Here is a 71,610-nt window from a genome sequence, read left to right as displayed (position 1 = left end):
GAGAAAAGAGCTCCCAAATTGGGGATTCAGTTCTACAATATTTCCTACTTCCTTGGGACTAAAGAAACAGGAATGGTGATGCTCTGGGATTTAGTGGTATCAGGAAAGAGAGAATGGGAAAATGAGAACCTTTTCTCGTGAAGCTTCCACACCTCATTGGTCTGGGTGCCTATCCAGCCTTTCCTGAACTAGGTTGGGGGCAAGGAGTGGGGGTCCCTGAGGTTAAGCACTCTCCAAGGAGTTTTTGGCAAGCCTAGTGGGGAGAGGTGAGGCAGGAGTAACAGGACTGGAGTGATGAAGCTCTGGGACATGGGTGATTAATCTTTTGTGTTCTGTGCATCAGCCCCCCCCCATTTCCCCAACAAGCTCTCTCCCGGGCTGGCCCCTCCACAGTCAAGCCCCAGCCCCAGGGGTTAATCTGTGTTCAGGTGGGACTTCACAGCAGCCACAGGCAGGCTAGAGATGTTAATTCCCAGAATATAGGAGGCAGCACATTTTGGGGCTTCAGGAAAGCAAGAACAAGGGACCAACCTGACACTCTCTTTGAAAGATGTTTTTCTTATTTATCAGGATGACCATGGATGAGGGAAAGGAAGGCATTGAGTCTCCAAACTTAAATAGGGATTCTATATTTGACCCTATCAAAAACACAATCATCCCTTCCTTAACGGGTTTCCCACCAGTGTCCTCTACCTTAAAGCACAGGGAAGATTCTTAAGGGACTGAAAAGGTGGGAGAGATCCATCCCTGCTCCTTCTGTGTGCTGAATGCTCAGAGCTCCTCTAAGCTGTTTCCCTATCTTTCCCTCTCTTCTTCCCCCCACCTTTTTCTCCCTTCCTCTCTCCCTCCCTCCCAGCACAGGACCCTGAATGCAGTTTGCAGTTTTGACAGCAGATGTCTCTCCTATTATGATTTATCAAAATCCTTAAAGTAAATAATGAAAACATATTTACAGGAATGGACCCCAGAGGGAGGGAGTCCTTAGCATGGGGGTGGGGCTGGGGCAGCCCAATTGAAAAATACACATGCTCACTGAGAGAAAGAGCGTTGGGGGGGGTTGGCAAAGGGTATCTACCTTGTACCCCTGATTAGAAGTAGAATTTGAACCTGCCTCATGCCTTGAAGATGACAGGTTAGGCAAGCTCTGGTAGAGATGGGACTGAACGATGGGAGAGAACCCAGCCTCTTACCTACTCTTTTAACCTTGGAAGCCCCTCTACAACTCTCATCCATTGCAGATCACCCCATACCAGTGAAAATCCAGGCACCTGTTCTCATCCTAACGGTCCCTTTGTGGATGGATGAGGCATTTGGACATTTCAGAGAAGGGGTGGGGTAGGAGGAGGGAAAGTGATGAGGGAAAAGCACTGTCATCTCTTCCTTAGGGCACTATTGGTTGAAGAGACAGAAGTGTACCTGGGGGCCCAAAGACCCTATGAGGACCTCACACCTCAGCTTGTTACCATGGCTTCCGAATGTTTCTGTCTCCCAGGGCCACCAGCTCAGGAGCTAGATACAGACCTTATCAACAGGTCTCCTATCTTTTTCTTTCTTCATCGTTCTTCTCTCTCTCTCCCTCCCCCACCTCTCTCTCCCTTTCCTTCCTCCCTCCATAACTCTTCAACCACATCCTCCTTGTATATTTTCTATCTATCCACTCCTTCCAATAACTCCCCCACCCCAGGCTGCAGCTGAATCTAAACCAACTGAACTAGCAGCTTGCAGGGAGATGGAGCTGAAGCCCCAGAGAAAAGATTTAAAGGGGGAAGGGTGCAGAGACAAGGGGACTTGGCATTTGCACTTGATTTAGTGCAGGTGAGAGGAGCTGAGGAAGGGTGTGCAGCAAGGAGTGGAGGGGAGGTTGTCATCTAGTCTCCAGAGGCTTAGGGAAGAGGAAGATTTTCTGAACTCAGGGTTTGTCTTTATTTTCTTTCCAGCTATGTTGTCTCCAGGAACTAAGACTCCCCTTTTCTTTCTACCTCTGTGGCCCGTCCTGCCTCCTCCCTAAGCCTGATTTTAAGAGCAAGGAGACTCCTTATAGGTCATCCACTCATTCCTCTCTGTCCCTATCCCTTTACTATTTTACAGTTAAAGAAACTAAGACCTACATGGAACTAATAATTGTTGATACCTGTGATTAGAAAACAAGAGTTTACATTCCAGTCTTGGATTCCATCAACCATGAAACCCCTAGTGATTTGGATTCCCAATAATGTGGCCTTGATTAATTCAATTAAATCAACATTTATTAGGTGCCATTGTGTATAAGATAGTGTATTAGGCAATTTCAAATAAAGACTAAAATGAAATGGTCCTGTCTTCAAGGAGTTGACATTCTGATGTATGTGTATTTGTGGGTGTGGGTGAAGCTCAGAAGTGAAACTAGAATTATTGGGATGACGATGTAAATATATAAGTAAAATATGAGCTAGGGAATGATGGGGGAGAGGAAGGAGAGGAACCAATTCTGAAGGTTCAAGGGATATTTGGAAAGGAAGGAAATACTTTCATGGGGGAGAGAGGGAGGGCACAAAAGTACCTGGCTGTCCCTAAGCTGAGCTCACCTAAAAGAAATTCTAAAAGATAGTTGTTAAGGAGTGCAACCCAGCCTTGGGATGCAGGAAAACTAGCACTAATATGTCTTAATTGGTTTACTCCTGCTAAGTGTCTAATCTCCTATAGTGGACTGGAGGTCCCTATCCAGCAGGGATATGGCTACTACTCTGCCCTTATATAGAGCTTACTATTCCATAAAGACTTGATGGACTGAATGAAAAGCATTTGAACTCAGGACACTTCTATTTCCCAATGCCCTCCTCCCAGGGGAAGGAACAGAGACAATGTCCCTCCTGGTTTCTAATTATCTTGATGTTTGTGGATTGCAGACTTTTTCTAATATGAAAAGAATTGAGTGTCTAAGGCAGAAATTGTCGGGGGAAGAGAGAACTGGTGAGGCCCTTTTTTTCCTCCCTTTTCTCACCAAAACAGGTTTCACACCTGGAAGAGAATTCAGCCTGAAGTAATAACGTCAAGGTAGGGGGAAGGGGGAGTTGCGGGGGCACACACATTTATGCCAGCTGGGACTTCTCTCAGCAGCTGCAGCCCAGCTGCTCGCTGAGGTGGAGCCCCCAAAGTTTCTGGTCCCTCCAGGAGTATCCAGTCCCCAGTCCCCCCTCTTTCCTCTCTCCTCTGGCCTCCCAGGCATCTCTGCGCTGCCCCCATGACCCCCAGCCAGCTTCACGCCTGGCTGCCTGGAATCTGTAGCCGCCCTTGTTTTCCGGCCCAGGAAGGGGATTTAATGCTGGTGAGAGATGGCAGGTTGACAGGCAGAGAGATTAAAGCCCGAGGCTTTGGCCGAGAAACAGAGTTGGCCTCCACAGACCCCCTGCCCCTTAGCACTGGAGGGCTTACCGTCCCCCCCAACACACACCAACCCCTTCCTTTCCTCCAGGTCCTCATGGTCCAAATTATTCTCCCTTTCTAGGGAGGTGAGACCTTGTCTGAAAACAGCTAAGCCTAAACACCCCCCTACACATATGTAAACACTCCCCCCACCAAACCACTCTTGCCTTGCCTGCTTGTGTGACCTTAGACAAGTCGATTTGCTCCTGCTCTTCTCATCCTGGGTCCCTTCTCCTCAGTTTAGCAAGTAAAACAATGCACATTCATTCATGGAGTCAAGGGAGGGACAAGAGGTCTGTTTCATTAACATTTCATTAGTACTTTTAAAAGAGGTTTGCCCCCTCTGCTTAGCCACAAAGCTCCTGGGAGGGGTAAATTGGGGAGCTGGGGCAGCTGGATGGGAGGGGAGAGGAGAGTTGGGGTACAGGGGACTGGAGATGTTTAGTATTTGACCTCCATTCATCCATCTCTTCCAGCAGCTGGGAGGGGAGATTGCCGAGGAGGCAAGCTGGCGTCGCAATCAGGCGAAAATCTCTGCAAACCCATCTTCAGCTCTAGCCAGCCCTCCCTCCCACGCCCCCCACAAAGCAATCAGGAGCTCTGGTCTGCTCTCCCAGTAACACAGCTTCCCCTTTCCCTTCTCTCCAACCTGGGATTGAGTTAGGCTGAGAAGCTAGGGGTTATGGAAAGAGGGAAACAGGGAAAAACAAAGCAAATAACAACTCATTAGCTTTGACCTTCCAGTTCCATCTCCTCCCCCCTCCTCACCCCCTCCCGCCAACTCTACCACCTAGTCATTTCTCTGGCTGTGAGGTGACCTCAATATGCAGGTGTCTCTAAGGCTTTGAACTGAGCTATAGTAGGGAAAGAGAAAGTAAACACCTCCCCTCCAGGTGCCCAGTCTACTCACTACCCCCACGCCAGGACCAAAGCATTCTAAGATTTAACCCCACCCCCTCAACCAAGGGTTTGTTGGAGCCAGCTCAATCTAGCCCCATTGTTAAATTTTCACAAATACTGTGAGCATTTGCACCTCAGAAATCTGGGAATCTACAATTCAGGATTTGATTTATTGTTTTGTTGATTGTCTAGACTTAAGAAAGGGTTGGCGAACATGATAACGCAAATTAAACTTAAAACAGTCTGTTCTAAGGATTTCTTCTCCCCCTAGCCTGCACCTCCCCAGAGAGCTGGTTGTTAAATATTTACCAGAATATTTCTGCAACATTCCCCATAGACCCCCAGTAGGGAATGTTGCTACAGACAATTCTTTTAAAAATAACAACCCCCTTGATCAAGGTCACCCAGTAGAAGGACATTAGTGCCTAAGGACTGAGTGACTCAAGTCCTTTACTTCCCTTGAAGAACCAGATTGGAATAGGATTTTAAGCTAAATTAGGAGCTCTTATATTTTTGTCTTGAACTCATTGGGTAGTCTAGTGAAGTCTATGGATTCCTTTCTCAGAATACTGTTTTTAAATCATAAAATATGTACTACAAAAGATTATAAAGGAAAACAATTATATTGAGATGAAGTTGTCAAAATATTTTTGAAACACAAATTTTCCAGAACATTTGGTGATATAGTAGGTAGACTACCAGCCCTGTATTCAAGGGGACCTAAGTTCAAATCCAGTCTCAGACATTTGATACAAGTTGTGTGACCCTGGGCAAATCTGGTTGCCTAACTCCCAAAAACCAAACTTTTCTTGTATTTCCTTATTTTATTGGAGAGAAAAGCAAGGCTCAGATAGGGTGATTTTCTAGTAACAAAGTGGTAGATTCTGGGTTTTGAACTCTGGTCCTATGATTTAAAACCCAAGAGAAATTTTACTGCCCCATGGATACCCAGATATCCTAAACCAATGAACTCTTGCCTCTTCCCAACTGCAGTTTACCTTTCTGGAGATAAATAAAAGTTGTCAACTTTATCCTATTGGGGGAAGGATGTTCCCAATATCTTTTCTTTCTTGGGCAAGGTCTTCAACTGGTCCAAGTCTTAGCTTCACTTGTAAAATACGAATAATAACTTTTTTGCCTACCTGCTAGGGCTATTAGGTTACATAACAGTACTCTGGGAAGTATAAATGATTATAGATATTCAAAATTTCATTATTTTTACTTCTATCAGATTCCTAGTAAAAAGTAGTAGTTTTCCCATTGATCCAGCAGCATCCTTTCCAACTCCAAAAGCAGAAAGAAACCTCAGTGATCCAGGAAACATATTTCCTCTCTGAGGTATGAAACAGAATCCCTGTCTTGTCTTACAGGTTGGATAATACCACCTAGATATCGGGCATTTTGGGAAATGTCCCAAGTCCTGCTCAAGAGACCCAGCCCTATAACTTGGCCTCCCTGGGGACAGTCTCAGTGCTAGAGGGCCCATCATCACATAGTGCAACTCCATGGGCAGTGTTGCATTTCTTTCTAGAATACGTGAAGATGCACCCACTCTTTGTGATTATTTACATGGAAGAACAAGCAGGCTAGATAGAGGGATGAGAGTAGCACTCCAAGATAACATTTGAGTCATATATTCTGAATTCTCAGTTCTTGGATAGGTAGACTTAAAATCCCCCAGGTAGAGAGATAATGTTGAGGATCTCCCCTTATTTCCCTAAAATACAGGTGTAACCACAGTCAATGTCTGTGTCTAGAAACGTCTATTACTCCCTTTTGTCCAGAATAAACAGATTCCTCTGGCATTGGAAGCTTCACAAATCTCTTTCCAGACTAATTAATTACACATTCCTGCACTTACACTTCCTATATTCTAGCTATCCTGATCTATTTGGTTCCTCATATACATTTAATCTCTAGTTTCCATGCTTCATAGAATGACTGCTTAAACACATTCCTCACCTTACTTCTTGGAACCCTTAGCTCCCTTCCAAAGCGTTATACCCAGTATGATTTTTCCAGTAGTAACTTCCCCATTATTAATTGGGTTTTATTTTTGCATTTATATTTATATAAAGGTATATTTGTATTTACTTGTGTATTCATATATTTTTCTTCTAGTAGAATATAAGCTACTTAGAGGCAGAAATTATTTCATTTTTGGTTTTGGAGCCTCACTGCCTAAGATATAAGTGCTTCTTAAATCCTGTTGAATTGGGGCAAGGAAGGAGTCTGGCTGGCATCCTTCAGCTAAGGATGGCCTAAGACTGAGGAAACTCCTTGTTATTTCACTATCTGACCTAGGACTACAGCCCATTTTCCCTGCTGCTATGACACTCAGTCAATTGTCTCTTAGACTTATGTGAAAGTCTATTCCCACAGTTTACTTTGACCTAGGCCCTCTGAATTGAGGGATTCTAAGCCTGATCTCTCACAAAACCCTAGGAGACAATCGTTTAATGGACCAAGATTTGGATTTTGAGTCAGAATTCAATTTTGAAATCCCAGCTGTGCCACTTCCTGTGAGACTCTCAGGAATCTACTTCCTCTCTCTGGGTCAAGACTTCCTCAATGCAAAATTATAAGATTGGACTCCATGATTTCTGAGGTGTTCACTTGGGACCAAATGAAGTCAATGGAGGTGAAGAGGGTTAGCTAGAGTAGGAACATAATACCATCCTCCTCCCCTCCCCCCATGCCTCTAAGTCTCTGTTCAAGTGAATTTAGGATAGGAAAAAGGTAGATTAATAGATGGAGGGTCCAGCCTTTCTAAAAACAGAGACCATTAGAATCAGGCTAGTTATCCTTGGGAACTGCCTTATAGCTAGGACAGCTTAACAGGAAGGCTATTCTGCCTACCCTGGTTGAGAATAGTCCTTAGGGAGTTATTGGCTCAGGCCATCCATCCTCTTCTGCTTAGATTATCCCCAACCAGGCCTCAGAGGGCCTAGAGCTGCTTGGTCTGTGGTCTCTTTGATCAGAGATCAGGGAGGGGCCATCAGGGACCAAAGTCCTTGAACACTAACTCAATGGGGCCCCTGCTCACAAACTAGTCTAAAGTTTAGGAAGAAAGTAGGAGATAGGTGTGTATATAGGGTAAGAATAGAAGAATGAGAGATGAGAGGTCAGCAGCAGACACATAACTATCTCAGACTGAGACAGCCTCACACACAGTGTCTCTCACATTCACAGTCTCTCACACACAGCTCACACTGCTCCTCCTTTCTTGAGTAGCTCTTTCTCACAATCTTTGCAAAGGGGTACTTTGGCAGAGAACAGGGTTTCCCTGAAAAACCAGGAAGGTAAAAGCCAACCAGATACAGTTCCAGAAAAGTGGGCTGAGGACAGAACTCTTGCGTTTCCCACTAGACTGTGCACTGCTAGAGGGCAAGGTGTGGACTTTGGGATTCTAGCTACCTAGGGGCTATGGAGGAACAAATGGGTTTTCAAAGGGAGAGAGTCCTGGGGACCAAGCCAAGAAGGATCATAATCAGGGGTAGCTAAAATAGAAAGAAAACAATAGAACCCCAGCAGAATTTCCTTATCCCATCCCTGGCTTTTTCTTTTTCTTTTCTTTTCTTTCCTTTTTTTTTAAACAAAAGCTTTTTAGTAGGAAAGAGACAACAGGACATGGAGAGGGCAGGAATGAAAGGGAGCATTAGGTTGGAGTGAATTTCAGGGTCTTGGGGGACAAGCTGTTAATCCAAAGGGAAATATCTACTTTCCCCACTTCCCCTAAAAAGGACTATAGGTCCCCCTGGGCAGAGAAGCCTAGTGTGGTCCCAGAGAAGCAGAGAAAGGATTTAAAAGGTGAAGAGTAGGGAAAGAATTCATGGAGAGTAGGGACACATGTAAGGAAGGGGAAAGATGTTCCATCTCTGGCAGGTGAATCAGAGAAAGATGATGATTTAGGTCGAACAGAAGAGGGAAGAGCTTTAGTCTGGGTATGAGATGAGGATGGGTAGGTCAGATATAAGAGAGGCTGCCTGATGTGGAAAAGGCGAGATGGAGATGCTCAGAGCTAGACCTAGCCAAGGAGGCCAGCAATGGGAACTGGAATCCATGGTAGAATGACTAAGTCGGAAGCCATAATGGAGAAGACAACTTCTCTGAAGTGGAGGAAAGATTCATAATCTTGCTACTTTGGAATCATCCCTGAGTCATAGAGAGCTGGAGACCTGCTTGAATTAGAAGAGGAAGAGAATGTCCTTTGCTCCAACACCCTGTTGTCATGCAGGGACAGTCATCCTAGACCTAAGAATGGCCCAACCCTTTTAGTCAACGATTCCAGAAATGGACCAAAAACCACTCAGTCCCTGCCTTTTATTCCCCAACTCATTTTGAACAGTCTCTCTCCTGGCAAAGTATTCCCAGGTCTTCTCAGGGGAAGGCTGAAGATCTTTTAGTGGCTAGATTGCTCCCCTCTCTGACCCACCACCCCAACCTGGCTTTTCATGAGATTTGGAGTCAGATTCCATGTTCTGAGGACATGCTCTTCACACAAATAAGCAGGGTGTGGAAAAGATTAGGAGACCCGAATTCTAATCTGTTCAGCCACCAACACATTGTGTGCTATCAGGAAAGTCACTTTCCCTCTTGCAACTTGGGTTCCTATCTGTAAAATGAAGGGGGTTTGTCTCCGTGTCTTCGAAGGTCCCTTCTAGTTCTAATATTCGATATAGTTCTAGTCTCTAAGCCTTTAGATCTGGCAGGGGCAGGGAGCAGAGCTGGTCTGTAAGCCGCAGAGCCGGTCTGTAAGCCACAGGCGCCTTCTTCTTCCAGCGATGAAAGGAGGAGGGAGGTTCGGGAACATTTCCCCCACAGCCTCCTCCTCCCCCTTCCCCTACCTCCCCTCTCCTCTCCGTTCTGCTCCACCTGGGGAACATGCCAGGCCGAGCTGCAGATGCAGAGCCTGCGGGGGCCATTTAAACGGCAGTGGGGGATGTGGGCAAGCGGGCAGCTGACCCATCCCCCTTTCCTCCCTCCCCAGGGCGGGAGTGACTGGCCTGGCCAGCAAGGGGCGGAGAGGAGTCTGCAGCTGTTCCTACCACCTGTGCCTGTCACGTTCCCGCCAGCCCCGTCCTCCTCCCACCTCCCTCCAGGCTCTCCCACCCCCAGTGGCTGGAGGAGGTGAGAGAAGCAGACAGGAATGGGGGTGGGGGGCCCAGGAGTCCTGGCTCCAGCCCGAAAGGCCAAGCTGGGAACCAGGCGGATTACCATGCTAATGAGTGCAGGGGATAGATGGATGAGTCACCGGACGCCGACTGGGCAACTCCCCTCCCTCTTCACCACCACCCCCCCAAGCCCTGGCACTAGAGGCCCCAATCAAACACCTGTACGGGCGCCAGCGAGGGGCCTGCACTGTGCCATCTGTGGACTGTGCCCCATGCCAGCTGCCTGGTGTGTGTGTGGGGGGAATGGAGGTGGGGGGATCAAGTCCATGCAAGGGGTGAATGGACAGTGGCCTGGTCGTCTCATTCCTAAGATTCAGGAAGAAACATTAACCTTCCCTTTAGGTCCCTTCCACCACCATCCCAAACCCAGAACTCAATCATTTTCCACATAAAGGACAAATCCCTTAGTAAGGGCTCTGAGACTCCACACTCCACACCCCAGCTTTGTCCTGAGATTCCCCCAAACAAGCAAACCAGTTTTCTCCCTCATCCTGCTTACCCTAAACTTGGACATTAGACACCCTTGTCCCTTGAGCAAGGTCCCCTGCCCACCTTAAATTCTTCTGACTCAACTCAAAAGGCTCCCAACCTTTTCCAGCAGTCCTTCAATCCCTTCCCTTAATCCCCTCCCCCTCCCAGCCCATTACCTGGGCTGAATGTTAGCTAGCACCTAAGGGAAAGAGGCCAATCTATAGACATACTCCAGTCCAACACAAGGGCAGGATGGGAAGGACTGTAGGGTGCACACCCCCTCCCTTCAGAATGGGCAGGCACAGTATTGGGGGCAGGCAGCCTATGCCTGTGTCTCTCATTTCTGGGTCTTTGCACTGCTGTGGGGGGCAGACTGAGAGAAGCACGCCCACTGGCTCCAGCCCTTACCCTGACTGGACAACCCCACCCCCAGCTCCTCAGAGAAGCCAACCGCCTGGAGAGATCACAAACAGCCACATGAAAGGGAATTTTTCTGGGGTAGAGATGGAGTTGAAAGCTGCCTCCCTTGCCTGTATGCCCCTCCTCCCCCAAAGGCCCTCCGGCTCCTCTCTGGCCTGGGGAAAAGAAAAGGGGGGTGTTGGGAACTCAATCCAGACCCACTCCCACACACACACACACACTTACAGCCACATACCCATGTCTTCCCGTGTGAATGTGTATTCACACGCATCTAGGAAAGAGCTTACCCACTCCCTTCCAACCTGAGGGTACCTCCTCTTACTTCTCCATTACATAAAGAAGTGACCGAGGTGGCTGGCAGAGTCCTAGATTCTCCCAATGGCCCAACTGTCACCAACTCCCAGGAAGAGAACTTGAGGTCACCCTGTTCATCTCCCTTCCCAACTTCCATAAAGGACTTATGTCCTCTCAGTAAACCTGAGTCATTAATTTCCATGCCAACCATCTGTCACCATCACCAAGTTCTTCCTTACATCTAACCTCAATTCCTCACACTGCAACTCCACCCTCAAAAAGCATTCAGGGCCCCAGAAGAGCAGCTATTATCTAGCTCAGGACAGGAACTTCCCTACCAGACTCCTCCCCTCCCTCTAACATACATATACCTCCTCATTTATTATTCTAATAATAACAGGTAGTACTTACACGGGCCCTTAAGATTTGAAAAGCACTCTACATAAACTCTCATTTCATCCTAGAATGTTAAGAGCTGGAAAAGACTGTAAGTCATCTCGTTTTATAGAAGAGGAAACTCCCAAGAAGGCGCTTGGACCCTAAGCTATCCAAATAAAGGCAGAAAAAAAAAAAGCCAGACAAAATTCAGGTCCCCCATAATCAGAGAATATTAGAGAGATAAAGGACCTCTGAGATCTCTAGTCCAATCCCCTAATTTTATATATAAAGTAACAGATCCAGGCATGAAATCGCTGTTACAGCGACTTGTCCAAGGTCATACAGCCAAATAGAAGATACAATGTAGACCTGAAGTTGGATCTTTTAGCTCCAAATTCTTCTGATACCCAGTACCCATGTCTACCCTCAACTCTCTTATGATCCAAACTCGCCTCTCTAGAATCTCACCCTCTGCATCGTACATGCAGCCTAAACTTGAATAACCACCCCACCAATTAAATTAAAAAAAAAAATCAAGCTGGTCTCACACCATCAATGTCCCATAGGTGACTGTCCCTTTTCCCTTTGGGCTCTTCAGAAACTTCCATCTTGGAACCAAGTATGAACTCCCCTTAGCTTCCCCAACTCAGTAACATTCCATCCCCCCCAGGCCCATGAAGCATCTTCATTGGACACAGCTCAACACATAATGGTTCACTGGCCAAGCAATGATTCCTGAAAGAAAAATCCTGTCCCTCAAAGCCCAAAATAGAGGGGAGAACTAGGACAAATGTTAGGTTTCCTGGGACCCTGAGCTGCCCAGATGTAATTACTTTCCCTAGGTAGAGCCTAGAGTTGTATGATAGGTTAAATCCTTGTTGGATCCACCTGATATGGAATGATTTGAGGAGCCAAATCATGTGTAAGGGGAAGAGGAAAAGCTAATAGTTGCTTATTAGAAAAAGATGTGGGACAGCTAGGTGGCCCAGTAGACACAGCACTGACCCTGGAGTCAGTAAATTGAAATCTGACTTCAGACTCTGACCCTGGTCAAGTCAGTTAATCCCAATTGCTTCACACACATTCCCCCAAAAAGTTGGAGGGGAAAGTGTGGGGGTATGGAGAAAAGGATCATTAGACATAGGGAGATAGATCCCAAGTCAGAAAAGCAGGATTAAAAAATTTTAAATATAGTGTTCCAGAAACAGTGTGCTATATGTTTAGGAATAGTGAGAAAATAAACGTGTGGGGCAGATTAGGAATGCACTATTATGTCCCCCATTCCTTTGACTCCCCACCATGGGACCATGAGACGGCTTTGAATAACACAAAACAGGGTGAAGGTCAGAAACAAAAAAGGCCCAAATCCCCAGCTGGGATAAACCCATGATTACTGTCAGCTTTGGGCCAGCATGGGGTCTGTAGCACATCCTTCCCTCCCATCCTACCCACCATCAGAAGACTCACAGATCCATCCAGCTGTGGGTTATCTGAGGTCCAGGGACTTGGGGGAATGGGGGGAAGATCATGGGAAGATGATGGAAGGAACTGGTACCTTCTCCCCCCACTAGATGAAAAGACCATTTCAAACAAATTGTGTTTCCTCCGTCTTCTTGTTGATACCTCCTGTTCTTTCTTCCCAAAGAACAGCTTTCTGTCTCCTGGGTCCTGTGCTGAGGATTGAGTGCCTCAACTCCTTGTTGGATCCATAGATTTCCAGACCCCCCTCCCCAGGGGAGAGAGGTTGATGACATATCCACTTGGGGACAGTAAGGAGGGAGGAAGGAGAATAGGGTCATACCCAAGCCTCCCCACAAAACTGAAGATCAAGAACCAAGATGTGAATTGAGACACAAAACATGCATTCATTTTATTCACAAAACAGCCTGGTTCGCTAAAACAATACAAACAGCATGTCCATCAGCAGTAAGAGACCAGGGCTTGGGGATGGTGATATGGGGGGGGGGGGAATCCTCAGCCCCAGGGTACCCCCATTGCCCTGGGGATAGTTCTGTCTTTAACCTCAGCAAGATTATAAAAATGACTTTTTTCTAAGTAAAACAGGGATTAGGGGCACCTCTGTATGTTGGAGCCCTGGATCCATATAAATTATATAACAGAACTTTTTAATGTCATCGTCAGCATGTTTAATTTTCTTTTGAAGGACCACTGGGGTAAGACATGGTCTGCTTAGGGAGCGCCCACCTCTGACGCTTTGCTCCTGGCTGGTTAAGTTGCAGTTGTGGATGATTCCAGGGTGGGGGCTCTATATCGCTATAAACATATTCTCATTATAAACATGAAGTGGCGTACTCTAGGAAAACTATGCACTATTTTATGATGGGAAAGAATCAAACAAAGTTTAAATGAGGTGGAGTTAAACAACTGTGCTAAATTACAGTAGTGCTTATTAGTAACTAGATTTCAAAAGGTTACTGAAAATTTACATTCTCTACACAGAAACTGCATCTTCCACACAAACAACAGAAACATCAACACACGAAGGAAACTGATTGTCCATTCTCTGCTATTAAGTCTCCATACTTTACAGATTCATTTTTCTTTTTTTTTCTTCTTCTGCAAAGCAGTTAAATGTTTTTGTTTTTTGATTTTTTTTATACTAGAACGTGGAGATGTTAAAACAACAACAAAAAATATATATATAAAAACAGGAATGAAATCTGCGAGAGAATATTTTTGGTTCTAAAAGACATAGGTGCATCCATTCGTCTTCGCCCGAATCCCCTACTTGAGACAACACAAGCAAGGACATTGCACGAGATGGCAGCTCCGGGGCTCCACTCGTCACTGAAACCATCGGAAGGCGGCTCCCGTTGGAAGCATCACCTTCTGGAGAGAAAGGAAGAGAAGGAAGGATGGGGTGGGGACAGGAGAGACAAACAAGTGGAGTTAAGTCACAGACTGGGGGTTGTTGTCCTCCCAAAAGCCCTTACTTCTCCCCTATCCTAGACTTCAGCGAACCCTCCAATCCTTCCTCTCCAAGTTGCCACTGCCATCCCAAACATGTATCGTCTCTTTTACTGAAGTATCCTAGAGAACAGAAGAAACCTTTAGGATTTCTCTGCAAACTAAGCTTTGGAAAAGGATCTCTTCTCCAAGCCACCAAATGATAACTACTCGAGGGCAGTTATTACTTAGGAAGCTACATTAGAGGGACCCTTCCAGAACCAATGGCCATCCCCTTCCCCAACCAGTCCTACCCCGAGATGCTTGGGGAGGCCAGGTTTATCTCTTCTTGGTAGGACAATTTTGGTTTTGCTTTTCTTGGGGAGCATTTCCTCCCCAATGCTTCACACAACACCTGGCATGCAGGAAGGGCTTTAAAAGGTTTGCTGACTGTTGTTTCATTTGGAGGGGGGAATTTAAAACTCAGCATTTTATATAGTAAGGAAGACTTCCCCCTCTAAAATGTGTGTCCTATCCCCCCACTCTCTTTGGGCTGGGAATTTTGCTCCTTTGAGGGAAGGGGAAACAGATCTCTCTTCTGTTGGAATCTGACCCTCAGCCCTTGGCCATACCCACCACACCAAGGGAAGTGAAGGCTGAGTCTGAGCCTGTCCCTCCTCCCCATCATGAATTAGCCCGCCTTGCTCTCTGTTAGCTGGCTCAGGAACCAGGTACCTGAGCCTTCCAGAATTCTCTAACTCTAGACTGGAGCAGTGAGGTGGTTAAGCTGGATCTACATGAGGAGAGGGCAGAAAGTGGTTCTCACTTCGCAGACCCTTTCATACCTACACATCAATGCCCTGTACCCCCCATCCCAGGAACCATCAGAAGCAAGACTCAGAATCGGGAGTCCAAGTCAGATCTATCCCGGGGACTCGTGGGAATCCTGTGCTCCTAATCCCCAAGGACTGTTGGGTGGCCCAACTGAAGCTGACATATCTCAGTCCTTTTGCCTTACTCTACATCATTGCCCAAGTCCTTTCTTCACAGTGACTGCCGAGGTCACTGAGGAGGACATGAATGGGACTTGACACTGAGGGTCTTCAAACTGAAGACTCAGGATGAGGTCTGTGGATGAATAGCAAAATGAATCTGTGTGTAACTTTGTACCTACGCTTTTATATCTGGATATTTTGTATACTTTTCCCTGTTGAGTCAATGTGTCTATGTGCTTGGCTACATGTGTACAGATTTTATAAATGTATATGTATCCATTTATTGTATTTATCTGTTTATTCAGTCTGTGTTTGTGTAACAAACAGCTAATTCTCTGGGTGAGGATGAGAGGGAGGGAGATGGGAGGTGGGGAAAAGGGCTGAAGGGGGAGGCCAGGCCTTTGGTGCCAGGGACACAATCATTGTTTTCCAACCATTCCTACAATTTGCAATCAAATCAAGTTGGGGTGGGGGTGGGGGGGCGGAGGGAGGGATGGGCCTGTCTGAAAAGATGCTTTTGTGCTAGAGACATACCACACCAGTGGGCCAGCAACAAGGCTCTCCCCTCTGGAGGGGAGCAGCGCAAGGGAAAGGGGTGGGGGAAAGGGGGGCATTATGTATGACCCCTGAAGTTTGGGCCTAGATGGTGTCCCCTCCCTGGGATGACACGGCTCCCAGACAACCCTACTGAGAAAGAAAGTTATTGGAGTGCGGCATATCCCACTGGGAGACCACCCCCCATCTTGTCTCCCCAGGAGTAAAGGAAAGCTAGCAGGGCCTGGTTTCGGGCAGTATTCTCCATAAACTCGGGCTATCACTGCGGTGGGCTTGGCTGGCCATTCTAAAAGCTGGAAATGGCCTCGGGACCAGATCCTTGGTTAGTGCCAGGGTGGGGGAGGGTGGAGGTGTCTATGTGAAAAATCTCACGATCTATGGGGGCTGAGCAAGGGGGGGGAGGCTGGCTCAGAGGGAGGAAGCCCAGTGGACGGGCAAAGCCCACCCCACTGGCCAGAGCAGAAGCCCAGAACCTAAGCAGGCTTCGCACCTGGACTTGTGGGGAGGGATTGGGGGGAGGGAGGGATGTCAGGATCGGGGAACAGACAGAGGAGACTTGGGGAGCGAGCTTGGGAAGCTAGAGCGGGGACCCTCTCCTAACAGGTTACCTCCAGAGCAGCAGAAGGCTTCTTTTTGAGCTCCTCACATTTTCTGAATTTGCAAATCTGGTGGCCAGTTTTTCGGTTCCGACAACTGCTACACTGCTCGCAGTTTATCCGCCGTCGGCAGGGCGGGCACATGCCGCAACGTTTCCGTTTCTTCTTGCCGGAGCTGATGGCCGAAGCCAGCTCGCTCTGCATAGGGTATTCTGCTAGGCCCGCCATGTGCAAGGCGCTCTCGGCCAGAAACACACCCGCGGGCGTCATGATAAAGAGGCCCGGATTGATGGGGAAGGCGCCGAGGTAAGGGAAGTCGGAAGGACCATTCAGGGCCTCGGTGCCCGACACAGCCTCCATGTCTGGGAGCCCGGCCCCGGCCTCGCTCATCAGGGGAAGGTGTTCCTGAACCACCCGTTTCAGCATCTCCGTGGACTGAGCAAACTGTTGCAGCGTCAGCTGTCCTTCGGCGGAGAGCTCGGCGGCCCGCTCCGCCTTGCTCAGCAGACTGGCCACAGCACCGCTTTTGTGCTTTGAGGTAGAGTTGGTTTTGTCCATGGGCGGGTCGTGCCCATTGGCCAGCCCGGAGGCCGCGGCCGCCTTGTCCACCAGCTCGCCCGCCGAGCTGCCGCCGCTGAAGGAGGAGTAGTGGGACAGAGGCCGGGACTTCCGGAGACTCTTGTTGAGGGGCTCGCTGATGATACCGCTCTTGTTCCGCCGCTCTGGGTTGGCAGGGGGAAGGGGCTCATCGGAGCTACCTTTCTCTACCGAGCCTGACTTACTACTGCCGCCGCTATCGGGCTGGGGGCTGCCAACGAGACTAGACATGGTTGGGGCCAGGGCCGGGGCGGCAACTGGGCCCCGTCAGGGGAGCTTCCCGACCGACCCGAGCCCAGGGACGGCTCCTGCCCCTGATGGCCAGGGACGACGCCGACACCGAGAGAATTCGGAGATGGCCTCAAGGCAGATGCATGGTCTGGAAGCCTGCTACTCTGCAAGGACAAGAGAGAGCACAGTTAGGGCACAGGTACCCCCTGTTCTAACAACTCCCCCCATCCCCAGGAGAGTGACTGGGTAAAGGAGAGACCGCTGGTCTGGGGCCACATATCAGTCTGTTTCTTAACATCTTCCGCTTTGGATTCTTGTTGGCTGGGTGACCCTGGGCAAATCTATGAACCTCTCTGTGCAGGTTTCCTCAGCTGTAAAGTGAAGGGTTGGACTTGACAGTTCCAAGGTCTCTGACAACTCTCTATGATCCGATGACCTATGTGACCTTGGCAAGTTATCTGTGTTCCTTAAGAGCCTTTGCCTAGACATGGGAGGATTAAATCTCTCCTCTCTCCTCTAGTTTCTATGACTCTAAAAAGTTTTGTGAAGGGATTCCCTTTTTTAGGGGGAAGGGATAATTGATCATACAACATCTTATGCATGAGAATCAGCAGGAAAAGTCTACATATGTGTGCATGCGTGTGTATAAACATTGGGGGAAGGGGGTTCAGTTCATAAAATATCCTCCAGCACTTCCTCTCCAAGATCAAGCAAGGGGACCATGGTGTTGACAGAAGCCCCTCACCTAGGCAACAGGTACAGGGGACAGGGTGTCAGGGCCAACTTCATTTCCTAATCTCTAATCCCTAACCAGGCCCCAGGAAGATAAACCAAACCCCTCCGACTCCCCATCCCTGTACTTTCTTTTTAAAGCTACTTGGAAAGCTTCTCAGCCATATTTTTTTGTTTTGTTTTGTTTAGGCTAAAGAATCATCAAAGTTCAAATTATCAAGGTCTCTCTGAAACTAGAAACAGCCCTATATTTTCTTCTTCCTAACCATGTGACCCAGAAGTCATCTCCTCATCTTTGGGCTGCTGCTTTACCCATCAAATTAAAAAGAATTCAATTAGATGGTCTTTGAGCCCCTTCCGAGTGCTAACATTTTCTAAGGTAATAATATGGCCAGTTAATGACGCGATTCCAAGTTTCCTGATTCAAATCCTACCACCACTGGGATCCTGGGGAAGCCTTTGTTTCAGAAATATTGAATCAGGCCCTGGGGAGATTGGGAAGGTCCATGGAGAGGCAGGCCTCATTTATCATGCTCTGATCCATCCGAGAACATGTCTAAGGACAAAGATCACAAAGTATCACAGATCTAGGGCTACAAGCACTCCCATAAACCTTGAAATCATCCCTTTCATTTTACAGATGAGGAAACTAAGTTCCAGAGACCAATCCAGGTTCATACAGTACTAGATAAGATTTTCTTTACATTTCCCCTGATGTTGGCTGGGGAAAAGAACGGTCTTATTCCCATGTTAGCCAGTGTTCCGCCTTGTAAAAGAATCTGTCTAAAGTATCTTGTGACCACCACTGCATCTGGGAGCATGAGGGGGTGGCTTTCATTTAGGGTAAAGCCAAGAACAAGGTCCCTGGGGCCCCAAGGGCTCTCGGGATCCATCAACATGCCTTGATCGTCTGTCAGAGGATTTCTGGCATCTGTTGTGACTACTGCTCTTCTCCATTTGGGGGTGAGGGGCAGTCCATGGTTCCCCACCCATGTGGGGGCTCCAAGAGGGAGGGTCAGAGCCAGAGGGCCTGGGCAGGGTGGAACAGTGCCGCCCACTGAGCGGGTTGTTTGTTCATTGGGAGAGACTCACATCTGGCTGGAGCTCCACCCTCCACCATCCCCCCCCCCAGCCGGGCACACACTGACTCTTTGTCCTGTTCACCAGCCGGCCAAGCCCTGAAGCCCTTTGCCGCCCTCCTCCCTAGTCTTCCCACACCACCATCACAACGCCCCCCCCCCTCCAACTCCAATGAGTGGCTCTTGCATTAGAGAGGTCCGGGGGTGGGGATAATGACCAGAGGGGGAAATAAGTTGAGAACAGGGGATAACATTGGGAGCCCTGGTTCATGAAGGGACACCAGAGGCGCAAGTATGGGGAGTGATGGCAGCAGGATACAGCTTTCTCTCCCCCAAGTGCTTAGACACTCCCCCACTCCACCCCAAGGACACAGACAAGGGTGGGTGTCTGCTGACAAGACACACTGCCAACTCTACATTATCTGCAGAGATGGGAGGGGTGCTGGCCAGGCCAGGGCATAGATAATCTGAAACCTGTGTCTCATAGGCTCTGGAACCTTAAAATTTGCCCTATGGATAGATTTTCCCAACTCAGGTTAACACAACATAGTCCCTGAGCAAAAAGGAAATGGTGGAATCTTAACACGTGACAATAGTTCCTGAGAACCCTTAGATCTCTGTAGACCCTACTTTTGGGCCCTCGGGCTGCTTTTGGGCTGCCAATCCTCTCAGCAAGTACTGCTACAAGGAAAGAAATGATACAAGAAAAGGATCCCAGCAGAAGGTACTATGATGTGCTCTAGAGGCCCATCCTGTTCAGCCCCAGGACCTATGGATAGAGGCAGAAGATGCCAAATATTTCAAAATGTCCCCAGATCTACATCTGGTACAGTGGGGGGTCGAGGGGAGGTGGGTAGAGAAATGCTGAATTGGATGTTAGAGGATTTGGATTCAAATCTGAAATTTTGTCATCTTTATGACCAAGGACAAATTATTTCACCTCTTTAATGTCAGTTTCCTTATCTGTAAAATGAGGAGGTTGGATTAAATGGATTAGTTGAATTAGATCTTCTAAGGGCTCCTCCAACTCCAAATCTATGATTCCATGATACCAAACTGCAGCCAAATTATCAATCCTTCCTCTCTGTATTTGAGTGGGGGCTATATACCCTGGAGAGCATGGATAAACATCACATGCTGATGAATGAGAATGGATAAGAAATGGGAACGACATCATAGTGGACCAAGACAAGGGGAAAATCCCAGATATCTTTTTCAAAGAATCCCTTTGAACCAAATCAGAAGCCCTCACACTTCCACTCAAGGCCTAGACCAGGGGTCCTCAAAGTGTAGTCCAAAGAATTGTTGGGGTCTCTGAAACCCTTTCAGAGGGTCTACAAATTCAAAATCATCTTTTATTTCTAATATAGTAAATAGCTATAAATTTACTCCATGTGAACAAAAACTCTTTGAACAGATCCTCGATAGTTTTTTAACAACATAAAGATACTGAGAACAAAAGTTTGAGAACCACTGGCCTAGAATGATAGTCACTTCCCTACCTCCAGCTAGAAATAACAAAGACAGCACTGGGCTAAGGGACCTGGGCTTCCAAGTAGGAAGATAAAATAGGTAGAGTAGATAAATTTCTGAAAATACTCAGGTCCAATATTTCCCCAGGTAAAAAGTTCACTGTTAAAAGAGTAGGCTGGGGCCATTAGTTCTAAGGTTTTGCCCCTTCCAGAATCTCCACATATTCCCTAAGCCTTTTAGCTTGGCTTCACTCCCACAGCTATACTTTGGTTTCCATTTGGTTGGGATGGAGAGAAGCTCAATGCAATAAGAGAGATAGTCCTTAATCCCTCAAACAGAGAAAAGCAGGAGGAATAAAGTGACTTTCCCAACAACAATGACCTCTTGGAATCATCTTGTCCAACTCTCTCCCTCTAAGAACCCATCTTACTGTCCCCTACCCCAATCTCCCTAAGGGGAATCTATCTTTACAATGTTCCTGAGTCCACTTGTTCAAGAGTCTTTGAAACCCATAATCTTTCGTTGGTTCTAACCTAAATTCACCCCCAACCCCCAATAATATCATAGAAATAAAGGGATTTAACCTTAAAGCCAGAAGAAAGTCTTGTGAAAGATCTGCCTAATAAATAGAGATAAAGGGATAGGACAATTTTTCATCATGTCTTGAAAAAGCCCTATTGCTCTCTCTACTTGTACCCATTGGAGACAAGGACAGAACCACAAGCCCCAGGAGGCCTCTGAGTTGGGGCAGCCAGATCCCACAGCCTCCAGAAGCTCACCAAAAAAAACCAATGAGGATTTTAATCTCAAAATGAAATGAGAAGTGTAATAGACAGGAGAATCTTGAAACCCAAGTTCTAGTTCTGGCTATGTGATCTTGATCATATTATATCCCATTTCTGGGCCTCAGTTTCCTTTCTAGTAAGAGAGCTTAAGGCTTCTTCCAGTTTTAAAAATCTTGATTCCCCTCCTCCCCAAATCATTAATGGTCCCCAAGAAGGCAGAGAATGAGGTAAAAGGGGGTCTATCTATCCCAGGAGGAAGCAATGGAGCTGGTGCTTTCTGCCGGCCCTGGTTAGTGACAGAAATCAATAGCTGAATTACTGGGGAACTCAGCTCCCTCCTTCTTTCTCCTCAGGGTGTAGGCTCTTCCAGAGTAGGTCAAATAGAAGTCAGCTTCTTACACCACCATTCTCTTCTTCACCACACTCCCAAGGGAAATACACAAGAAAAAGAGGCAGAGTGGGACGCTAAGACTCCCCAACCCTTCTCCAGTTCCAGTTTCATTGGGTTTTCATCCTTGGGTTCGTTTCTCACTCAAATTCTCCATCTCAGTCTCTCTTAGTAGCCATGTCTGTTTGTCTGAGACTCTCTTCTAAACTCTTCTTTGCCCTGCCACAGGCAAAGAAAACTGAAATTCTGAGAGGCAAGCTTCAGAATCTTTCCCCAGGGCCTACTTGTATAACTACCCATCCTGATCTAGGCAGCAGGGTCCTCCCCTAACACATCCAGAGAGACCCAGCTCAGGAGATACAAGTTGTTAAAAAAAAAAAAAAGATATTCTGGGACAAAGCCCTATCAGTCTGGGAAGCTGGGGCTGAAGAAACTCCATTCTACTGCCCAGACAGAAGGCAACAGCCCTTCTTTCAAATAATAGGTTATTGCAAGAAGATTAGGAGAAAAATGGATTCTTCTTTAAATGTCCTAATGGAAATGTGGGTAGAGAGGAATACAGGGGCAAAACTCTGAATCCCTAAGACAGAACCCAAAACTGCCAAAGCTGAAAGAGACTGGAGAGAGCATCCCTCTCATTTTACAGTTGGGGAAAATGGAGCCTCAGAAAGAGGAATTACTTGTCCTATGTTACTCTGCTAGTAGTAACAGACAGCAGGCAAACTCATAAACCCTTTCAAATTTGCTCCAATGAACCTTGAAGTCTTTATCTTGGAAGGAGAGAAAGAAGGAAGGTCAGGGAAAAGGAAGGATGGCATGAAGGGAAGAAAGACAGAGAAGAAGGAGTAAAGGAAATGGAGGAGGGAGGAAAGAAGAAAGGAAGGGAAAGAGGAAGAAAAAGAGGAAGTGCCTACTATGTAACAGGCACTATAATAAGTACTTTACAAATATTATTTCATTTGAACTTTTTAACAACTCTCTTATGCTCCCCATTTTACAGTTGAGAAAACAGAGGCAGGGATTAAGTAACTAAGTGTCCAAGGCTGGATTTGAATTTTAGATCTTCCTGATTCCCAGCTTAGTCCCTTCAGCATTAGGTCACTTTGAAGTGTGTGTGTGTGTGTGTGTGTGTGTGTGTGTGTGTGTGTGTGTGTGTGTGTGTAAGCGCAAAGGAGGAGAGGAAAGAGTCTATCTCTGTATGAAAGCTCTCTATTCCCTTCCCCCCCATCCACCTCCAGCATGCTTCTCGCCTCAGCACCCTCCTCCCCTGTCCCCCATTGGCACATCCTATCAGCCCAACCCTGCGCCTTTCTCCTTCAGGCTGTTCAGAGGGTCCTTAGAAGAACTCCTGCTATCCAGAGATAGGGGAATCTGGCAGGCACAGTCACCAATCACTCCAGGCTCTTCCCCCAACCTGTGGCCTGCCCCCAAAGCTTCCTGTGGCTCAGACTCTTTGACTCTTTCCCTTGAGGCCTGCCTGCTTCTGGAAAGACCTTCAGTTCCCTCCCTCCCTCCAGACTGTCCTCCCACCCAACTCTGGTCATGCTTCATCTGTTTTAACTTAGCCTGAGATGGGGGCAGGGGTGGGAATCTCAAGGTTGATGAATCCTCAGACCCTTCCAGTCTCCTGGAGCAGAACTAGGAGGGAAGGGCCACCCTGACAACTGAGAGTTAGCTGAGGTCAGTAAGACTAACAATGCCCTGTTCTCTAGTCTGAGAAGACCTCAATCTCCTTGAGAAGTAGTTTCTAAGACAACCACCTCAGACACTTAGAAGAGAAAGGGCAGAAGACTCCTCAAGAGTGAGCTTCAGAAAAAAGGATTTTTCCCAAGCCCCTCCAATGCACTTTATGCCTCTGACAAGATTATGCCAGTCATGGTCTCACTCACTGGTGATCCCAGAGATCTGCTCATGCAACAAAGGGAAATATCCCCCAGACTCTCTTCTGGCTTCCCAAAGGCCATGTGCTCTCATCCACCATTCGGAAGATTGGTCAAAGTCAGCACAAGCCAGATTGCTCCTCAATGTCCAAAACCCTTCTGCACCACAAAGGCCCACACTGGTCATGAAAGTCTTTGAGGAGAGGTTGAGCAGCATGTGCTACCAAGGTGCCAATGGAAAGGAGTTACCGCCTGGGGAGGTTGGGGGGGTAGGAAGGGTGAGGGAAAGGAAGGCAAGCAAGCTTTGGCCCTGGGCAAGGAATCCAAAATGCTGCTGCTGGAAGGGAGAGAGAGCATCCATCATCATCCCTGCCAGGAATACATCCAGCCCCCAAAAAGAAATACTGCCGACTAAAGAGAGAACAACAAAGGGCTCCGTTTCATCAGCAATGCGGAGCCAGCGGCGCCCGGCCGGCCAGCCCATCGGTCATCTCACAAAGGTCTTGATTGTCTGAGTGTATGTGTATGTTGGGGGGGAGTGCGGTGGAACACTGCACTGGGGGGTAGACAGAGTCACCAAGAGACTGAGACACAGAGACAGAAGCACAGAAAAACAAAGAGACTGAGACAGAAATGAGGATAGACAGAGACACAGAGAATAGACAGTCACACAGAGATACAGAAAATAGAGACATGGAGACAGATAGACAGAGAAAGTAGACAAGAGATGTGGGGATAGACAGACACAAAAAACAGAGAACAGACAGACATGGGAATAGACAGCGACACAGAGGACAGAGACATGGGAATAGAGATACAGAAAGAAACTGAAACAAAAACGGGAATAAAGAAACTCAGAGAGATAGATAGGAGGACAGACATAGAGACATAAAGACAGATAAGGAGACACAGAAAGAGATACAAAATGATACAGAGACAGTAGAATGGATAGAAAGACAGGTACAGAAACAGAAAGAGACAGCTCAAGACAGACATAAGCAACTAGAGGCCAAAGAGAAACAGTAAGAGATGCAGTAGAGAATGACAGATACATATATATGGAAACTAAGGAATGTGTTAAAAGAACATTCCAATGCAACCACCCCAAGACCCTCCCAGTCATTAGACATTCCCCCTAGAGGCTCTTTTCTCAGAAGGGTTTCTTATTAGAGCACCTAGACTTCCTACAGCCTACAGTAAAGGGCTAGGTCCTCCCAGGGCTGAAACACCACCCCACACACACACACACAATTCTTCTATGCTGTGCCCAAGCCAAAGGTTCTTCCTGAATCATGGACACTGGGAACAGATGATTCAATCTGAAGACCCAGAAAAGGAATGGCCTTTCAACCCTGCTTTGAAAAAGATTCCCTCTTCCCTACTACAGAAGGGCCAACCCACCATTTTCCTCCCTTTCTTTCAGGGTCCTAGTCCTTAAATATGTCTCTCAATCACACTTTAGGCACAATGCTGTTCAGAAGCTGTGCAGTCACCTTTGATCCTTTCTGTCTTTCTTGATCTTTGCCCTTCCTCCTCTGGACTTCAGTGCCAGAAGATACCCACCTCCCTCCACGAAGCTCTTCACACCAGTTGCAGGGGCTCCCAGCTAGAAGAAGATCAGTCAGAGTAGATGGGGGAAAGGGAGTGGGGATGGGGTGTCAGTCCTGGACCATCCAGGGGAGTTCCTGGTGTCAGGGCCTGGCAGTGGGATGGGTCTCCTCCTGCAAGTTGAGCCTCATTGGTGGAACTGCAGAAAAAGGGTGAACATCAGACTTAGAAGGATTACTTCCTGAACAATTTGGTGAGATTCACCCTCTCTTCCCCATCCCTAACTCTATAGAATCTCATCCTTAAAGGCTCATTTCTAGGAGGTACATTTTAGTACCCTTTTTCCCAGTCATTTGCCCCAAATAAAACCATAGCAGCAAGTCCCATCTGCAATCCTAGCGTCATAACCTCAGAGGCCTGTAAGATTTAAAAGCACAGGAGCCTAGGAAGCATCAAACGAACCCCCCCTAATTGTACAGATAAAGAAATAGAGGCCCAAAGAACTTAAGTTTTACAACTTGCCTAAATTCACAATAATAAGGCTAGAATTCAAATTCAGGCTCCTTGATTCCAAATCTGGCACTTTTTTCACTATATTAAGCTTCCTCTGCTCTTCTACTCAATAAACTCCCTTCCCAGGATCAATTCATAAGGTAGGACCCCCTAGGGAAACCCCCCAAACCCATTAGAGTCCTATATTTAGCTCTAAAACCAAACCCAGAGACAAGGGAAATGAGATTAGGTTACAGGATGGGGGAGATCTGGATGTCATTCTAGCTCCGCCTGACACATTCTGAGGCATTGTCTGCTACTTCATGGCCTTTCTCAAGGTCTTGGATTCTCTATCTGAGAAATGGGGACATTCATCCCTGACTTCCCAATAAACAGATCTGAACGGCTCCGCAGGAGGGCACAGAATGGAGAGGTGGCTTCCAGTGTTCCCTTCTTCCCTTCTAAAAGCCCTCTGTCGGTGATAACTAACCTTCTGTGTGAGTCACCTCCAAAAAAAGAAAGGTTAGACCCTCAAAAGAATCCCTGGGGGGACCTCCAAGCCCCAAAGGGAGCTGGGATTGGGAATTTACCTTGGCAGTCAACTCCCAATGTTCCAGGGAGAGCTGTGGACAGAGCTCCTACCCAGGGATTCTGTACTACAGGGCTTTGGGGAGCAGAGGAAGGGGACAACATCGGCCCTGTGTGAATAGAGCGCTGTCCTGGTGTTTGGAACGCTACGCCAATGATGTCATAATGCTAGCACTGATGTCATGGGTAAAGTGGTTGGGTATGTCTCCTCCAGACTTTTTTCTCTCTCATTCTTCGTCTCTATTCCTAGCATAGACAACTCTCTTACTCCATCCTGTACCCCACAATCTGATGGATCCTCTTAATGTACAGCTCTGACTACATAATGTCCCCTAAGATGATCCCCAGTCCCCAGTCTCTACCAAATCAAGAACAAAACCTAACCTGACATGCAAAGGTCCTGTATAATATGGTCCCAACTCACCTGCCTAGCTTGGTGTCTCAGCACTTTCATTCTAAAACCAGCTTTGTTCAAACCAAAGCAGTCCATGCCTCCAGTCTACTAAACATGCCCCCCCACCTCCCCATGCATTTGCTCATATTACTTCTCCCCCCAACCCTTTTTACTCCCTTCCCCCTGTCCGAAATCTTTAAGTTAAGTCCCATCCCTTCTCAATTCCCTTAGTTTGTGGTCCTACTGAGATAATGGTCCCCACAAAGAAACGGGCACACACACACTGAACTGGGCATACCAGAGCAAACTGGACCGAGGAATAGACAGGAATGGTAGCTTCATGCAACACTAGTTGGATGGATTGGGCTGATTAACAAGGTATATGTTTCATCCCTCACTGATACCTGATTCTATTCTGAAAACTTCTCATGGAAGAAAGCCACAAAGACAGAGAAACGTGGAAATGCGTAGGTTTGGCAGTTGGCAAGTCTATCATGCGGTAGAGAAATGGTCTCATTTACCTCAAGGTCATATTTAGATCCAAGGACTCTATGACCAACATCTCTCCCAGAACCCCTCTTCTAGAACTAGACTCGCAGGGGTCCTCAAACTTTTTAAATAGGGGGCCAGTTCACTGTCCCTCAGACTGTTGGAGGGCCAGACTACAGTAAAAACAAAAACTTTGTTTTGTGGGCCTTTAAATAAAGAAACTTCATAGCCCTGGGTGAGGGGGATAATCATCCTCAGCTGCTACATCTGGCCCGCGGGCCATAGTTTGAGGACCCCTGAACTAGAGCAATCATGTCCACATAAGGCTTTAACTTCAGATACTTGGTCAAAATGAATTACCAGTTAATAGCCAAGACCACAAGTATAAAGAAGTCCCTTTGTCCCCCAAAGGCATGCAAGGCCAACATTGAGAGGTGAACAATAGGACTGAAGTGGGGGTGGGGCACTTTAGAAATAGTCCCAATAGCTCCCTAGGGACCTTTAGAACCCTTCTGAAGGGAGGAATGGTACCCAATACTAGAAAAACCACTCAACACTTGGGTTTTTTCAGAACACACACACACCCACACACCCACACACCCACACACACTCTTTCACTGGGTCTTCACAAAGTCCCCACTGTAAGACAGGTAAAACCAAAATTGTTTCCTCCATCTTATAAAGGAAAAAAATGAAGTCCACAGAAGTGGCTCAGGGCCACACATCATCTCAGTTGGGTACAGCCAACAGCAGAATCCCCATACTATCTCATTACCAATCTCTTATACTGCCAACACTATCCAGTGGTCTTCAAAATTTTTACCTAGAACCCGTGGATACAGGTTCTCTATTAGGATCCAGAATCATTGTTGAAAAAAAAAAAAGAGCTAGCATTTGTATAACTATTTAAGGTTTTCAAAGTAGTTCATCCACACTCATTTATTTGATCCTCACAACAACCTTGTGTGGAACATGTTATTGGGATCCCCATTTTATAGATAAGGAAATTGAAGCAGACAGATTAAGTGATTTTCCTCAGGGTTCCACATCTGTTTCTAAGATGCCTAAGGATTCAAACACAGATTTTCTTTCTTTTTGAGAGGCAATTGGAGTTAAGTGACTTACCCAGAGTCACAAAACTGGAAAATGTTAAATGTCTAAGGTCAGATTTGAATATAAATTCTCCTGACTCCAGGGCTGGTGATTTGTCCATTGTGCCATCAAGCTGCCCCTCAAACACAGATTTTCTTGACTCTATGTCCAGCCCTTTACCCACAATGCCATGGTGGGAGCTCAGGTTGGGGATAACGAAGTAGTCCTTCTCCAGGATCTTTGATGTCCTAATGATCAATATCCTTTCCACTAAAGGATAGGTGATTGTCTGATCATCTGATCCTAATAACCTCAGGTTCCTTAAATAGCAGGGTATTATAGGCCAGTGGGGAATGTACTGAAGAAAACAAGCATCCCTCTACCCTTGAGTATTAAAAAACATAAGGTCTTGCAAAAATGAATGTTGAAAACTATTTTTGCATGTATTTTGAAAATAAAAAGCTATTATTAATGGGGGGGGAGGGAAGGGAAGAGAGTATAAAGGAAAGAGTGCTGACTGGAGTTGGAGGACCTGGATTCAAATCACATCTCTGATAGGATCTGGGTGATCTTGGATATGTCCCTTAACCAACATGGGCCCTGATTTCCTTATCTGAAAATGAGAGAATTAAACACCTTTGAAGCCTCCTCCAACTCTAGAACACTGATTCTATGATCTCATAGCAAGTTGGAGCTGAAAGTAACCTTAAAAACCATCAACTCCAACCCCTACATTTTGCATAAAAGACTTAAGGATCATAGAACAAAATGACTTGCCCAAACTCGTACTATCAATAGCAGAGCCAGACTGAACCCCCATATCTAGCCTCTCCTTGGTCTTTCCTCCAGAGAATGGGGAGGGGAGGAGGTGCATGAGTAGCTGGGATAGCAGCTCTGGGAGGAGGAAGAGGAGGAGGTGGTGGCTGGATGTCTCTGCAGGAAGTCAAACAGCAGGGAAACACCACTTGTTCTCCTCCCCCAGCATCCCACAGGCTACCCCAGCAGGCTCCACACAAGCTCTCATTGTACAAGAACTGCATTGCTTTGCCACAGCCCTGGGTTTTGGGTTTTGAGTTTCCTGGGGGGTAAGGAATGGGAAGAATCAGTCTTAGCCACCACACAAGGCCTCCAGCTGCTCCTGCCCCCTTTCTTGTCCAGCAACCACCCCCATCCCCCTTATCAGAGTATGCTGGGTCACAGGGTGAAAGGGATGAGAATCCCATTCCAACCTAGGAGATTTCCTCAGTCACTGTTGGAAGAGACTCCCAGAGCAAGAGTGGGGGTGGAGGGGAGGAAGGGCAAGAAATAAAAAGGCAGGGACCTTGGCCTAGGAAGTTTCAACTACTCTGGCTGGGTAGAAAAGAGAAAGACTGCTGGAGACGGAGAGAAGAAGCTTTAGGAAGCAGATCCAAGCGATTCCGGCGAGGCTGACTGATACAGGTTATCAGTTTCCTCTGGATTTATTGCCAGGTTTCTGGACCCAAACACTAGTTGAGTGAACACAGGTGGGAAGAAAGAAACAGAGAGACAAAGAGAGAGATGGGTACCCCTCCATGTTGGCCATTGGTACCAGCTCCCTTCCAGAATTTAACATATGGGACTTTAGAAATAGGAAAGAGGAGGGGGTAGGTTTTTGGCTGTGAATCCCTAAGGCAGGCTGCAGCCAGAGGGTACAGGAAAGGGAATTGGGGGAAAGTTGCTGTGAGACTCAGATTTCCCTATCAGTAGCAGAGCACACGGCTGGCCTGGAAAAAATCCTCTGGAAATTTTTGCTCAGAAACACAAGGGGCTCATACAGGGCACATGCACACACACACACACACACACACACACACACACACACACACACACACGATGCTGGCGGGAGAGCTGGATGTACCCTGCCCGGAGGCCTGACAGGGCAGCCACGCTCTATCGGGTCAATAATCCACAAACTAAGAGGGATTTATTGTACATGGCAGGGCCTAACAGCGCCAAAAACCCACAGCACTGGTGTGTATGTGTTTTTAAGTGGAAAAGTATCCACTTGTATCTGTGTCTTTGGGATGGAGGTTTGTGGTTCCTTGCCATGCTACTGGGGTCACTGTGAGAGGGACACAGAGAGAAGTTTATGATAGATGGGTAATTAGTCTTTCCAAGATACAAGGGAAATTTTGCAAATGTGAAATGCTTCAATTGGAAGTAGGGGAAAGAGGGAAAATAGGGAAGGAGAAGGTAGGGAAGGACTGGAATCTGGGGAGGCTCCGTCTTGCAGGAACCAGGCTGTGTCTCCCAGACATGAAGTAGGTTGGCAAGAATTCACTGGATGGGGAAATGAGGGCACGAGAATGGGGAAGCTGGGGTTTTGGATGTCCAGCCCTGTGCCTATTTCCCCATTCAGTCAAGGGTTTCTTACTTTACTTAAATGAGGTTATATCTGTGAAGAAGAGGGGCCAGGTAGAGTAAGCTGTGATTTATTTCTAGGACAGAAGGGTCACCTGAGCTAGCTATGACCATCTCTCCTCTGGCATGATTTTCCCCCTCCTACAAAATGAGACCAAAAGTCTTGGCAGCTGAAAGGCAAGACTGCATACAAACCCTGATAGCCAGGTGGTCTCTTGGCCACCTGCTCCCACCCCCTACTTGGCAGCGATGGGGAATGGGGCCATAGTCTACCTACCTAGGAAGAAAACACACTCCCCCTTGGCCAGTGGATACGTTCCTCGCCCACCACCTACAACGGCCAATGACGATAATTGTCTGTGGCCGTAACAGCTCTCCCTGGCAGGTTTAGTCCACTGCCACATCTGCGGGCTAGGGCCTCTGCGGCTGGAGCTAGAGAAATAACGAGAAAACAAAAGCCCCCAGACTGCAGGCCTAGTGGAAGGAGGGAGGGAGGGAGGGAGGTGTCGCTCTGGCCTCGGGAGCACAAAAATAATGAGCCAAGAGGGGCCGCGAGGCCAGCTTGCCCGCCCAGCACAGGGAGGCTCGAGTCGAGAGCCGGTTCTTTCCGGCCTTCGCTATCTGACCTTGACAGATGCCACGGCGCTGATGCCCTGGAGAGAAGCCGGAGAAAACTGCTGCCCTCTTTCCTTTCCTACCCTCCCACCAGCCCAAAGCAAGACTACTGCACAACTCAGGACTGGCAGCCTAGGAATCACCCCAGATTTTCCTACTTGCTCTCTTCCCCAGCCAAAGCCTAACCTGGCCACTGAGTCAAAGGCAGGACCATAAATGAGAGGTGGCCTGAAGGAGAGGGGGAGGGAGAGAGGGAGAAGGACAGAAACAGAAAGAGGGAGGGAGAAAGAGAGAGACAGACAAACAGAGAGAGACAGAGACAGAAACAGAGAGACAGAGAGAGATAGAGAGAGACAGACAGACAGACAGACAGAGAGAAGTGGATCAGAGAAAATAATTCATAGTGCTTCTCAAGGCTTCTGCAACCAAAGGAATACTTCCTTTAGCCTAGACATTTTACCCAGACAGAGGATTCTACCTCATCTGCCCTTGGACCTAGTGACTCACAGCTGAAGAAGAGAGGTCAGCTTCCATAAGCAAAAAGGCTGAGGTCAATTCATCCTTTCCCCTGTCCTCTTCTCCACAACTCATTGGGAAGCCCTCTATCATTAGCTGGAAGTGGGATGATAGGGGTGTGTGTGTGTGTGTGTGTGTGTGTGTGTGTGTGTATGTGTGAGAGAGAGAGAGAGACAAACAGACAGACAAACAGAGAATCAGCATTTAGTATGATGGGCCTCTGTTTTCCCATCCATTAAACGAGTGGTTGGAATAGACTGTTTTTGAGGTTCTTTCCGGCACTAACATGCTATGTTCCTGTGAGATGTTTTCATCTGTGGGCCTGAATGACTGTCTAGATGACTTGTGTTTGGGGTTCATGTGTGTGGAACTGTATGTGACTGCTGGTGGATCACACCTTCCACGTGTGTGATTGTTTGTGTAAGCCGAGGAGCCTGCATACTTGCATGTACTGTTAAGGTTCATGTGCCTGAGTATGTGACTATGGACAAGTATAGTGTGTGTAATGAAGACTGAGCACAAACACCTGTGCTTGTATGCACATGTAACTGTGAGTAGCAGTCCATGTGTGATCCACTACGTGGACGTGTGGATGTGAAAGATCACACAAAAGCTAAAGAAACTAGATCTTGCTCTAGTCTGGGAGAACTCTAGCCCCTAAAATGAACTGGGAACAGATGGAAAGATGGACAGCCTCTGCATTTGGCCAGGCCTGCAGCCCTGCAGTCGGGCAAGAGCAGCTGAATCTTCCACCCCACCGAGATGGGAGGGAGGCTGTGAGTGCTGCAGCTGGCACAATGAGAATGAGAATCAGCTCTGCCAGTCGGTGCCAGTGACAGGGCGGCAGAGGGCAGTGGATGAAGCATAGGGAATGCCCCCTCAATGTCTGTCCTCCCAAGCCCTACCAGGTCTACATGCACCATTCCTCCAGAAGACAACCCTGTCTCCTTCAGCATCTCTTTTTCTTTACCCAACTCCACCCTTCTTACCCTATACTACTCATCTACCATCAAGGAATATCCTGGTCAGGTTGAAAACCTCCAAACCAGAAAGTGAGACGAGAAGAAACCTATTCCTAACATCATATATTTGGAGGGGGAGGGAGAAACCAGGGCAGGGGGAGGGATGGGAGACCTGAGAAGGAACTAGGATGGGTAAGGAGATGGTGCTAGGCTGGAGGTGCCCAGAGGAAGATCAGTGATTCAGCACACTGACTACATAATTAAAAAATCATTAGAGGAAGAGAAAAGAGTGTGAGCTCACAGGAAGAGGCGGGAGGGGATACCACATCAGAACCTCTCCCCCCCAAAAGAAAAATCCCACCTGCTAATATAATTATGGAAAAAACCCAAGCTTAGAACATTTCATTTGTGAAAACAAGAATAACATCCCCAGATTTCAGCTTTTGCAAAGATCAAATTGATCAAAATCAGGACAGTTTAGGGCCATCTGATTATTAGGGGATAGAGTTCCTTTAGGGACTTCCATCCCAGACAAACCCCCCCCTCTATCCTGACCTGCTCCAGGATTGCAAGCCCCATTGCTCTGGCTAAAGGAAACAGAAGGCATTTATAACTCAATTTCCTCTCTACTGACCCCTAAGGTGCTAGTCTGCTCTTTCCTTCTCCAGAAATCTTTCCCCTATAATCAACAAATTCATACCAACCCCCTACAATGGTTTGAAGATGACTTCACCTCTTTATGAAATCACTCTGACCCTTTCCTCTCTCCAGTGCTCCATCGTGTTCTCATCTGGAGTCAGTCACTCCCCTGCCTGGCACTGTTTCCAAAAAACACAACATAGGAGCACCCAGCCCAAATCACTACTGGGCTCCAAGGGCACACCCAAAGGTTGTACCCTCTGATAGCATGGCTTAGGTTACTGGGAAGAATGGCATGGGGTGGAAGACCCTATCCTCAGTCTCTGAAATCCTCAGCAATGGAACAGTCTTCTTGGATCCGTAATTCCCCCACCACCCCCAGACTAATCCAGTCCCAGCTGGAAAGGGCTCCCCGCCCCCAGAAATGCAACCAGCTCTGGGGCACAGCAAGGCTGCTGCTTGCTCCCAGAATGGTGTCCGGGAACAGCATGCCAACACTTCAGGCCTGGAGGAAAAAGCAGAGCAGGCAGAAGGGGGTGGGGTGGGGGGGATGTTGGGGTAGGGAGTAGAGCCTAATTAGCCAGCTTGGGATTTCATCGGGACTTGGGAGCCTGCGCCTCCAGCTCTTACAGAAACAACCAGGGGAACAGCCTCTCACAAATGTCCACAGCAGGGCCTGGGGTTTCTGGGGTCGGGCGGGGGGAAGGAGGGAAAGCTGCAAACACAGGATCTGCTAAGGGATGTGAGAGCACACTGGAAATCGAGAAAGAGAAAACATGATGGGGAGGAAGAGCCCTAAACATCTCGTCTCTATGGCCATTTCCCGAGGCCAGTGGAAATTCTCTACCAGAACACTGGCTCCTTTAATTCCTATGGTGCCACTAGGCACCTCAATTAGCCGTGTTCAAAGTTTGTTCCTAATTGGCTTCATTTTCCCTCATAAATGATTCATGGCCCCCAAGGTCCGAAAGATGGGGACAGAAGGGAATTTGGAAGGAGCTTTGTCCCACTGCCTTCCACTCCTCGATATACCCAAGACACTCACAGGCTGAGCTACGAGGGGAGGAGGTCCTAGCACAGAGACCATGACCCAAAGTTGTTTGTGGTTAGTAGCTGGCTAATAATGCATCTGAGGTAAAGGGGTGAAAATCTGGGGAAGGCTAGTTTGGGAAGGGGAGGTTGGTAATAGGGAGGGAGAGATAAGGCAGATAATAAAGCTAAGTTTGAAGGGGTATAAAGATGGACACTTTACAACCCAAAAAACTTCATTCTCACATAAGAAGACACTCTTTTCCCTTGCTACCAAGGATTCCTAATACCACACTCCTGGACCACTGCAAAAACAAAGGTCAAGTTCTCTTACTCCTAAAAAACAAGGTAATTTGGATATACATTGAGAGATGTACTCCCCAAAATTTTAGCTCCCATCTAAGAAGAATGAGTAGGATCCTCATTCAAGGGACCAGAATTGCCATCAAGACAAGATTTTTGAGCCTTCCCTTCACTGGCTGCCATCTCTTTATCAATAAAATTGGCCTAGTCTACATAATACTGAAGATCTCTTTCAATTCTAATATACAGCAAGAACTCAAGGTTGAAAGAGACCTTTAAAAAGTCACTTTTTTTCATGTAAGAATGGTTTTCTGGGATTTGGAAGGAATATAGGAGGAGATTTAGGTGATATAAAGACAAATAAAGTGACTAAAAAATTTAAAATTGAATTATTTTCATAGAATATGTTTACCTTATTAATAGAGCATTTAAATTATTATTAGCAGGACTATAAAAGTATGAGAGAGCTATAGGGGAGGGTTACCCTATCTGCAGGAATGGTGAGATAAGTTCTACAGGGTCTGAAAAAAACATAAAACTAATCCTGGTCCAAAGACATCTTTCGAACTCAGCATATCAGATTTTCTGTGAGAAATAGCAGGACACTATCAAATACACCAATGTAAAAGAAAATTACTTTGAAAAATGTCAAAACTCTGACCAATATAGTGATAGTCCTCTTAACTTTCCAGAGAGCTTAGTACATAATTCCATTCTCTCAGCAGAAAGGTAGTAGACATTAAGTATGGAATGAGGCACACACTGTCAGGCATGGCCAATGGGCTGGCTTGTTTTGTCTTATTTGTTAAAAGGAAAGGTCCTATTAGGGGTTATCATTGTGGTTTTATAGAATTGAATTATGTTATTAAGAAATTATTTAATGATTGTACTTGTATAATCTATATCAGATTGCTTGTTTTCTTGGGGAAGGGGGACATAAGGGTGGGAGGGAGAAAAAAATTTGGAATTCAAAAGCTTACAAAAATGAATATTGAAAACTATTATGTAATTTTTCCAATTAACAGCAATACTAAAAAAGAATAAATTGATTATTTTTTTAAAAAATGGTTGAATGGGGGCAGCTAGGTGGTGCAGTGGATAAAGCATCAGCCCTGAAGTCAGGAGAACCTGAGTTTAAATCTTGCTTCAGACACTTAACACTTCCTAGTTGTGTGACCCTGCACAAGTCACTTAACCTCAATTGCCTCCGCAAAAAAAAAAAAAAAAAAAAAGTTGAATAAAGGTATAGATGATATCTTTTATAATTCTTCAATGAACAAATAGACCAAAGTAGTCTGAGGTCAGAAGTGGGTTTTTCAGGCCCATGCAAAATCCAGGCTTTATTCCATAAGATTATATTTATTTCCTCAGCTCTACCCAGTCCCTTACTACTAGCAGCAACCCCCCCTTTTATGATCTGGGGACCCCCACCTTCTCATGCCCTAACATCATGCTGCACCCACCCTCTACACGGATTCCTTTCTCACCTCTATTCTGCCCCCTCCTACCAGGCAGCCAAAAATGAGTCTGGCTTCTGGTGACCACAACTCTCTCCAACACACATTCATTCTGGCCCCCATAGTCCAACCAAGTCTGGAAAGGAACCATCCCTTTTTAACATGGCTTTCACTTCTCTTTTCCTTCCCACCCTTCTGGAATGGGATGACTTCTAAGGTCCTTTCCAGTTTTAGCATACTCCAATTTCTCCTTTTCTGCTCTTCCCCCTCTTCTGGCCTCCTTGGCAGATGAAATGAAACATCAGGTGCCCAGGGTCCCAAAGAAGAGCTGGCCCCAAGCGCTGGCAGGCAAAGGCTATTTTGGTTTGATGGGTGGGGGGAAAGGAACTTGGGTTAGGTTTCCTTAGGGAGGGGTGCCAGAGAGGCAGAGCATGCGAAAGTGACCCTGGAAGAGAGAAGATGCAAGGGTATTTGCTACTGAAACCTAGCTATCAGTCAAGGGAGAAAGGAAGGATGGAAGGGACATCAGATTTTTCCAGAAGGTTAAAAGGGAGGGAATCATTCTAGATGAAGTCCTAACTGTGGATGCTACAGAAGAGAATATGAAGGTTAAGAGATCTAAATTTCAGTCCCCGCTTATTGACAGTGTGATATTGGGTAATTCCCTTCCTGACAATGAGTTTCCATTTCAGCTATATAATGGGGGGAGAAGGGGGAATCCTTGTTCTGTCAACTCCTCATAGGTTTGCTATAATGAAAGGGGGATCTGAGGATCTGATTTCTCTAAGGTTCAAAACTGATAAACGGGGAAACTGAGGCTCAGAGAGAACAAAGATGATATGCCCAAAATTAGAGTGGTCACACAAGTTCCTAGGAAAGTATGATACAATGTTCAAGGAGAAGTTATTACCTAATCAAAATCCAGATCTAGGAAGATCCAAGATCCCAGGGGGGGATGAAAAAACATGAGCATCCCTATGCCCTCAGAGCTCTGATAATTGCCTTCATCATCAATTAGTTGAATGACCTTGGAAAGGCTGCTTCACCTCCCAAGGACCTGGTCTCAAAGAACACCACCACCTCACACTTGGAGAGAGTTCTCTATTTTCCAAAGGGTTTAATATCCATTACCTCATCTGTCCAAAGCCAAACTCTTCATGTTCCTGCCCTACCAAACCAAGGCCTAACCTCCTCATTTTTATTGATGGGCCCAACATCTGTCCAGTCATTTAGGCTCAAGGTTTTACAACTCCTCCCCCCTCACATCCAGTCATGTGCTGAATCTCTGGAATACAATCTCAACTTTTTTAGTTCAGCCTTTTCTTTTTCTATTTCCACAATCACATCTTTAGTTTAGCTTTGTTTGGAATTTTTTCCCCTATCCCTCAAATCTCACAGGCTAAAAGATTAATGATCATAAATCTGACTGTGTCATTCCTCAGCTTAAAAATCTTCCATGACTTCCAACTGCTACTTCTTACTCTGATATGGTTACCTCCATGCTCTTCCCCTAACCCACGTTTCTCAAACCTTATCTCTCGCTAGTTCCCTTTGCAAACACTATCATAGCCAAATTAGACAACCTGATGATGCTCTCTGAACAGATCCCTTGATTTTTTTCTTTATATCTTTAGTCATATCCTCTCAAGCACTTGCTACAGTCTTTCTTAAATTATAGTCATTTGTGTAGACTGTAAATATAAGTACCTTGAAGATGTCTGATCACCGTATGTATGGCACATAGTTCAAAGACTCTCAACAAGGCCTGATTGAACCTTTCTCCTTTCTTTGAAGATGTATAGAAAACTGACTATATTTTAAGACTCGGTTAGTTTTGCTGAACTCGATGTTGTTGTTTTCACTCTGTAAAGGATGGCTTGATGAGGACAGGAGAATGGAGTGGTATAATTGAAAACAAAAGTAATATAAAAAGACACCAATGAAAATTTTAAAAGAAAAAAGTATTGGCTGAATCAATCATTACAACAACCCTATAAGGTAGAAGCTTAAAGATGAAGCCTTATCTACATTTAACAGATGGGGGAAATGAGACATGTTATTGCCTTGAGGTTCAAAAAAAGGCAGTGGCCGAATTTGAACACAGCAAGGAAGGGGCCGAATTTGAACACAGGTTTCCTGAATCCCAGGTCAGTGTGTTTTTAATGATGTTCTCAAGAACAGTGCATTAATATAAAAGCATTCTGAAGAGTTAAAGAAACAGAGGGATTATTCCACTTCTATAAACACTTCTGTCCCTCCAGGACATAGAATAACAACTGTGGCTCCCTTTTCCAACTCATGCTGGGGTATCTGCACAGACAAGGAGGAGGCTAGACACTACTCCCTAAAGTCACTTAAAAATTAGAAAGGGAGTAATTCCCTGGGAAGCATATCCACATCACTACATGGCTAGTATGTCATGGAAAGAGTACCAGATTGAGTGTGACCTTGAATAAGACATTTTAGTTTATAACTGTTTCCTTAAGTTCAAAATGGTGGGAATAATATTTATCTATTTATAGATAATATCTACAATAATATTTATAATTATATATTATATAAATAAGTGTAATTATAAACATAATAGTATTTAACCATCTCTACACACAGAGTTATTTTGAGGTGGGTGCTCTGTAAACCTTAAAATATACAAATAGTAGCTACAATTTTCTGAAATACAGGGAGAACTCCTCATCTGGGGGAGGAGGGGGCAGGCTTATATACTACTGGCCCCTTGTTAATGAACAATTGTGATACAACAAGCCCCCAAAACATTTCTGCAGTGCCCATGCCTAATTGGCATTAAACACTATGCTATGTGACACCTGTGAACATGAAGTAAAGTGTAACTACTTTGTATTCCTTATGTGTTCATGTTTTCTTTTGATAGAATGTAAGTTTCTTAAGAATAGTAACTGTTTCTTTTTCATGTATGTATTCTCAGCACTTAGCATATAATGGTTATCTAATAATAGACATGACAACTAGGATTCCAATCAATACTTGGGAATGAAGATCAAGGGGGCCAAGTGGCTCTCTGACCCTGGTTCTTTTCTAGGTTATATCAGGACAACCCAGCATCCCCGGGGAACAGGAGGGCCCACAAAGTTCAGACTAGGCCTAGATTTGTCCTCTTATGGACTTAAGGGACATCTAGCTTGTCAAGCACCTAAATGGATCAGAGGAAGATCAGGGAAGCAGCCCTTAGCACTCACTGTTTAAGTTCCTTCCACTCAGAGCAGTACCCATACATCCTAGACTCCCTCTCAGTGTTGAAGCCTCCTATCTCAAACTCCAAAAGATATGTAGGCAATGACTACAGTGGGAATTGATATCTTCCTTAAGAGAGTTCTGGGTCAATGATAGGGAGAAAGTATGAGAATTATAAGAAAGCAGAACTTGGCATCCAACATTTGGATCTGCCACAGAGGTAGTAGCTTCTATGACCTTGACAACTTAATTGACCCCTATGGGCCTTGATTTATTTGAAAAATGAAAAGATTGACCTATACAATCCCTAAGATACCTCCCAACTCTATCATTCTAATTAATAGCCTAGGATTTATCAGTGGATCATTGAGCTATGGAAAGGGGTATCATCCCAAAGAATGCTGGATAGACCTTGCTCTGCTGGTGACTCTGGTGAACAGCCAGTATGATGATAATAATAATATCTAACATTTATATAACGCACTTAAGGTTTGCAAAGCACTTAACAAATATCTCTTTATCCTTACAACAATCCTGGGAGGTAAGTGCTATTATTATCTCAATTTTACAGATGAGGAAAATGAGGCAGGCTGTGTTAACTTGCCCAGGCAGTGTCAGGTTAGTTCTGAATTCAGGTCTTCCTAGTTCTAAGTCTAGTACTCTATCCACTGTGCCATCCCAGCTACCTTACTCATATTCCATTCCTTACTCAAAGGAATGATAAGTTCTTTCAGCTGAATGCCTTTTATAGGATTTACTTCTCAAATCTGGAGTATAGGAAGCGAGGAACCAGTTAAAAGAGGTCATATATTTGGAAGGGGACTGTTGAAAAGGGGTATGACTGAACTGACCATAAGAAGGAGAAATGGCTTAAGGGGAGAAACAAAGCTGGGAAAGCCTGAGGTAGGAGCTAAAGAAGTAACTTAGAATATAGCTCCAAACCCTGTGGGAACCACCTTTTAATCACCACCATCTTTCCCTTCAGGGAAATACTCATTTCAGTATGATGCTTTGTCCACAGTACATCCAAACTGAACCTATAAGCCACCAGATCCAGCTCCAAATTCCCTCTCAAGAACACCAGGACTTTCTTACTGCTGGGGTGAATCCAGATAGTGGGGCTTGCATCATGAGGCCAGCAGCCATGTTCACTCTGTTGCCCATGACAACCAAATCAGCTTGCTTCCCTGCCTCAGGTTCTCAGTGTGAACCCCATCCCCAGGATTCTAGGAAGGTAGGAAAGGATTTCAGGGAAAGCAGAGAAGAAAAACTACCCAGACCCTGTGTCTTTAAGTGTGGGGAAGGGAAAGTATGGCTAAAGGAGAACACTAGTTTTTGTAAGGGGTGGCAAGAGAAAAGCAAAAGATCAAGGCCAACTCTAAAAGTGGTGCTCAGGAATCGTTGGGGGGGGGGGAGAGGACAGGAATGGAGGTTAAGTAACTTCTCAGGGTCATAAATCGAGTGTCTAAGCTAGATTTGAACTCTGATCTTCCTAACCCCAGGGCCAGTGTTCTAGCTACTTTACTACCCAGCTCCCCTCCCTCCAGTAATTTTTTTAAAAATTCAGAATTTGCAAATCACTTAACCCCAATTGCCTAAACAACAAACAAACAAAAAAGTTATTATATAAAAAACTAGAACTTGGAAGAAACCTTGAAGATCATCTAGTTTGACAGATAAGGAAACTGAGGTTCAAGAAAAGGAAATAATTTTCTCCAGATACAAAGTCTGTACTACAGGTGAGACTTAAATCTAGGTCCAACGCAGTGATTATCGCCACATTACCCACTCTTCCATATATATACCCTGGTCTAGATCCAAAAACACATGAATGATGGAAGGAGGTTGAGAAAGAGGGAAAGCAGGAACATGGAAACCTCAGGTCTAGTTTGTTGTAGGAGTGGACAAGAGATATTTGCTATAGGCAAATTAACTTCAACAATGTCAGTAGGACAGGCTAAGCATGGTGGGTCAAGCAGCACCTAAAGTCTTCAATTAATTAACTTTTCTAAATTAATTCCCAGAGCAAAACTCCATAATTCTATCTATATCATGAGGTGGTGATGAGCAGAGAATAGGACCAGGACTGACACAATCATCTTCCCACCCCTTAATCAGGGGGCTGGACTGAAGAAAGGGGCGGAGTAGAAGAGGGAAAGGGGTAGGCAAGGCAGAAATACTAGGTGAAGAAAGGAGAAATTTAAATCCCTGAACACATTTTTGAAGGCTCAGTGAAAAAAAGAGGTGATTGTGAGAGAAGGCCAGCAGGCAGTTTAAACCCCCTTCCCTCAGTCGCACTCCTGCCCCCTCAAACCCATCAGCAGGGTCACCTCAGCCTGGCGAGGCGGTACACTGTTTACTCGGCCGCCATGGCGTTCTAATTTCCCAAAGGGGCCGAGATTAATTAGCTAGCACACAGGCATGGAGAGAGAGGGAAAGGGAAAGAGAGGAGCCCACCACTTTCCTACCAGTCAGATGGCCTTAGATGGAGTGATTCTGAAGGTCAGAGACCAGGAGAGCAGAAACAGGAATCTATAAAAACAACTTGTACCTGAATAATCCCAGGGAGCCAGCAAGCAGCACAAGAAAGAGCATGGGGTTGCCCGGAGGAGGGGGTTCTGTCCTTGTATAGAAGCAGATAAAACTTATGAGAGCTTTAGAAATCTACATAAATGCCAGCTGCTATGATGATGATTATTATTAAGCATTTAAAAGGCAGTAGTGACAATAACTCTACCCATGGATGTACTGATTTTATCAATTTCAGAGAATCTTTAAATCTATGAATTGGATGTGTCTTTAAGGGACCATCTAGTCCTGACCTCAAGAATCTTCCCAACTATCTCACTTGACCAGTGGTAAAAGGAAAACAGCATTTATTAGACACTTAATATATGTTAAGTTCTTTACAATATTATCTCATTTTATCTTCACACTAGTTCTAGGAGAGAGGTACATAACCTTTCATTTTATAATTGAAGAAACTGAGGTAGTCAGCAGCTAAGTGATCTGACTCAGCATCACACAGCTACTAAGTATCTGAAGGAAGATTTGAGCTCAGGTCTTCCTGATTCCAGACCCAATTCTCCCTTTTTTCCTCCACCTAACTAATTAATGCTCTCCTAGCCTCTGCTTAAAGAACTTTAGTAAGAGAGAACCCATTGTCTCCAAAAGTAGCCCATTTATTTAACTTTTGTGTGTTTATTCCTTTTATTAGGAAACTTTTACTAACATCAAGCCTAAAACCATCTTACTCTGAAATTCCTGCCCATTATTTTAAGTTCTACCTTTGAGGGCCAGAACTAAATTTTTCATTTGTTTTCCCTCTTCAATGTGAAGATCCTCCCTACTTCAAGACCACCCTCAGGTTCTCTACTTCTAAGTCTTTTCTTTTCCAGGCTAAACTTTCCCAATTCCTGTGTGATTATCATCCCAACTGCCACTTTATGGATACACTACAGGTCACTGATGATATTCCTAAAATGTGACATCCAGAACAGAACACAATACTCCAAATGCAGGGTCTGATCAGGACAGTACAGCAATAATACCACCTACTTCATTCTGTAACCACACCTCTTTTAATGCACCCTAAAGTTAGAATTAAATTTGAGGGGTGAGGTTGTTATATCAATGTTACATTGTTGACTAAAATTGAACTTTTAATCCACTAAACAATAACTCAACACTAGATGTTTTTCAGACTATTTAACCACACCTTTTCTCTGTCTTATAGATTTTTTGAGTTATATAGGACTTAACATTTTTCCCTATTAACTTCCACCTACTTCCTGGTAAAAGGTGTGACATATGCTATCTAGGGGACAGCTCGGCTGACTTGACTTCATCTTGGGGAGCCGAGTGATGGAACATTTGCCCAGAGTCACACTGACCCAGGATGGAATATAAATAGAACAAGGCAACCAGGAAAAGCACTGAGGGCGCCCTCACTAAAGACAAGCTCTTTAAGCATCTCCCTCCTTCCTTAGACTAGTAGAAATCTGGGAAAAGGGGATAAAGGACTGCAACAACAATTTAGAAGGCATCTTAATAGATAATATTCTTCCTTCTGGAAAAAATTCTGGCTCAAATATGTGGGCCTCAGCCCATGGGAGTTCCCATCTCTACAACTGGGGTCTGTCCTTTTCCTGGAGGAGGGACACATGTGGATAAAGAGACCCAGGTCCAGATAGAAGGCAGAAGCACTGAGACTAGGGAAGGAAAAAAGGGAAAGAGGCATCTTGGTACATTTTAAATTAGTCTCTCAAGCCAACTCTCACACTCAGTTTTGAAAATGTGTCCTGAAAGGTATCTACTCTTTTCCATTCTCTCCCCCCTTTCTCTTCTCTTTCCCTCCCCTTCTCTTTTTTCTGTCTTTCTCTCTCCTCCTCTTTTTCCCTTTTCTCTTCTCTCTCTCCTCTCCCCCTTTCTTTTTTTCTCCTCACTCCCCCTTCTCTTCCCTATCTCTCCCTTCCTTCTCTTCTCCCTCCCTCACTCCTTTTTCTCTTCTTCCCTTTCTTTTCTTTTCTTCTCTTATATTACCTCTCCCTACTTCTGCAGTACAGCAGGCCCTCACACTCCCTGACTCCTCACACATTCCCATCATCTCCCCTCCCTCCTATTATCCCTCATTCCCCAGTCTGATGGCCATCCATCATGAACACATGTATTCCCAGTCTGGCCCCTGGAGCTGGGGATGATCACACCACTAAGTTACATACTAACTCTCCCTCCCTGCTCCAAATCTCTCCCAGGCCTTAGAAAGGAGGAACCCTGGGGCACTGGTGCCAGTCAGTTCTGTCTATCTGTGTGACACTCCCTTCCTCCCCCACTCCAAGCCCAATCACCAATCTAGCACTTCTCCCCAGTTCTTCAGGCCTCCCACCATTAGATAATCAGCCCCTTTTGGAAAAAGTCCTTTGTTCCCCAAAGCCCCAGGGAGTTCATATACATGACGACTAATGCTGCACGTAGGCAGGGCAACAAATAAGCGACTCTGGGGTTGGGTTTCAGGCACAGATAGATCTGCTCCTTGGCAAAGAGGGGGCCCTGGAACAGGGGGAAAGGCCAAAGTGACGCCTCTACTCACATGTAGGGACAGAGTAACTGCCTCCAAGTCTATGCCCCCACCATCTGCTGCAGGCCATCTGGGCCCCAGAGGTCTTAGAAATAGCTCCGATGGCCAAGAACCCCCACTCCACCTCAACCTCTTAAGTCAGAAGTTGATAGAACAGAAAGGCTGCATTCAAACCACAGTCCAGAATCCAGGCCATCAGCCTGGGGCACTGGCCTCTCATCCTTCCAGTCATGAAGGAGTCAGTTCATTTCTTTGTCTCAACTGCCCCACTATTAAAATTTCAAAACCTTCTTCCTCAGGGTGTTACAAGAACAAATTCAATTCAATAACCATTAAAAATCTATATAGCCTGGCTTAGTGAAGTGTCAGGTACAGAAAGCGAAAGACAGAAACGGGGTGAGAAAGAGAAAGGGAAGGAGGGAGGAAGGAAGAGAAGAAAATAGCTTTTGTCCTCAAGGAGCTTACATTCTACTAAGGAAAAAAACAATAAAAATGGCTATAAGTGAGAAAATACACAACTGTTACCAAAGAAAATACAAAGTAACAAAGTAGGGGGAGAAGTAGGGAGAAGGTGCCACAAGGAAGTACTAAGACAAACTGCTTTGTTAAAATGAAGTGACCTAATGAATCTGGGTCTGGATAGAACTAAATGGATTCCAAAATGATGAGAGCAGGTATGCCAGGCATAAAGCACGGCATATATAAAAATATGGAGGTAGAAGTAACTAGATGGTGCAATGGATAGAGTACTAGCCCTGAAGTCAGGAGGATGTAAGTTCAAGTCCAATCTCAGACACTCAATACTTATTAGCCAAACAGACAAAAGTATGGAGGTGGAATAAAAGCAATTATAGATTTAAAAGAGCTTTAAAATTCATAAAGAGGACTCTGGACAAGTCATTTAACTTCTAAGTGCCCGAAGCAACTCTTTAAGACTACAGATGGCAGAACAAGTATGGTAAAAGATGTGGACTCAATGGGAAGTTCCTTGTGCCATTCAAAATTCTAATTAAAAAAACAACAACAGTATAAATAAGTGATATATGAGATGGCAAATTCCCACAGGATAAAGATGAGCTTATCACCTATAATGTCCAGCACTAAGCTATGCATAATAATTTTCAATATTTCTAAGATGAATGAATAACATCATTTACATACAGATACTGTTCAATCAATAATAAAGCTGTATTACCTGTGAGCTTCCATCCAGAATTCCCATGGCTGCAAGAACTGAGGTATATAGAAAAGACCAGGAGAACCAAATGCAGTGCTTGTCATGACTAACCTTTAGCTAGGCTCTGAGGGTGAGGGTGCTTCTAAATATCAGCTACTTCCAGAACAAATCCTAAAATCCTAAAGCACGAGGTAGTCAAATGTTGACAAGAGCTCTATCACTGATTCTCACCATTCAGTGGGTTTCTAGGTGAATTGGATCAACACGTAGGATGTGTTTGAGAAGGAGGTAGACACACTACATATACATGGTGACACTTCCTGTCTCCTTTCATAACTACCACCAGTCCTGGGATCCTTCCACACTTTCCTCATTTCCTAGGCATGCCCCGTTTCCCTAGATTCTACTTGTAATCACAGACCTTCCCAGCCCAACTCTTTCTGCATTTCTAAAACTTCCAAGTGGAAGGAAGAGGTTCAATCCATACTCTCCCCACCCCTCCACCTGGAGGGATTTCCTTTCTCCCTTAACCGAAGGATTTTGTAGTCCTAATCTCCCTCAGGTACCAGGTGCCAAATTCTTCCTTAGCTCTTTTGTTTATGTGTCTTGGTCTGCTGCACCAAAGAAGAACTGGATACCTCAAGAGGAAACAGGTTCCCTGACCACTAGAAGTCTGTGATCACTGATGTTTCAAGTGAGAGATGAATGACATTTGTTGGAAGATATTCTACCTTACTCAAGATGGACTAAATGACATGCTAGGATTCTGAGGCACTAAGAATGACCAGGATTGACTCTAACCCTTCCAGGTCAGATTTCCCTTTAACAAATTTCTTCATCTCTACTTCTTATCCTAGAGAAATCTTTTTGGTTTTTGCTTTTATATATCACCAGTATAGTACTATACATAGTACCTTGTACATGATAGGCAGTTAATAAATTTTAATTTTAATAGTTTTCATTGATAGAGGTGTCTCCATGACATACAGGTACATGCTACATATCACACATCAGTACCCATAGGTTTATGAATGATTGCATTGGAAGGCCTGGGATTTTTCTAAGGACTGATATTGCCAGTTATTTGCCCACCTAGACCACAGCTTTCATAACATTCCATGATAGATAGACAGTAATGATCCCAAAAAGAAGATGTGAAATTAAGTCAGAGGAAATCTCACTGGAAATCTCACCTTCACCCAACCTCCAGGGGATCACACAGAGAACTAAGGAATGGATTTCCATCGGTGCAATCTCCTAAGCTTCTCTACCTTGGTCTGCTGCAAAGGATATTTTCCTAGGACTCCTGCCCTCCTAAGCCTGAGGTCCCTCATTGCTTTCCCTTCCCTGTGTTCTTCTCCAGATCCCTACTTTCACCCCTAAAGCTCCAATCTTTTCTCCCCTCCCAACATCATTTCTTCCCCATTCCCTTCTCCTACTCATTCCTGAAGACTTTCTTCAGCTTCTCTCTCATTGTACAATGAGCGCTTGCTCAGCAGGAAAAGCCACAGAACCATTTGGCCTACTTAAGTCTCTGGCTGCAGCTCCAGGTCAAAGGGTGCCAGGGTATCAGAACACAGGGGAGACAGAGATCTCAGGAACCACAGGGTAAGAAAATAATGACCTAGAGACTGAGCATAGGCCCAAATGCCCCATATAAGTATTTTAAGAAATCACTGCATTACCTCTCATCATTATATAGACAAGGTCTCTGAAGCCCTAAGACACATGACTTTGATAACAGCCAGAACCAAGACTACAAACTATATTTCCTAGCTCCTGGTCTAGGATTCTTTCCAATCTTGACACCTGAGAATAAATATGGTCATTGGAAAACAACGTGGAATAGCTTATTAAAGTCTCTTTCTCCCATACACATATACACACATATTAAACTTTAAGGCTTTTTATTGATACTTTGTTTTGTATATCAGTTAAGCAAAGCAAATAATATATTGTCTATGTCTGGAAATACATGCCTTATTCTGCTCCTACAGACCATAACAAGGTACAGGAGGCATGCTTTTACTATCAGTCCTTAGAATCAAAAGTAATCACTTTATTGTTCAGAGTTTTTTCCTTTAGATTATTATGCTCATTGTATAAATTATATTGTTGGTTCTGCTTACTTCACTCTGAATCAGTTCATGTAAGATTGCCCAAGTTTTTCTGAATTTCTAATTGCCATGATTTCTTGGATTACATTAATATATTCTGTTTTATCTATACTGCTACAATTTGTTTAGATATATTCCAGTTTATGGATACTGACTTTCCTTCCAGTTCTTTCCTACTATAAAAAGCGCTGCTAAAATTTTTTGTATATGTGTGATTTTTTTTTCCTCTGCCTTTGACCTCCTTGGGATATACAGCCAGCCAGTGGTGAGGTGATATCATTGGGATTTTTCTAGGCTGTTCCAATACCTTGAAATTTTACACATGAGAAAGAAAATTGAGACCCAGAAGTGACGGCTCAAGGATTCAGAAGGACAAATTTAGTGCTCTTTCTACTGTGCTGAATTCCCTTCACCATCATCATTTTCCACTTTAACTTCTCAAAGTTGCTATGTCAAGCAAGGAAGGAGCTCAGGTTCTTACCCACTCTTCCCACATCTCCTCAGATCTCAAAGTTCCTGCTTCATCTTCCCATTGGAATTCTCAGAACCTCCATCCTACCCAAATTCTCTGTCCCTCTCTTTCTTCTTCTCTCCTTCTCTCCCTCCCTCTTCCTCAGACTCTCCCTCTCTCTCATCTTCCTGATTGAGAATCAGCTTAGTCTCCCAATCTATCCACTTCTTCTCTGGCCCCCAAGATTTATAATTAAGCTATCGACCTGAACACATGCAGGCTGATTAGATAATGTGTCAGTCTGGTTCCCACATTAGACTGTATGCTTCTGGAGGCAGGAAACATTGTATACTCCATACTTAGTGGTCTTCCTGCTCATCTAGGGAACCACAACACATCAAGCATTCTTTTATCAGCTGCTTGTAGAATGAATGATTGGTGAGTAGTAAAGTTAAAAACCTTGTCATCTACACCACGAGGTGGAGGAACAGTCAGGGGCTCCATGTTCCCATGGCAATGATGACTCTCAGTCCTAGCACCTTCACTCCCCCACAGTCATCACGCATCCAGGAGACCCTCTAACCATTTTCTATAAACAAACTAGCTTGCAGAGAGGCAGGTCAGATGCAAGCCCCAAAGCTAAGACACCCTGTTTCTGAGCCAAGTCATGTGCCTTTACTGTGCCAGTTTGCTGGAGGGGCAATGGAGAAAAAACAAGAAAGCCTCCCCCCCTTCCCAACCTCCCCAGCTGAAGGAGTCAGTGAGAACCCAGAAATGTGAAAGCAGGAAGGGCTGGAAGCCAGGACTCCTAGGGCCCTATCCAATAGCAGGGCAGTGGCCTGGGAACCAGCCCAGCAGGCTTTTGAGTAGAGGGGGGTCTCAGTCACTCCACCCATATCTCATGTGGCTCCTAGAGCTCAGGAACTAGGGGACTTTGGGGGGTAGGGAATAGAGTAGGTCTGTTGTTCTCCCCCCTCCAAAAAAAGCACATCCCCAGTCTGCTGCCTGCTGGGGGAGGGGGGAAGGGAGGCGGGAGCCTCAGAGGAGAGCAGCCACTGTCCACACAAAGCCTGGCTGCTGGGGAAATCGATTTTCCGCTTCTCTTTCTTGATTCTTTCCTCTTCTCCACTCCCTCCCTTCCCAGCCAGCAGCTTGTCTCTCCCACTCTGTACCACCCCTCCAAGACCTGTCAACTGCTAGCAAGGGGCTGGATTTTCTCATTTTAATCTCCAAGGTGCATCAGCATGAAAACTTTGCTGTTTTGTCTTAATCTTTACCTGAGGTCATATGGTTTATACTTTCCCTAATCCTCCTATGCTTCTGCTTCCCTCACAGTGGTGGAAACTTCACCCATGGGGAAGGGGGGGAGCCGGGAGAAGGAAGAGGAGGGGATGGTGAAGGAGAACTCTATGGTCAGGCTAGGAATGTCAGCCCCTATTTATTAGGACTTACCCCAGTTCTATAGTTTTCCCCCTAGCCACTGACTGCCTCCGTAAAAATCAGGGCTCAGCACCCGGGGAACTTGGAGGGATATTTTAAATAACCTGCCAGGGCTGGGGTATGCATGCATGTCTGGATGGGGGGGAGAGGGAGAGAGGGAGGGAGGGAGGGAAGGAGAGAGAGAGAGAGAGAGAGAGAGAGAGAGAGAGAGAGAGTGTGTGTGTGTGTGTGTGTGTGTGTCCCCTGCTCAGCCGGAGGCGCTGACTGTGTGGGGCTGATGGGAGAGCCTGTGACTCACGTCTCCCCAAGCTAATCCTGCTGCTTCTCTTCAGCTTGGCGGCGTCCAATACTTTTTTTTTTTTAAACCAGAGACAGGGGAGGTGGAGGAGGACTGCTCGGCAGGGAGGGAGGCCAGGTTGATAAATAATCTTTGCCTTCAGAGGCCTCAAGAAGGCCAGCACTATGGTTGGCATCTCCCTCCTGCCCCCCCAAACACACACACACATACATACACACACACACACTCTCTCTCTCTTTCTCCCCCTCTCCCCCCTCCCTCCTTACTACTAGGTCTAGGCTTCTCCACATCTCAGCTCCCTCCTGTGGGCCAGGCCCACTGCTGTCACTCTGGTTCCTATTTCATGGAAACTCGAGACAGGAAAAGCCTATCGGGTCATCTCGTCCATCCCCTGGCAGAGCTCTTCCCCTCCCTGATGAGCAAACAGCAAGGGGAGGAGAGGGAGGAGAAAGAAGGGAGAAAATAGTTCTGTATAGATCAAATAGAAGGGGGAGTGAGAAAGGGGGTAAGATGAAGTTGTGGGAGGGCCAGGGACTGGCAGCTGCTCCAGCGCCTCCTAGATTCTGAGCTGTCCACTAAATATAGCCTTGCCACCCCTAAACATGCCCCAAGCTGTTTCCCTAAATCAGTTGTTGCCCACCAGAGATAAGGGACCAAAGTGACCAACCCCAAGACTTGTCCCCAATATGGCATCTTAAAATAACCCTGGCAATGCACCCAAGCAGAAGTTCAGGCCACCCTCACCCCCCCACCCCAAACATAGGACAATGAATATAGGAATCCAGAACCCAAAGTCCATGCTCTGAAGTCTCAGTAACTGGCAGTCACCCAGGGTAGTGTCATCCGTCCACTTCAACGTGTGGCCTCTTCCACAAACCTGGGAGCACCAATTCTCCTTCCAGAGCTCACGAGGAAACCTCCCTAGGCAGCAAAGGTCAATCTTCTTGGAAAGAATATCCAAGGACACCAATTGATAATGAGGCTCAATTCAGAGTCTCCCCTTCTCTAGCCAATGGTAGCAACCAAAGCTTGGTCACCTATATCCTCTGACCCTTCCAAAAAGGTCCCCATGCAAGATTGGATAGTAAAGTTCCTGCTCTGACAACACATCGTTCCTCATATCAGGTCCTTCACAGGGCCCCTAGACCTTGGAAGCAAGGAAAGTGGATAATGTAGGGAGTGGCTCTGGAAGATTATAGCACCCCTGCCACCCCAATCCCTAATTTTAGCACCTGAAAAGCTTTCCCTGGGGAGGCCTGAGGCCATCTGACACCAGCCCCTGGTCCCTGGAGCCAGACTCTGCCCTGACAAACCAGAAGCTTAGAGTCCTGACCTAATAGTCCTAGACAGAGCACCCTCCGTTTCAACCCCCCACCCAATTTTGCTCACAATAAATAAAGCCACTGGTCACCCTCAGCTACTCAGCCTCTGAACTCTTCCTTCCCCTGTTCCCAACCCTGTACCCCCACCCACAGGCAAAGGCTGAAATTGGAGGCTAACCTTCTCAAGAAGGTCCCCAAGGGCTTGGGGGAAGATGAGAGCAGAGGAAAGGGGCAGTTTTCTCTTTGCTAAAACCTCTAGGGCCCTGCAGGGAGGTGGGTGGACAGTCCCCTCCCTGCCCGGCTGATCTCTAGCCCAACACGAACTGAATTCCCCACATGCCTGTCTGTCTTTGACAGCTAGCTCAAATACTTGGCTGCTCTCACACCCGCTGTTCCTGAGCTCTGCTCTCCACCCGCTGCCACCATTGCCTTTCTCCCTCCTCTTGCTCCCTCCCTCGCTTTCCCTAGAGGTCTCAGTCGATGCCCTGGGGTGGAGCAGGGAGGGAAAGGGGAATGGAGAGGGGTCATCAGCTCAGTCTCCCTCAGAAGCTTAGGCCTAGGACAAGATTTCCACGCTGTCCAGGGCTAAGTAAGCCACGTGGTCATTGTAACCCCCACATCCCAAGGACCCCAGAAGTGGCTAGTTCTAGCAATGCCCAGCCATGGAGACAGACCCAGCTAGATCCAGGAATCTTCCACTGCCCCTCAGTGAGTGGGATGAGGGGGGTGGAAGAGCTGGCTGTAGCACTTGGCTCCAAACTCCACAGTTGCCCCACCACCTGTGAGCCAGCCCCTTGAATTCAGCTCCCTTCTCTTACACATACATCCCCAGGAGGCCAAGCCCAGAAACAGCTGGAACCACCACAAATGGCTCTCCCTAGAAACATCCCAGGGGAAGATCAGAGGCATTCCCCAAAAAAAATTATGTTTGTACCCCCTCCTTCTCCAGTCTCCTCCACCTCTCAGAACTGATTAAGTAGTAATCCACCATCCCCACAGCCCGTAACTCCAGGGCTGAGAGCACTCCAGTATGGGGGAGGCCTCTTTGAAAATGAGACTCCCCAGGGGTTCTCCTCTGCCATCCCAGGATGGCACCAGCACTGGGTTATACTCAAGCTGGCTACCTCCTATCCCCATCCTTCAGCAGCTCAGGATTTTAAGGATGAATGAAAGGAAAGTAAGTTCCCATCCTTCTCTCCCCAAGAGCTAACCTGGGGCAGAACTGGGGTTTATGGGGAGGAAGGAGGGAGTTCTGGAGGTCTCTCCTCTACTTTCCTCCCTAGCTCTGGACAGGACAGCTTCCCTTGGGAAAGTAGAGACCTACAGATGTCAGAGAGGAAACACTTCCTGATACCCAGCTGGGATTTTCCGATGTTCTCATCCAATGGGGCCCGCCCCCAACCACCACGCACAGTCTCTCAGAGAACCACCCAAATAGTCCTTTGTCTACCCACAAATCCACTGCCATTCCCTGGACTATGGAGCCCTCCCTTCCCTTTCTCTCAACTAAGTCTCTGCAGGTCATGAAAACCAGATTGAACTTCCAGTACAACAGGAAGGATTCAAATCAGACACTAGGAAAGACTTCCCCAAAATGCTGAGCCACACAGAGTTTGCTCCTCTAGGGAGCCTGAAGCGGAGGCTGAGTGGCCACCTGGGCCGGTTTAGGAGGCGGCACTTGTTGGAGGCAAGCAAAAGGAGAGGGGCTAACCCTTGGAGGTCTTTGCAACCATCTGCCTCAGCTTTACCCAGCCTGCAATGGCTCCCCAAATTCCCACAGGGAGGAAGAGAATCGGATTCTCAGCTTAGCATTCGGACTGGCCAGCAGGGGGGCGGGAGCAGTAGGTCTCATCTCCCCATTGCACAGATGGGGGATGCTGAGGCCCCCGCGGGGAGGGAGGGGGAGTCGTCGGCAGGGAGTGAGTCACAAGGGGAGCTGGGAAGCGGTCCCGGCTTGCCCTGCTGTTGCTGGAAGCAGCAACCCATGTTTCTTCCTCATGATGGTTACTTGGGAGCGTAGGCGGGCACTGAGGGGCAGCAGGCATGGCAGGCCTTCGCTCAGCCCCTCCCAGCCACCAGATCCTGCTCACCCCACTGCCAGATTGGGGGATGAAAGGGGGCAATTGTGGTGAACACACTGGTGGTTTCTCTTTCCACTTGTATTTAAAAGAAAGCCTCTATCAGAACTCCAAGTCAACCCATCCCTCACGTTTCCCTTCCTACCCCAAGTCATTAGAGAAGACCAGGGCCCCATGTCTGATTCTAACTGCTAAATCAATGTAAATGACTCTAGAAAATCCACTTTTTTCCCTCTAAGCCTCAGTTTGCTAAATGATCTCTAAGATTCCTCTAGCTTTAATATTCCTGGAGCTCTTAACACTTGGATAGATCATCCTGAGGGGAGGTGCCACCAGAATGCTTTTCCTAGCTTAGCTAAAAGCTTTGGAGCCCTCTCCACTAGATGATTCACCCATCATTAGCCCAATTAACCAATTTCCTTCACACAGCTATGGGGAGGCAAGGCAAGTAAAGTGGGGCTCTTCTTCCCTTCAGCCCTGGTTAGCCCAGAACTGAGCCCTGCCCCCACATGAGGGGGGGGCACTCCATGTACATATGTATCCTATACACTATGTAGGGTTCCAGTCCCAAGAAAATAGACCTACACACACAGTCACAGAGATGGAGGAAGCTGGACAAGTTCAGCCTCAGTGTCTACTGGAAAACACAGGAGGTTAAACAGAAGAGGAGTAAGGAAGAAGCTGGGAGAGGTCCCAATTCTTGTCCCAGTGACTGTCCCCCACCATATCCAGTCTTCTCCCCCCCAGAATTCAAAAAAGGCAAGGATAGTGAGGGACAGGAGGAGTGAGACAGAAACACCCCCCACCCCACCCCCGATCCAGAGCTGTCTTCCTCTCCTTGCCAAGACAGGATCCCAAAGTACTTTACCATTCCAGGGCCACCAGACTATTTCCAACACCTGTGGTTCATTAGGGGGAAAGAGGGAAAATGCCCAGGGCCCTCCCACACACAGGCATACATATACACTGGGGTTCCCATCCCCTTGGGCTGGAAGCCATCTCCATGCCCCTCCTCCCACCAGCTTCTCATATGCCAAGCCAAGCTTTTCAGGAGTCCCTCCTCATCACCCACTTCTTCCTCTAAGTCTTCTACAATGAATTCCCAACAATCCCTGTCCCAGATCAACATTTGGTCATGTTCTGGGTAAAGAAGGGGAGGATAAGAAAATAATGAGGGCTCCTAATCCCCCTTATTTCTCCCCCCAATTTGAAGACTAAAAAGAAAGTAGGAAAGCCCGAAAAAAGAAAGCAGCTCTCCCAGATTTCTCCTCAGACTTGCTGCCTCTGCTTGTACTTTTACAGCTTATGGAGTAATTTCACACCCATGATCTCATCTGAGGCTCACCAGAGGGCAGGGAATTGTCAAACCCATTTTACAGATGAGAAAACTGACATGCAAGGAACATGCTCCAGGATTTTCCCATCATATTTTCTTCCAAGTCTTTTCTCTGATTTTTCAATCCAACTGTTCCTTTCACCAGCTCCTGCTATCCCCTCAAAAGAAAAGCAAACCCTCCTTTTTTTAAACTGCTAACTCTGTTCCTTTCTTCCCAAAGAATCCTAACAGGGATCATCATCAAGCCTCTCTATAACTAAAGCTGTGTAGGAGACATACAACTTATATTTATATAATGGTCTGCACTCTACAAAGCAACCTCTTCATATCAATTGTGATATATGTATTATTATCCCCATTTTACAGTCCCAGAAACTGAACTTCTAGTAGATACTGACATAGATACATGTGAATAAATTCTATGTAGGCTACCATTCTCCCCACCTGCCCCATCTCCATTGGCCTAAATCCTAGATATCTGTCAAGTCTCGGCTCAAATGTCACTTCTGGGAAGCTAGATGTGATTCTTCCTCCGCTAGGGCTTTCCCTCCCTCCCCTCCATCACTATGTCCCTCTCTAGGGCACTTATCACACACTGCCTTGTTTTGTGGCTGTGTCTGTTCTTTATTCCTATTACTAGCTGGGTCTTATTCATCTCCTTCCCCTGTCATCATTCCCCCCCATCCCACCCCGTTACAGAGCCCAGCATGAGTCTATGGTTTATATATGGTTGGTGCTGGATGTAATATGCTGACAAAAAATGTTAACATATGTGCACATCTATGTATTTGTATACACACACGTACACATTCTATGCTAGTGTGTATTAAAAAAAAAACTTGTGTCCAAGAATTTTCTCATTTACCACAGGACCTGGATTCAAATTCTCCCACCACTATTTAATGATCTGTGTAGCCTTGGGCAAGAACCTAACTGTTCTGGGGTCTTAACTATAAGAAGACTGGACTAGATGACCCTTAAGGTTCCTTTATTTCTAAATCCATGACTCTAATAATGGCCTCTGACTTTACACTGGGCTGCAGGCCCAGACAAGAATCAGAGAAGTATGACTGGCTAGCCCCTCAATTCCACAGGCCCTGGGGATCCAATAGAACCTTGAAGTTCTTTCCCTAACTCTTAACTAGCAGGGCTTGTCGCGTCCTGTCCTGAGTCAGCCTCCCTCCAATCCAAGGCACCTAAGGAGCAATTTCAGAAACCCAGAAAGAGCTGCTCCCTCCCTTCAAGGCAGTCCAGAGCAGGGCTCCTTAAGGGCAGAGCTGGAGGGGAAGGAGGCAGAAATCTGGGGGAAAGGACACCTGGGAAAAGAATGGGGGCTAAGTGATCCCAGTGGAACTGGTTCTTCTAAGCCAAGGAGGAAGGGGCTACAGAAAGCACTTGAGAAGCCCTCAAGTTTCTGGTCCCAAGAAGACCCCGAATCCCATCGATGACTCCCAAAGAAGTGGCTGACAGCAGGAGGAGTGAGAATTTGTGTTTTTCATGTATGCAAATACATCAGCCTGCAAAACATGTGTTTGCATGTGTGAATGTTCACATGTGACTATGTCCAGGGTACCAGAATGACTGGGGCCCCACGGGAGAAGGGGGGGTTGGGCAGGGCAGAGAAAGGCAGTTCTAAAATACTTTGCATAGTTCTGGTCACCAGATTTCAAGCCTAGGGCAGAGCCCTGGGAAGGGGCAGAGGCAGGGGGCTGGGAGATGTTGCGCTCTGGATCCCTCCCCTAATAAGGGAACTAGGGAAAACTGGGAAACCAACTAGCCCCCGTCTGCCCAAATGAAGCCAGGTGGCTAACAGTTCCCAGAAGTAAAGTTCCTTGGGGTAGGAGGCCAAGGGAGGGATGGGAAGGCTTCCCAGTGACCGACAAACCCCCCCTGCACACACCCACCCAACATATGCGTGTTCACATCCACACAAGTCTTTCAAGAAAGCTGCCCAAAGGAGGGGAAAGGGGCAGGACAGTGGTTCCTGAGGCCACCCACCAGGGGAGACGTGTCCTGAAGTGGCCCCCAGCTCAGTCCACCAGTTGTCCCACCAACTTCAACCCCCACCCCCTAAACACATGCATGCATCCACATACAGGAAACAAGGCCCACCCACAGCCTCATGCCTCAGAATCTAAATGTGCTGATATAATTCTGGGACTATGAGTCCCTCTCCTATTGGAAGGCCAGATTCCAGACTCAGTGAGACAGAGGCTATTTCCTGCCTGGGAGAAGGGCACTGGTCAGACTGGGGAGCTTGTGTATAGGGGCCACGGGAGGCAGCTTCCTTGACAGATCCCCAGAAGTACTGGTACAGGGAGACAGAGCTGGATTATGTCCTACTGACTAAGGTCCTCTTACTGGCCTGAATCCCTTCCTTTCCCCTCCCCTCCTTTTGGGTTGCTGGGCAGGCCTGGCCCTGCCTAGCTCAAGGCCAGTACTGGTTGGGGGGGGGGGAGGAGATAAATATAGAGCCATCAGCCATCCGGGTAAATTCCTGTGAGGGCTGGAGCCGAGCAGGAGAACCCACCGCTTTCAGCTCCAGGCTCTCGGAGTCTCAGTGGCCAGGGCCACCACTGCCCTCTTCCCAAACAAACAGAAAAATAAATAAAAACCAGCTCTCTCATGGACAGCGCAGCTGGGGGGGTAGAGGGGAAGGAGACAGGAAGAGGTGGACTCTGGGGAGGAGAAGCAGCTTGGACCAGTTGCTGAGGTTTCTGTTCCGGCAGGGGAAGGAGATGGCAACAAAAGGGGGGGAAGAGAGAGAGAAAGGGCAGAGACAAAGCCAAAGGGGAAGACAGATACGGGGCAATCACAGTATGATAGACAAAGAAAGAGTACAAGGCCAGAGGGACACAACCCAGGAAGCCCAAAGGGTCTCTTGGAAGAAGCCGCCTTCCCCTCTGCCCTCCCATTCTGCTCAGACTCTCCCCAACTGCATTGTCTGGGGGAGTTGGGTATATATCCTGTCTGCCTGGAAGAGCCAGCATGGCTCCTAGAGTTAACAGGAGGTGGTCTCAAGGTGTAAGGGATGCTAAGACTGCCAAGGAAGGGGAGGAACTAAGGCCCAGTCATCCATGGTAGGGAGGCAGCTGCAATGCAGGGGGAAAGAAGAGGGAGTGGGTCGCAAGGAAACTACCCCATAGAGGTAAGGCAGAGTCTTCTGGGCAAAAGCCTAAGCCCCTGGTCCCTCTCTACAAAATGGTTTGACTAAGTTGGATTTTGGCCACTTGCTCAATTAAAAGTCTCATAAGCTGAATGAAAGCGGGAGACTTAGGCATGTAGTAGGGAGGATGATGGTCTGTCTGTCCTTAAACCTGGGCCTAATTATTCTGTCTCCAAGTCTACCCCCAAGTTCATAGCACAACAGAGACCAGAGTAGAAGAGGAAGGGAGGAACCGGTAGCCAGAGGGTTTCTCCAGAAGGGCTGAGAGTTGTGGGCATGCTCTCTGGCTTTAATATTATTTCTCTTTTCCTTCTTGCTGCAAAGGACAGGGACGAGGTGGTTACAGGGGTTGGTGGGGGGGGAGCTCTGGGGGATTAGTAATGGGATGGAGAGACCTTTACAGCTCCGTGAGCTGATCTGTAGGCAGCCCTGCATTTTCAAGCTGTCTCCAAAGCTGCCAGCAAACCTCAGGGAGGCCAGGCCGCCTGTCAGCCCAGCCACCGAGGAGCCTCCTGGGGAGGAGGAGGTGACCTCCAGCCCTTGCCTCCCCAAATCTCCTTACAGACTCCCTGTCTGTCTCAGGGAATGGATTGAGGCAGCTGACCTCTCCTGGCTCAATCTGGAGCCCGGGGAGGAGGGGAAGATACTCCAAGGAATTGTGAGTTGGAGAAGAACTGAGCTTTTCGATTTTCACATGGCATATCACCCCCACTATTACCACCTTCCACAAACACAGAGAAGCTTCTGTGTGACCAACCTATGATGCTCCCTACCCTCCATGAGTTTACAATCTAGTGGAAGAAACAGTACTTACCCAGGAAGTGTTACTATTAGTATGGGATCTACCTCAAGGCTATAGATTAGGCTAGCAGTCTACAGGCAGTGCAGACAGTGAGAAGAGTTCAGGAGTGGGCATGAGAACCAGGGAGTACTCCAGATCACAGCCACAGAGATCCAACCAACCCAGGCTGTGAGTAGAAAAGATTCCTCTTCAATCAAAAGTTTCCTAATCCAAACCTCCAAGTTCCTATTTCCAAGATGGAGAGACTTAGGAATGGGGAGGCAGCATGGCAGATAGATATTCAAAAACCTCAGTTTAGAAATATAATTATGTGGAAAATGGTAACTGGCTTCGTTCCAGTGAAAATTACGTAGAAATAGCAATCATTCAAATAATGTGACCATTTCAGGGCATTCATCTTTCCCACAAATCAGGCCCCAGTTATAATAAAAAAGATCACTGGACTTAGTAGTGGGGTGCCTTGAGTTAGAATAGCCACTTTTGACACTAGCTGCATGATATAAGGGATGCCATTTCAACTGTTTGGCTCTCAATTTCTTCATCAATAAAAGGAAAGGTATCCCAAGTTTGTTGTGAGGAAAAAACTAGTTATTATCATTGCTAACGGGCCAGGAACCAGCCATAATGACTTCCCTAGCCAGGTATATCTCTGCCTTGTCACTTAGTCACCTAAATCTGAGCAAACTGGGACCAGGGTCTAGAGGGTTAATCCTCCCCAGAGATCTCTAAGCACTAGCACAATCAGTCCGACTGGGGAGGGCTTTGATTCCAGAATGGAGGCCAGCATGGGAGGCAGGAAATGAAGAAGAATTTGAGATCTAATTGAGCTGGCTGGGGGATTAAGCAACAGAATGCAATTATAGGCACTGGAGTTGAGCCAGAGGGGCAGGGTTAACACCCTGAGTACACCACAGGCAGGAGCCACCAGGTGACCAGAGCAATGGGGGGCACTGATCAATGACTTCCACTCCAAAAAATAAGCTGGAGCCAAAGGGAGCTGACGGAGGGGGATCCCTAGCCCTAGGCTGTCTTTGCAGAACCCAAAGAACCCACAGAGACGTTTACTGAGAAATTCCTGGTCCCCCCTTTAGTAAAGGGAAATTATGGGCAGCCAATATCCCAGACACAGCCACCCACACCCCTGGGAAGTCACACAAAGACAGGAGAGGCCCTCATAGGGTCAGGGTTCATCTTTACAAATTTAACATTATACCCATCTTACACACATGCACACATGAGTAAATCGCAGGTATACCCACTAGCTGGCAGGTGTGTCCATAGGTGCATATCTGTGATGTTCAGACAGACATTCTTCCCAACCTGCAGACACACACAACCATGCCCTTATGCTATTGCATGGCTTCTTCGGGGTGGGGGTAGGGAGGGAACCCAAACCTATGACCTTAAAATCCTTTTATTCCTGTAATCACAGGCTGCCGAGTCAATAGACAAGTACTGTCAACCCACAGCCCCAGTATGGCTTCCAAAATTCTGGGTGCAGGAAAAGGTGTCAGCAAGAGGACCAACCCCACAAGAGGAAGTTGGAGAGGAATAGTTAGCAAAGGAAGGGAACAAACAAGTGCCTGGGAAGGCAGAAGTCTAAGACTGAGGAGCTTGAGCCAGGATTTCAGAGGAGGCTGGGGAGGAATGGGGTTCCCTTAGGTAGAGACAGGAATTCCCAAAAACTTACACTTGTACAAAGACTAAAGCTTGCACAGATAAGCTTACACTTATGAATTAGCACAGACCTTACCTTGACACATATTTGTGAATAAATGGAAAGGCACTTATTAGATGTTTATTATGTGCAAATCACATTTAAAAAGGTATACGTTTAGAGACACACAAACACACTAGGTTCAGATCTCTTATACTGCCCTCCTAACACACAGTCTCACACTCACACCCTTCATCACCAGCCACCTCTGTCAGCTGACAGTGGATCTGCGTTTAGACAGGTGAAGATACCGGGGGAAAGGGAGTTCTGATTTTTCTCCAGGGAATCAGGCTAGGAGTCTTTTCCAGTTATATATATTGAGGTGGGGTTGGGTAGACCTGGTTTTTTTGGGGGGAGGGCACTAAAAAAAAAGAGAAAGCAGGGGGAAAAAAACTTGAGCGGGATATTCTTGCTGAGCAACAGAGCGTGAGTAACTGGCGGAGGCTTTTCGTGGTCTGGTGAGTCTAAGCTATGAGCTGAGTTTAACTATTAATACACTTAATCAAGGATGTCCCAGTGCGCCCTCCATACTCCCCCACCCCTCCCATACACTGAGTAAGAGGGGGTGTAAGGAGGGGAGGTGTATGGAGAATTCACTAGGATATCTCCATACACTGATAAGATGTATAAATGTAGAGGGAAACATCTGAAATGGAAAAGCTTCATGTTCTGCCCCCAACCTCCAGGAAATTAGGGTATGTCTATAAATATAGAGACCTATATGTGGGGCGGATCTCACTGCCCAAACAGTTTCTTAGGGGCAATTCAAGCAACACTCCCCAAACACAATAACCTTTCCTGAGAAACAGTATCTCAATTACCTTATACGTCTGGGGAAAGCCTACTCCTTCTAAAAAAAGAGACACCCTTCTGACAAAACTTCAACTTCTCTAGAGTCTAATCCCAATCTAATTATCCTTCACCAGTTTTTCCATCTGTCAAATGGGTAAAAAGAGACTATCATTCAAAATGTGAGGACTCAGGGGAAAATGGGGAGGGGGGGATGAGCAAGAGAGATGGACTTCCGGCTCCCTTTCACCCACTGGAGCAGGACATTCCTGGCTTCACATGATAAAGACCTGCAGCCCATAAATCAACAAGCTTTGTCCACGTACTGTTAGGATCTCAACCCAATCACCTGCTGAGCTAAGGAAAAACAACATCCCTAAATAAATAAATAAATAACTGGGGTGCTATGGTTAAATCTCTCCAGCACCAAAGGGAGGGGAATAAAGTGCTGGGGGGAGAGGGAATAATACATTCGGACCCCACCATGTGGGGCTCATCTACCATCTAACTAAAAGGCATCAGGTTTCTGAAAGGCAGAGGAGGACCCTCAATCAACCAACCTCCCCTCTGCACAGGTGGAGGACATCCAGCTTTCTCAAGCTTTAAGAAGATTTCTAGAGCATCCTCCAAACCACCTAAGGGGCGAGGGGAGTGGAGAACCAGAATAAATTTCAGCCCCTAAAAAGGAATATCTCCCGCCATTAGTATTAACTTTATTCTTCACACCCCTTCAAGCCCCCAATTCTCCAAGAAATCTTCCTGTTTCTCCTCCATGGTAAATTCATGAGGCAGAGAATGTTATGTCAATATTGCTTCCCCCCCCCAAAAAAAAGCAGTCATCAGATAGACCAGTTCAATCTCCTTTGCTTTCTTTCCACAATTCCTACAGAACTCAAGCTCTCTATTCCCACAATAGAAGTTTAGGGTACGGATACCTTTTCCAAACTCTGGCCAAGTTTCGGGTACTGCTCCCGGTCCCCCCACCCCACCCCCGAGGTCATACCCAATAACCCGGGCGGACATCTACATAACCCGTCTTCCTGGAATGTCACCTCCACAGGGCTAGTCGATAGAGGAAGAAAGACTGGAGGCCATGTCTCCCCCCTCCCCCCCCCCGCCCCGCCCCCTCCTCCCAGCCTGTCCGCTCCAGTGCCGGGCTTGGCAGCTGTGCGAAAATGCTTCAGTGTTCAAATGGCCCTCCCCAAGCAAGCCGGCACCCGAGCGACTCCAGCGTGGCGCTCTCACATCCCCCGCCAGGCGGCCTCAGCGGAAAAGTTGAAAGAGATTCGGTGTTTTGTAGGCAAACCCCAGCGGGAGTTGGGGGAAAGAGGGGAGGGGACCCCAGGAGGTCCACCCCCATTCCCAGGCACACTTCCTGGACAAACTTAGTGGGGGTGGGAGAGGTCTGTAGGGGCCTGAAGTAGGAAAGCTTTCTCCCCATTTCAGAGGAACCTCGGCAGTCAAAGGGCAGGAAGACAGAGGTCAAACCCTCGGTTCTCCCAGACGACAACCCCGTAGTCCTAACAAGAACCCTTACACTTGGCTCTAAGACCCCTCACGGTTCCGCAGGTGCCCGAGGCTCAGCCCAAAGGCTACTCAAGATCCAGGGACAAAAGAGGGTGGGGTTATAACTGGACTTTCAACCCAGCTGGCCCAAAGTCTCACTCTCCCTTGGGGCCTGGGTCATTAATTTTTACTCGGGTTCCAAGTTGCCAAAAGGCACCACCCCACTCTTCGATTCCCCCCCCCCCAGCAAGTTCCTCATACCCACCCTCCCACCTTGAGTTCTTTTACATCCTGGGAAATGAAAATCGAAAATATTTTTTTATTTTTCGGTGGAAACCTCAATAGTTCTGACAGCTCTTAGGGTTCCCTCCCTTCCCACAGCTCCTAATTACCCCTAAAAAGGACAGCGTTTGCCATAGTTCAACAAAGCTAAGTCCATGATCGGACAGTGTTCTCTGCGACCCTCTTCAACAGAAAACCAGAGTGTATGTGTGTGTGTGTGTTTTGGGGATACTACTTTCCCAGAAAAAAATTTTTTTAATTCCTCCTGGGGTGGGTTAATTTTACATAGACAATCCCAGTCCGAAGGGGTTAAAGTGAGAGAGGCCTTCCAGATGCCTTAGGGAGAGGGGGGAGTGAGAAAAAGCAAAAGGGAACACAGTAGGAGCTTAATAAATGCTTGTTGACTTGACTCGCCTGGGAGTCTAACGAACCAGATAGCTATCAGGAAGGTGGGATGGTAGCTGACAGCACTCCCTACTCTGCCCCTTCACAAGTGAAAGATCTACGCTGCTGAGGGGTTTCTCATCACCCTTCCTTCTTCCTCCCGCCGGGCGCGTCTCCTCTCATCCCTTCTACCCACCTTCTACGTCTCTGCTAGTCTCAGCACAGCAGAGCACAGTACGGCACGGCCCGGCACGCCGCACAGCACAGCCCACGCTGGTCGCTAGAGACAGCCCTTTACACAGGAGAATCCCAAATACTGGGATAGACGAAGGGAGGAAAAAGAGGCGGGGGAGGGGAGGGGGTAGAGAGGAGGACAAGCGGGGAAAGGAGAGGCAGACACGGGCAAATAGTTTGAAGGGGGAAAATGCCAAACTTGATCAGCCTGCCCAGCACCCCGTATCCCGGTGGGGGCGATGACGCGGAATGAATAGATCTAAAAGTATTCTGATCCTCGCAGGACCCCGATCCCAGCCAAACGCCGTCCCCCCCCCCATATACACACTCCGGAGGTTGGGGGGGTAGGGCGGGAAGAGGAGCAGCCACGCGTGGCCAAGGGCGCCGGGCTCAGAGTTAGCACCCACACACACACCCCAACCTTAAGCCAAGAGTACTGGGGGGGGGCGCGAAGAGGAAGGGAGAAAAACTAGGAAACGTGAAAGGCCAAGCCTTCTTCATCCCTATGGTCACAGAGGCCCCAATCCTCCCTCCGCGCAGGGCATGGGCACAGGGCACCGGCACTGGCGCCAGCCCCGGGAGGAGAGAAAGGTCAGCAGCGAACACCAGGCTTTAGAAGAGCACAGACTCCTTCTTCTCAAGACTCAGAGATCCCGACCTGCCCGAGGTCAGGGACACCCGCCAGGCTGAGGACCCCTGTGTCTCCCGGGAAACACCGCCTCCCACCCACCCCGCCCCCCACCAGGGGAACCCCTTTCCCAACTCCTCGGAGCGCAAGGCTGACCCCAACTGGGAGAGGGGGGCAAAGCCGTACCCAGCCCCCACCCCAGTTCCGCGCCGCAGAGTGGTCACGCCCCCCCCACCCCCGACCCTAAAACCCCGCTTTTTGTCTGGACTCAATGATCTGCGACCGAGCAGGCAGCAGCCCCGGCATCGCAGCGCAGTACTAGCCGCTAAGATGGTTTCGAAGGCGGGGGACTTGGGCCCAGACCTCTCCCGCCCCACCACGACCTCCTGGGTCCAAGCTCTCCACACCCCGAAGGGGAGCGGCCCCCAGCTCCCGACCACCGACCCCCGCCCGCAGCTCTCCGCACCTGAACTTCGGGGAAGCGAGAGCCTGCAAACTTTCCGCCGACTTCCACCCAACTCCGGCCCCCCCCTACCCCAGTCCACTTAGCCTGCCCCAGGGGAGACGAGGGAGGGGCAGGGGGAGCCCAACCCCCGGAGGGAGGGAAGGCTGAAGGGGCGGGGAGGCGGGAGGGGGGGGAGGAGGACAACAACCCCGACACCTACCCGAGCTCTCCGGAGCCGCCGCTGCCGCCGCCAACCGCGAGAAGGGGGGGAGGAGATGGAGGGAGAGGAGGACGAGAAGGTGGGGGGGGCGATGGGAAAACAGGGGGGAACTGTAGCCGATCAGCCGCCGCCGCTCCGGGCAGCAGTAACAGCAGCAGCAACAGCAGCAGCCACCTCCTCCGTGCGCACTGTCGCCGCCCGGCTTAGCCCAGGGAATCCAGAGCGGCAACAAGAAAGGCGGGGGAAAAAAGCACCTGCCCCCCTGCCCGCTTCCTCTCAGCCTTTCCTCTCCAAAAAATTAAAAACAACAACCTAAAAAAACCCAACTAATACTCAAAAATTGCGAAAGGAGAGGATGGGTGCGCGCGGCACTCGTCGCCGGGTGGAAGCTTAAGAAGCAGGGCGCATGGCCCCGGAGGGGGCGATGCAGACTATGTGCTGGTCCCGGGGCTCCGCCGGGGCGCTGAGGATGCAGTGGGGCTCGGCTGCCCCAGCTCCCTCCCAGTGCCGCTGCTGCTGCTGCCGCCGCCGCCTCCGCCTCTACATCCCAGCTCAGCCGCCGCCGCGCGCTAGCTAGCTTGCTCGCCCGGGCTGGAGCTCCGAGCAGTGAACGCTGCCCGGGGGCTGCAGGCAAAACCCGGACCGGACTCTTCCCACTCCCTTCCTCCCCCTCCTCTCTTCCCTTCCCCTCCCCTTCCCCTCCCTCCCCTCCAACACTCTGGCCACTTGGACGCCGGGCCCCGTCGCCGCCTCCGCCACTGCCGCCGCCGCTGCTGCTGTAGCCGCGGCAGCAATTTCTCTCTCTCTCTCTCTCTCCTTTCTCTCTCTCTCTCTCTCTCTCTCTCTCTCTCTCTCTCTCTCTCTCTCTCTCTCTCTCTCTCCTTCTCTCTCTCTCTCTCTCTCTCTCTCTCTCTCTCTCTCCTTTCTCTCTCTCCTCTCTCTCTCTCTCTCTCTCTCCTCTCTCTCTCTCTCTCTCTCTCTCTCTCTCTCTCTCTCCTCTCTCTCTCTCCTCTCTCTCTCTCTCTCTCTCCTCTCTCCTTTCTCTCTCTCTCTCTCTCTCTCTCTTCTCTTCTCTCTCTCTCTCTTCTCTTCTCTTCTCTTCTCTCTCTCTCTCTCTCTCTCCTCTCTCTCTCTCTCTCTCTCTCTCTCTCCCCTTTCTCTCTTTCTCTCTCCTCTCTGTCCTCTTTGTCTCTTTCCTCTCTCTTTCTATCTCTCCCCTTTCTCTCTCTCCCTTTTCTCTTTCTTCTGTCTCTCTGTCTCTCTTTCCTCTCTCTCCGCCTCTCTCCTTTCTCTCTCTCTCTCCTTTCTCTCTTTTTTCTCTCTATCTCTGTCTCTCTCTCCTCTCTGTCTCTGTCCTCTTTGTCTCTTTGCTCTCTTTGCCTCTCCCTTCTTTCTGTCTCTCCCCTTTCTCTTCTCTTCTCTTCTCTTCTTTCTCTCTCTCTCTCTCTCTCTCTCTCTCTCTCTCTCTCTCTCTCTCTCTCTCTCTCTCTCTCTCTCTCTCTCTCTCTCTTCCCTTCCCTTCCCTTCCCTCCCTCCCTCCCTTTCCTTCTCCCTCTCTCTTCTCGGTCTGGATTCTCACTTGCGTTTCTCACGAGTTTAGCTAACGCTTCTACAACTTTTGAGAAATATATATATATGTATACCATATATACATATGCACACACATATAATACGGCTTTCTTCTTTTATTGGAGAAGAATAGGGAAGGGGAGAACAGATTGGCTTGGGGCTTAAAGAAATCAGTGCGATTGGTAAAGAGTTCCCTCCCTCTAACCCCCAATGTACTCTACTGCAGAAGGAATAGCAAGTTTGCGGTAAAACTCTGGGTTGAGTCTCTACTCTTATAGAAAAGAATAAAGTCTTATAAGATAACTTTAAGAAATAAAGACTTCGCTGAACATAAAAGTGTTTCACGATATAAGCAGTTATATCTGTGTAGTCTTTGCAAATCCTAGAGCCTTCAAAACTAAATAAATGTGTATATTAATTTGGGGTGGTTTCATATTAGACACAACCATAACAAATCAAGCAAACATTTATTAAAGGCCTACTATGTGCTAGGCACTGAGTATATACAAAGACAAAAATATAACAGTCCCCAACCAGTTCCTAAGGAGCTTGTGCTCTTTCAATTTACACCAAACTGAGCTGGGGAGAACCTCTAAAATCAGCACCCGTTTTTAAGGAGAGCTAGGAAAAGGAAAGTGAGGGGTTCTTGGTCAGACCTTGAACTCAGTCCTACTTCACTAATGGGCAAAGCTTACTCACAAATTTCCAGGATGTTGCAAATTATTCATCTAATCCCATCCTCCAGTGTTTAAGGCCCTCTGTGCATCCTTCCTCTCTTCAACTCTTCTTACTGCTAAACTACAACTTAAATGATAATTCCAAGAGCATTATATGAGAGAATATTTGTTTTCATTATCCATGCTGGTGAGAGGATGGGACACAAAATCTAAAATACCAGATGAGCCAAAAATGGCCTTTCTGGGATTATGGAAAGTTTTCAGTAAATTTCTTCCAACAACCTGTAGACTTATTTACCTAGTAACACCTGAAGGATAGTAATAAAACATTTTATCTTTTTTTCCTTCCAAGAAAAGAGAAGGGATGTGGCAACTGAATTCTATCCAAAAGTGAATATTTTCAAAAGATAATCCAGGCACAGATAATAGTTTATGTATTTATGTGGCCCATTTCCAGGGGCATGAATCAAGGAGAGGGGACATTAAAGTGGGCCTTATCTCTGTTTCAGCTTCAGTTTTTCTATCTGTCTTAGTCCCCACATAGTGTCTCAGATTTTGCCTCTATTAGCCTTGTCTGTCTCTGTGACCCAGTCTCTGGAGTCCCAGGAACTAAGAAGCTGAACTATCCAGAGAAATTCTTGACCCACCCTACTCCCTTTCAGCCCCTCCCCAGGTTCCCAGCAGATATGTACTCCTCTCTGGGAGACAGCCTGGGGGACAGGCCAAAGGGCATAAGGCCTCAGGAATGCACAGGGGCCTCCTGCCAAGACTATGCTGGGGACACTGGCTATTCACAAAAGGTTTGTTTTGGACCCTTCTCTTCAACCAGACTGACCAGATGGTTTTCTGGCCTTGCAGCTGAACACCTCCAAGCAAATAACATGTTTACTAATGGAGAAACTGAGGCACAGAGAAATGCAACTAGATTCCAACAAATCCAACATTTTTGATGATCAGGAAAATCGTGGCACCTGTCACCTAGGTGGTATAGACCCAGGCATCCTAGAATCCCATCTCTTTCATTGTAGAGGGGTAGAAATATATTCCTCCATCATTGCCTTGAGCTGTATTTTTTTTTCCCTACAAGGGGAAGGAAGGAAAATGGTAAGTGGAACTGGTGAACCTCAGTGAAACTATAGGCTTCTAATTACCCACATCCTTCTGAAGTACTAGTCCCTATTTAAGGCTAATGAGCAAAAACCTTTCTAAGGATCTCTGGTCTGGTTACACTGGAGACCTCCGATGTTGGCTTAAATTGCAACAGGAGGGATTTAGGTTAGACATAATAGAGAAACACTTCCCCACTGAGGATTGTTAGATAGGGGACTGGGTTTAGAAAGTGGGGAGAGGAGATTAAGGTGAAGTCTTTTTCCTCAGAGATTAGGAACAGGAAGGATGTCACCCCAATCCTCAAAGAGAACTTTTTCTGACTGAATGCAATGAAGTACTAGGCAGCTGGGCCCAGTTCAGGAAGCTGTTTTCCAGGCTTGAACTCTCCCAAGCTGAGAGCCCACAAGGGAAAGAGGCTAGGGGTTGAATGGGATTTAGACTGATGAAATAGGGCCAGAAAAATTTCTATGCATTTATATCAAAAGCAAAATCATGAAAATAAGATTCAAATTCAGATTCAGAGTATGTGTTACCAAGGACACCATAGTTGGTCAGTTTGGAGACACAGTAAAGTTAAAAGAGTCTACAGAATTTCTTCAACCAGTTTACAAATTTTGAGGCTCAGCCTCTACTATAGGGGGAGGGACTCTCCCCACCTACCTAGTCTCCTTCACCCACCCCCACCTTCCTAGGAGGACTAGTAGGAGGGAAGTATCTCTTATTGTCTGCAGTTTCAATTTAACTCTTTGCCGGCTTCCCGCAGTCAGTCATTCCACAAGTATGTGCTGACCTGTTACCTTGAGCCCAGCCCTTTACTAAAGCCAGTGGGGGAGAAGGAGAAGGGGGAGGAGACGGCAAATGCAGTTCCTGGCTCCTTGGAATTGTCTTGTTGGAGGGATCAGATGTGTGCACCGGCCCGACCAGCTCCAGGCTGAGGGGCCCATTTGACTGACGGGAACAAAATGCCGTAGGAGCTGCCAAATAACTTTTGGTTTTGATATGTCCTTTCACTTCTCCAAGCCTCAGTTTCCCCATCTGTAAAAAATGACGCTTGGTTAATGATTGATTACTAGAGATCTTTTCTATACAAACAGGTAATCTGAACCTAGAGGCCTGAAAGAATGTTTTTCTCAAGTTTGCATCTTCCTCCTCTCCTTTGTAGTCTCGGAGGCCCAGCTCTTAGCTGAGCTCCGTAGGAGTTCCATGAATATGTGTGTTGATTTGGTTTGGTTTGAAGGATGGTGAGAATTTCAGCCTGGGGTGGGATGGCTCAGCGGGTTGGGAATCGGAAGTCTGAAGCTAGACCCTAGAGGGAAAATGAATTCATCAACACCTCAATGGACCCCAACCCAGCCCACCCACCCCTGAGTCCGCACTATAGTGTTTAGCACAAGAAAGCTCAAAGCTTCCCTTCCTCCCCCCCCCCCCATCTAAACAAAAGACCTTTCTTTAGCTGGGGTAATCCAGTTACTTCTTAAAGCATCCACCTAATTTCTGATTTAGCCTTACCTAGACGTTACCTAACCATTCAGACTACTAGAGAAACTGGATTGGGAGGCAGAAGAAACAGACAAGTTGTGATGTGGACTATGTGGTTTGAGGCCCGCAGAAACCAGCTTGAGGGGGACTGCTTTCAGTGGAGACCGAACTGGCATGAAAGGCAAAATTCTCAGAGTCCAAGAGATGCAGAGGACAGGGGAAAACGTCCCTTCAGAAATCTCCTGAATCTCAGAGATCTCCTTGAAGACAAGTAAAAAGATCAGTATAACTGAAGCCGAGGAGATCAATGCTGCTGTGAACCTCCAGAGTTAAACCTCGATCTTAGCAAGGCTCTGACAGGAAGGATGGACCCAGGTGCTGAATTTTCCCCTAGTTTTTCTTCTCGGCTTTCCAGTGACACTAGCTATCTGATTCATCTCCATTGGAGATTAGATAGAAAACTCCTGGAGGAACGGCACTATTGAAATTCAGTCTTTGCATCCGCATTCTTGGCACTGTGGAGCATTAAGCTAAAGCCTGATACCTAGTAGGCTTTTAATTCCCTCGAGTGGAGAATCTGTTGTCTGTAAATACACAACTAAAGTCTATTGCATGGTTTTGTTTTGTTTTTTTTTAAGAGATAGGGGTTAAAGTGACTCGTCCAGAGTCACTCAGCTAGTGCATGTCCGAAGCCAGTGGGGAAAAAAAAAAAAAAAACTAATACAAAGGTTCTTAACCTTATTTGTGTGCTGGAGCCTTTAGCACTTTAGTCAAGCCTATGGACCCCTTCATGTTTTTAAATGTATAAAATAAAATATGTTGAATTCATAAATGAAACAAGTTATATCGAAATAAAGATGTGAGGTAGAGAGAGGTAAAACCTACTTGCCCAACATCATACACAGCACTGGGAGTAACAGAGACTGGCCCTCTGATTTCTGGTTAGCTCTCTTTCCACTGAACCAGAAATCTAAAGGAATTACAGATTTGCTCAAAACCCTTTCGTCCCTCTCGGTTGCCTCTAGCATACGAAGTCTATACTCTTTAGTCTGACAGTTAAGATTATGGACTACCTAAATTCTAACTCCTGCCAATCTTTTTAATATTCTCTCATACTTCTCTAGCTAGGTTCTAGTCCAAAATCTACCATTAGGTGACTTTTGGGTCACCAACAAATAATTTCCTCTCTCCACATCTTTGTCTCAGTTTTCCCATTTGTAAAACAGTTTGAATTAGATTGGCATGGAATCTGTGGCTTTAAAAATATTTTAATAACTGTATTTCAATATCAATGATTTTCCTTGTTAATCTGATGTATTTTATTTTATTCTGAGAAGGGATCCATACACAGACTTTACCAGACTGCTAAAAGAATCCACAACACTGTTTTCTTCTAGTTCCCACATTCTATGGTTTTATGAGTAGCGTATGGTGTTCCCTGGAGTTTTCCCTGTTCTTCCAAACACACCATAAGCATCCCAGCTGTGCTATTCCCTCCACCTAGACTACCTTCCCCTCCCCCCTTCCCAATTTCTGCCTGTTAAAATCCTAGCCAAGCTTCAAGGCCCAGCTTAAATGCCAGCTTTTCAATCAGTTGGAGGTGGGTGGTTACCTTCACCCTGTAATGAGGTATCCTTGACACAGGGATTCTATTCTTCCACTAGGGAGATGGGGGTGTGTAAGTGTTATAAATGTAAACATCAGTTGAATACTCAAACTGATGAAAACTATAACCAGATTTTTTTTATTTTTTTTTTTTTGGTGGGGGAGATAACAGTTGAAGTTGGAGTCTGCCCAGAGGGTGGGACCAAGCCAAGCTAATTTACCTTCTGAGCTAGAGTAGTGAGAATAGGTGTTCTGAGGAAAGGGAGGGGGCATTCAGAGGGGAAGCAAGTATCAGGACTCTTGGTTCTGCTTGGGGAATTGATTATCCAAAGACACAAAAGCTTATGTGAGACATGTGTGTCTCTTTAACTATCACTGTTCCCCAGAGGCTGTGTCTTCCCTTTAGAAAAAATGGAGGAAGGTATCCTACAATGACTAGGGAGTTTGGAGCCTCTAGTGTACAATGGAAGCAGTTAAACAAGGGCAATGTGGCTGAAGGTCGAGGGGTTAAAGTCAACAGAACCTTAGAGGCTGTTTGTAACAAGGATTGGATTGCAAAAGAGTCCAGTTAGGTCAGGGGGCCAAAATGGTCAAGGTGTCCTGGGCTAGCCCTTGCTGGATCCTCTAAGGGTTGTTGGTTGATTTGAATAATACACATAGAAATACACATAGAAATTAAGGGGCAAGCAGAACTTGCAGATCACCTGGTAGACTAGCCCCTTCATCTT

The 71,610-nt window shown here is 47.0% G+C and overlaps 1 protein-coding gene across 10 annotated transcripts; it reads right to left on the bottom strand.

Moving 5' to 3' along the window:
• Positions 1 to 12,880: 12,880 nt before the first annotated feature.
• On the bottom strand, positions 12,881 to 65,123 carry CXXC5 (CXXC finger protein 5). 10 transcript variants are annotated; one of them, XM_051978532.1, is made up of 4 exons: positions 64,443 to 65,123; positions 24,751 to 25,004; positions 16,105 to 17,084; positions 12,881 to 13,886 (listed from the first exon to the last, which is right to left on the bottom strand). In XM_051978532.1, the coding sequence occupies exons 3-4, from the start codon at positions 16,918 to 16,920 to the stop codon at positions 13,845 to 13,847; spliced, it is 858 nt and encodes a 285-aa protein (XP_051834492.1). In that variant the 5' UTR covers positions 16,921 to 17,084; positions 24,751 to 25,004; positions 64,443 to 65,123; the 3' UTR covers positions 12,881 to 13,844. The 10 variants fall into 10 exon arrangements, with proteins under 10 accessions (XP_051834492.1, XP_051834482.1, XP_051834483.1 ...); XM_051978522.1 differs by having other exon boundaries at positions 12,881 to 13,889; positions 64,443 to 65,121; XM_051978523.1 differs by having other exon boundaries at positions 12,881 to 13,889; positions 24,821 to 25,004; positions 64,443 to 65,121.
• Positions 65,124 to 71,610: the final 6,487 nt, after the last annotated feature.

Source organism: Antechinus flavipes, chromosome 2 (assembly GCF_016432865.1).
Source record: "Antechinus flavipes isolate AdamAnt ecotype Samford, QLD, Australia chromosome 2, AdamAnt_v2, whole genome shotgun sequence".
NCBI classification, from domain to species: domain Eukaryota; kingdom Metazoa; phylum Chordata; class Mammalia; order Dasyuromorphia; family Dasyuridae; genus Antechinus; species Antechinus flavipes.
The sequence above is the reverse complement of the archived record's forward strand: the minus strand, read 5'-3'. Positions and strand labels throughout refer to the sequence as shown.

What these genes read in the sequence shown, in the direction of transcription:
- CXXC5 (XM_051978522.1), bottom strand. Translation starts at nt 16,920, where the DNA reads ATGTCTAGTCTCGTTGGCAGCCCCCAGCCCGATAGCGGCGGCAGTAGT. An exon ending in AGCCTTCTGCTGCTCTGGAG is followed by an intron (nt 13,890 to 16,104) that starts GTAACCTGTTAG and finishes CTTTCTCTCCAG; the next exon opens with AAGGTGATGCTTCCAACGGG.